The following is a 71,321-nucleotide window of genomic DNA, read 5'->3' on the forward strand; positions in this document are numbered from 1 at the left end:
AAAAAATAATGCTGGTGGATTATTGGAGAGGTAGCTCAGGGGATGAGCACAGACTGCTCTTACAGAGGACCCAGGTTCAGTTCCCTCTCTCCAAAATTGCAAGGCTCACCACCACCTATAATTCCAGCTCCAGGGGAATCTGACACCACCTTCTGGTCTCCACAGGCAACTGCACCCATGTGCACACACCTCCACGTGGTTGCACACATATGTAATTTAAAATACATAAATAGAAGCTGGGTGTGGTTGTGTACATCTGTGGCAGAGACAGGTGGACCCTCAGAGCTCACTGGCCAGGCAGTTTAGTCAATCAGAGAGCCCTGAGTTCAACGAGAAACCATGACTCAAAAGATAAGGTGCAAAGTGCCTGAAGAAGATACTTGATGTCAGTCAACACACACATGCACATATGTACCTACCATGGACACACACTTATTACATACACACAAAAATATAAATACAGGCATGCATACATACTCTAATCAATTAATTAAAATGTAAAATCTCTCCAGGCAGTGGAGGTACATGACTTTAATCCCAGCACTTAGGAGTCAAAGGCAGGAGAATCTCTGTGAGTTCGAGGCCAGCCTGGTCTACAGAGCGAGGTCCAGGACAGCCAGGGCTACACAGAGAAACTCTGTCTCAAAAAACAAAAACGAAATAAAATGTAAAATCTCCCAGTGGCTCGGTCTTGGGTTCTGCCGGTGACGTCATCTTTTCCAAACCTGGGTTTTGGTCTTCCCGCCGGGTGCAGTTTTCCTGCTATTTACTTATGTCTCTGATCTAAAGCGTCACTGTTCTGACTGGTCAGCTCCCTAGTCCTCTCAAGACCCAGCTGAGAGATGAACTCAGCCCTTCTCTCTTCCCACAGCATTCGGGGCGCCTTTCTCCAACAGTCCACCCCTTTCTTGCCTTTCCCCCATCAGCCCTTAACAAGACAGCCTTTATTTAAATTGATCGGCCCTCCCGGGAGTCTTCCCTCCTCTGTAAATTAATGGGGCCGGGCAAGGTCACGATGTGGTCTACACCAGCCCACAGACCTATTTAGAGCATGCAATATTTATTTTATTTAGGTGAGCACTGTAAGTTGGGAACGTCGACATTCAAGTCTTGAGAGCCTCTGCTCTGGGAAGCCAGGGGAGATTGGTGGAAACGGCGCCTGGAGAAATGTAGTTTTCTTTGGGGGCATGTTAGGGCTTCCATCGTTCGGTTTTTGTTCGACTTTCCTTGTATGGTAAAGCAGCAGTGACAAACCTTGCCGTTTGTTTCTTCAGCAATGAATCACCAGATAAGATTCCATCAGCCGGAGCTGGAGAGATGGCTCAGTGGTTAAGAGCACTGGCTACTGCTCTTGTAGAGGACCTGAGTTCAGTTCCCAGAGCCTGTCTCCGGCAGCTCGCTGTAACTCCAGCTTTAGGGGATCTGTTGCCTCTGGCCTACCATGGGCATCTGCCCACACTTGTGCACACACACACACACACACACAGTTTTTTTTCATCAGCCTAGGGTAGAGGTGTGGCTCACTGTTAGAATGCTCATTTATGCCAGGCTTACACACTGGGTAGCGAGGCCAGCCTGGTCTACACAGTGAGTTCCAGGACAGACTCCAGAGCTACACAGAGAAACCCTGTCTCTAAAAACCAAACCAAACAAACAAACATACTGGGTGGCACGTGCCTTTAATCCTAGTACTTGGGAAGCAGGGGCAGATGAAGCTCTTTGAGTTTGAGGCCAACCTGATCTACAGAGTGAGTTCAAAGTCAACCAGAGATACATGAGACTCTGTCTTGAAAAATGCTAATTTATCATGGACAAGGCCCTGGGTTCCAGAGAGAGACATACAGAGACAAACACAGACAGAAAGACTAGTTATAGATTTCATCATCCTAGGGGAGGGGTGTGGCTCCCTGGCTGGTAGAGTGCATGCCTAGCCTGGACAAGGCTCTGGGTTCCATCCCCAGCAACTGGAGTTGGGGGTGGGACTGGAAAAAGACTTCATCCTCCTTAGAAATAATTCATGCCGGTTTTTCTAAAAAGCTTTTAAGTTCTGCAGAGCGCCTCCTCCCCAGCCATGAACCTGGGACAGCAAACATCAAAAAGCACATTTGCAAGGTAATCCAACTGAACGTGAACTTCTGGAAAGTACCACGAATGCCTGAGCAAATCCTACCCACCTACGACCATTTAGGCAATTTCAAACACATTTCCATTGCATAATTATGTGAGGACCTTGGTCGTAAAACATGCCGCTACGAACTTGGGTGAAATCACCACTATTAGTATTTGTAAGAAAAATGCCTCCTCGCAAGGCAGACCTGTCATCAGCTTCTCAAAGGGTTTCCAGCTTGCCTTTTCCCACCTACCCAGTTGGCTCCAATCAGTTCACCATCGGGTCACTGGGAAAGCAATACAGAGCAAGCATCCAGCCCCAAAGGGAACGCAATTAGCATCCAGCCGGGACTGAGCAGAATGGCTCCTAATGCTCAGGATTTTGAACTTGAAAGCAGAAGTCATTATGTGGCTGAACATTAGGGATAGGGGTTCTTTGTTTTCCTTCAGGAAGCTGCCGCTGGCCTCACCCCCACATTGGCAAGGATAGAGGCAGTGGTTCTCACCCAGGCTGCACATTAATACATTTGGGGGCTTTTAAGAAAAACGCCTGTACCTGGGCTATTGCAAACCAATCTAGGCAGACCTTCGGAGAGGGCCAGCTGGCATGGCGTGTGTGTGTGTGTGTGTGTGTGTGTGTGTGTGTGTGTGTGTGTGTGTGTGTGCACATAGGTGCACACAACAGAGGTTGATGTCGAGTGCCTCAGTCACTTCTCTACATTATTATTATTGTTATTATTATTATTATTATTATTATTATTATTATTATTATTATTATTATATATCCAGGGTCTCTCACTGAACCTGGAGCTTGCCAGTTTAGCTGGTTGGCCAGCAACCCCGGGGGATTCTCCTGTCTGTCTTCTCATTGTTGAGATGACAGGTGTGTGCTACCAGGCCTGGCTTTTTAGGTGGGTGATGGGGACAGAACTCAGGACGCCATGCTAATGCTGCACGCATTTCACCCAATGAACTTTCTCCCCAACTTCTCATAAGGGATTTTTAAGTGCTCGACTGCTTCCCCTGTGCATCCCAGGCTGAGAACCATCAAACTAGCACGAACCGTGATTAGCATGGTTCCCAAAGCATGCTCATCCTAGCAACAGCATCAGCATCATGGGAAAGCATGAGAGATGAATATAAATCCTTGACTTCATCCTCGCAGACAGAGTCAGAACTCGTGGGTGCGAGAATTGGTTTTTAACAATATTCCAGGTGGTCCTAATGTGCACTGGAATGTGAAAACCGCCAGGGTCACAGCTGCAGTCAATCTTTGGTTCCCATCCCAGATCCACCACTCACAAGCTGTGTAACTGGAAGCAAGCTGAGACTCAGTTTATAGCTCTATGAAATGGGGTATTTTAATGCAACAGTGCACCAGGAAGCTATCTGTCCGCCTGAGATCCCCACCTTCCCCGCACACACTCCTCGACCCTGTCTGTCATCCTGAACCCCTCACATTCTTTCCTCTCTCTCCCACTATTGTCATAGGGCCCTATTCCTCATCACTGCCCCTCTGAGTCTCGGACAGATTCTGTCTGAGGCCTGAGAATAGGCCCAGGGTGGTGAGGAACAATGGGTCTGGATGGAGAACGTCACTGTCCATCACTCGCCTCACAGACGCTGAAACCAACAGGCAGTCGGGAAACACTGAGCACTGTAGGTGCCGAGATGAGGAAGAGCAGAGAGGAGTTGGGGGATAAGAAGAGAACAGCGGCCCCTCACACACAAATCCTGAGTCCCGTGGGCTTGTGGACACCTCCTATGCCAACCTGACAGAAGCAAAGAGCCAGAGTTGGGGACTTTGCCCACTCCAGGGTCCCTGCCCACCAACAAAAGACACTGAGCTTCTTGTAAGATATCCTGGAGAGTGGCCGCCTGAGAACGGGAGGCAGAGGCACTTCAGCTACTGCAAACACCAACCACAAAGACTTAGAGGTGCAGGCACAAGGATCAAGAGGTTAGGGCTAGCCTCAGCTACAGAGCAGGTCCAAGTCCGTCCTGAGCTACATGGCACCCTGTCTCAAAAAAACAAAACAAGAAGGCAGTGGGAGAGGGAAACAAATGAGAACAGAGTACCATGATACATGGGCATGGGAACACCGTGAGAGCAAAGGATGCTGTGTGAGAACAGAGTACCATGATACATGTGTATAAGAACACAGTGAGAGCAAGGACGCTGTGTGAGAATCTTCAAATCTTCCTTCGGCCTGGCGAGACAGCCTGGTGGGTCGAGGCACTCGCCACCGTGCCTTACAACCCAAGTTGGATCTCCAAGATCCACATAGTGGAAGGAGAGAACCAAGCCCTCAAGCTGTCCTCTCATATGGAGTCATGGCACATACATAAAATACATACAATTAATTTAAAAAAAAAAAAACCAAACAGCCAGGCATGGTGGTGACCACCTTTAATCCCAGCACTCAGGAGGCAGAGGCAAGCGGATCTCTGAGTTCAAGGCTGGCCTGCTCTAAATTGTGAGGCCCTGTCTCAAAAAAAAAAAAAAAAAAAAAAGTGGACAAAAGATATGGTCACATGTTGCGATGGCTTTACCCCATGTCTCACGTTAGGTCTTTTGTTTGCTTTTTTGTTTGTGACAGGTCTCGTGCATCCCTGGCTTTGAACTCACCAGGTAGCTGAGGTTGTCCTTGAACTCCAGATCCTCCTGCCTTCATCTCTCATGTCCTGGGATTAGAGGGGGTGTGGGGGGGGAGTGAGGTGGGGTTAAGGTAGGAGGATGGCTGTGAGTTCTAGGCTAGCCTGGAGTACATATCAAGATCTGACTCAAAAACAAAGTCAGGACACTGATAAAGAACATTGTGATTCCATTCACTAAATACCATTGTGGTGGTGTGAAAGAAAATGGCCCCCAAAGGGAGTGGCACTGTTAGGAGGCGTGGTCTTGCTGGAGGAAGTGTGTCACTGTGGGGGCGGGCTTTGAGGTCTCTTGCTCAAGCTTCCCTCAGTGTGACAGTCAGTTGACTTCCTGTTGCCTGCAAGATGTAACACTCTCAGCTCCAGCACCACGTCTGCCCACACGCCGCCATGCTCCCTGCCATGATGATAAGGACTGAACCAAGCTCTGAAACTGTAAGCGAACCACCATTAAATCCACAAAAGAATCAATTAAATGTTTTCTTTATAAGAGTTGCTCTGGTCATGGTGTCTCTTCATAGCAATAGTAAACTCTAAGACACCTATTATGTTTAGTTTTTAATGGAAGCGAGGCCTGTGTCCAGAAGCAGTGTTCACATGCACACACTTGTATATGCACACATACCCGTACAAGACACATATGCAAACAGCCAATGATAGAGACTTCCCTTATCAGAAAGCCACGTGGCTCCTGAGCATGCCCTCTGGAATCAGTTTGGAGTGTCATGCTGTAGGAGATGCACTTCCGAACTGTGTGGTCTGTGTGGGTGACCTCTTCTGCTCTGCATTTTCCCCTTACAAATGCAGGGTTGAGAAGATGAGAGAGAATGAGTATTAACTAGACGCCTGGTACAGAGAGGTGGTTAACACCAGCAAATCCACAGAGGCTGTTGGGATGATAAGCAAGGACAGGGAGCAGCCCTGAGTGCCCACTGAACAGAGCAAAGAGGCCCGAAGGGTGGATGGCCACACGTCTTTCCCAAGGTGCACAGGGTATCACTGTCACAGGTGGCCACCCGCTCCCTCCTGTCTCCCTCTGCCTCATCTTTCCTGACTCAGGCTCTCTCTTCGAGACTTCATTAAAAACTAGTTAAACTGCTTGGGTGAGTGAGGCTGGCGAGGAAAGGGTTTGCAGCCCCTGAGACCAGGGGGACTCACATGGATTTTGTTGTTGTTGTTGTTGTTGTTTGTTTTGTAACCAGGGGTGATCCTGGTAAGTACCAGGACATGACCCAGCCCCCATAGACATCCTCACCAAACTCTAACACCTTAAAAAGTAAAATAGAAACTTGACCTGTCTCTAAAATGCTGCCTTCATGGACTGAAAAGGTGACGACGCTGGAGAGTTAAGAACACATATTGCTCTTCCAGAGGACCCAAGGTCTGAAGCACTCACACCGGATGGCCCACAAGTGCCTGTGACTCCAGCCCCTGGAGATCCAGTGCCTCTGAAGGAACCTGAACACGCATGCACACCCCCACATGCATACATATAATGAAAAATAAAACAAATCTTGAAAAAAAAGAAGGTAGCATCCATCCTCCTCCAAGTTTAAATGCATGCTCCATATCTCCGGAGCATAGAAAGACGATCGCTCTATGCAAAACCATGAATAGTCTCGCAGATGCCACGTATCAGAAGTCAAGCCAGACACAAAAGAATGCACACTGTATTACCCCATTCATATGAAACTTGATCAGGCAAAACCGAGCAGTAACACTAGCAGCCATAATGTTGTTATGGGTGTATGGGTAGTCAGAAGGGACATGAGAAGATAGTGTGAGCATCAAAAATAGCCTGAGTTAGATAGTGATTACAGGGGTACATATTTTTAAAATGCATCACCCAAGGGCTGGAGAGATGGTACAACAGTTAAGAGAGCATATTACTCTTTCGGAGGGCCCAAGTTCTGATCCCAGAATTCACATGAGGCAGCTCAAACCATCTGTAGTGCCAGTTCCGGGGGATCTGACACCCTCTTCTGGCCTCCATGAGCACTGCACTCACTTGCACATATACACACAGAGAGCCATGCACACTTATACAAAAATAAAATAAATCTCTATGAAAACCTTAATCATTATTAAACAAGGACTGTGGAGAGATGGCTCAGTCAGTAACATGCTTGCCATGCAAGGGTAAGACCTGAGTTTAGATCCGCAGCATTCAGATAATAAGCTGGGTGGGGCAACTCTTCGATAACTTCAGCACTAGGGAGGCAGAGACAGGAGGCTGAGTCCCTAAGGCTCACTGGCTAGTAGTCTGGCTGATTCAGGGAATACCAGGTTCTGTGAGAGATAAATGGGGATGGCCAAGTTCTGCAGGTAAGCTTTTCCCCTTAAAGGTGGGAGAAAAGAAACCGCTCCACAAAGTTGCCCTTTGACCTCGATATACGCGCTCTGGCAGGAGTACGCATGCACACACAGAGACATCCAACAATAAATAAACATTTTTTATATGAGGTGGAGAGCAAATAAGGACGACACCTAGTCTGGTCTCAGCACATGCACACTCACAAATGTGCAAGCACACCCACGTGTGCACGTACATATACTCCAATATTCAAAAGAAAAAAAATGTAAACAATAGTTCTTGCATTTGGGATTCCTATAAACGTGACAGCTAATCCTGGAGGCGAGAGAGTGATGTTAACAGCCACACATCCAGAGTCAGCCTGAGCTAGGTGCAAAGCTCAGTTTCCTGTGAGAACAGGCATGGAAACCAATCACTTGATCTCCATGCCTCAGTTTCCAACCAGTCTTTAGGAGGTAATAGCAGGACCATCCAGAAGGTCTTTGGAGAGTATAATCAACCCTCAGCTCTGGCGCTGGCCCACGGCAGGTACTTGGTGTGGGTCACAGCCTGACCACGTGATGGGGGTGGGTCCTGGAGATAGCAAACTGTAACAGTCTCCACAGTCAGTCCCAGCAGGAGGCCCTGAGATGAGCGCCCCACGTCCCCTTTGCTCTCTCTGCAGCCCCAGGTCTGACACCAGCTGCATCCCTACACCCCAGGAGAAATGTGTCCTCATCAACTCACAAAAGCCTGGCCTCAGCCACCAGAGAGGGCCCGAAATGCTCCAAGGTAATACATCAGCTACAAGTTATCTAGTCCATCTTTGATTTGGGGTTCACTGAAGCATGGCCGATGCCTGGTTATCTTGGGTCCTATAAGGCTCTCCAGTAAATAGACTTTTGCAAGAAAAAAAAAAGCCTGTCTTAGAAAACCTGAAATAAATCCCACAACAGCAGGAGTGCATTTTTTTTGTAACCATTCCCAAAAACATGGACGGGCTGGGGAACGCCCAGGAGCAGCCTGGTTGCTCATGTGTGAGTTCCCGCTTGAGTTCACCTTTGGGAGCCCCAGTGTGTGCCCTTACAAACCAGAAGTCCATGATGTTGGGTACAGACTTGGGGACCAAACTCTGCCTGGCTCTTGGCCAGTACAGGAAACGCTGCCTGCAGATCCAAGTGACGAGCATCATGCCCCAGTCACTCAGACCTCCCAAAGTAACAGTACTGGCTATTGTTGTTGTTATTTAGTCCACCCCAGGGACTTGACTCATAGTGGATGCAGACCCCTTCTCTGGAAGCTTCCAGAAGGTTGGAGATCCATGAATCATACCAGTCAGTGGTCAGTCGAGAACTACAGAAAACGTCAATTAACTGAGCTCTCCTAATCTCTCCCACCCAAGGAAGATGACCACAGACCTCAGGGTCATTTAAACACGACAGCCCGAGGCGGGCTTTGTAGCCAGTGAGTCCAGGTTTTCACTTACACATAAAGAACTCAAAGGTGGCAAGTGACTTCCCCAAGGTCACACAGTAAAACAGCTGAGCTGAGAAGATATAGCTCAGAGTTCACGGCTTTGCGCGGCCCTGCCCAGCCCAGCCCTGCTACAGCCCCTTTGCCCTTCTCCACCCACGGGCTCTCTCCCAGGTTACAGGCTCATCGGATTCTTGGCTACGTTCTCCTGGAGACCCATTTTTCTTACTGAATCAGGCCGCCATTTGGTCCTGAAAGCCTCATAAGTCTTCAATGGATGAGCAGACTCCTTAATCTATTATCCCAGAGTCCTATTTATATATGTTTATCCATATGGCTATATAAATAGGGCTCTGAGACATATACGTGGTGGGTTATTGCTGTAGCATGGCTGTTCTCCCCAAGAGGAAAACAAAAATGATGTACGGCAGAGGCTCTTTCCCAGGCGCGGGCTCCCGGCTGATTTATTAAGAGCTAGGTTGCAGTCACATGCTCTGAAGTGGGGAATCTATTGCAAAGTGATCCAAGAACAGAACACTCTGAGCTCCAGACTCCAAAAAAACGCAAGTTTAGGGATGGAAGGAACTCGGGGTCTGACAGCAGCCACGCCTTAAGAATCTGCTGCTCCTGGTATACAAATTGGTTCGTGTGTGTGTGTGTGTGTGTGTGTGTGTGTGTGTGTGTGTGTGTGTGTGTGTGTTTGAAAGCACAAACACGTGTGTACATGTATATGGAGGCCAGCAGTGGACATCTGGTGCCTTCCTCCACTGCTCCCCATATTTTTATTATTGTTGTTGTAGTGGGAGTGGTCTCAGTATGTAGCCTTGGCTGGCATGGAATGCACTATGTAAACCAGGCTGGACTCGAACTCATAGAGCCCTACCTGCCTCTGCCTCTTAAGTGCTGGGACTAAAGGGCTGCATCATCATACCTGGCCATGCGCCTTGTTTTCAGGGACAGGGACTCACACCTAATCTGGAGCTGGACTGGCTGGCCAGCAGGGATCCCTCAGGTCCACTGGGGTTGCAGGTGTGACCATGCCCCGCATTTTACATGCTTTCTGGGGGTCCAGAGCCAGGTCCTCACGCTTACATAGCAAGGCCTTCCCCAGCCATCCCTTTCCCTCGCTCTCCCAATCTAGTCTTTTTGTTTTTTTCGGTTGCAAGTTTAAGTTAAAAACTTGACAGAGGGAGCTTGGGTGTCCGTGGCGCAAGGACAAGGACAGAGGCAGGTGTGGGAGGAGCCTTTCTCCAATGCCCGTCTCGGCAAGGTGGTAAGGGTGGCTCTCCGTTTTGTTCACAGTGCAGACCTGGGAAGGCCTCGGCCCCTCTGCGTTTCAACATCTCCAACTGGTGACGCACGCCTTTAATCCCAGCCGAGGCAGAGGCAGAGGCAAGCGGATCTCTGTGAGTTCAAGGCCAGCCTGGTCTACAGAGGGAGTTCCAGGACAGCCAGGGCTATTACACAGAGAAACCCTGTCTCAAAAAAAAAAAAAAAAAAAAAAAAAAAAAAAAAAAAGAGTGGGTTGTTACTATTATTCACCGACAGATTCCGGGTGCCTAATCAATGCCTGAGACATGGTCCTGTCCAATACCCATCTATTGGATAAGGAAATGGAGAACTCCCCCAAATCTGAGGGAAGATTGATTGAGATGATAAGAAGAGTCAGAACCTGAGGGCATTTGTGGGCACAGCTCTGCCACCCAGGGTTGACGTCTGTAGACACTTGGAACAGCACCCGTGTGTACAGCAGTGACTTACCCAAGATCGTGAGGTAGCCTGTTAGATACTCTTTTCATTTCTGTGACCAAATGCCTGACAAGAAACAGCTCATGGAAGGAGGGGACATCCAGGCCATCATGGCTGGGAGGCAGACAGCAGGAGCCCAAGGCGGCTGGTCACATTTTACGCAGTCAGGAAGCAGAGAGAGAGCAGGAAATGGGGCTGGACTATAAAACTTGAAGGCCCGCCCCCAGTGACCCACTTCCTCTAGTGAGACTCCACTTTTTTTTTTTGTTCTTTGCTTTTTCGAGACAGGGTTTCTCTCTGTAGCCCTGGCTGTCTAGGAACTTGCTCTGTAGACCAGTTCGGCCTCGAACTCACAGAGATCTGCCTACCTCTGCCTCCTGAGTTCTGGGATTAAAGGTGTATACCACTACTACCTGGTGATACTATAACCTTCCCAAATATCACCACCAGCTGGGATCCCTGTGTTCAAACACATGGACCTCTGGGGACATTTCACATTCAAGCCACAACAGATAACAACCTGGGTCCAGTCATTGCCAAACATGGATGGGAAGGTCGGGAGCTAAGAAGAAGGAAGCATGGCATGTGGGTGGGGTGTGCATCTACAGACCTAAAAGTCATCAGGTTAGCTGACCACACACTTATGTAACACCATCATGGTGCCTGTCCTGGATCTCGCTCTATAGACCAGGCTGGCCTGGAACACATAGAGATCTGCCTGGCTCTGCCTCCCGAGTGCTGGGATTAAAGGCGTGCGCCACCGCCGCCGCCGCTGCCACCACCACCACCCAGCAATCATTTTTTAATTATAAAATTAAAGAGGGGCAAGGGATCTAGCTTAGAGGCAGGGTGATGGACACATGTCATCTCAGCACTTAGAAGACGGAACAGGAGAATGGAGTGAGTTTATGGCCAGCCTGGGCTAAGTAAGACTGTCTCAAAACAAAAGCAAAAACAAAAACACAAGTCATCTTTTAGAATTATTGTAAAACTGCTGACAACAGCAACAGAAAACCACGCCCCCATGTCCTTAACAAATGGTGACCTGTAGACTTGTACTGCACTAACATGGCGTCTACACCCCTCCGTTCTTCTAAGAACTCGGGGGCCTGAGACCACAATGCAAGGAGCCCTCCAAATCCGATGCCATTTTCAACGGCTTGATGGTGAGAGGCAAGATTTCTCTCAGTATTGGGGAGTCAAAGCAAAGGGTAGCAGTGTTTGGTGGATAGAAGGGGCTCCCTGCCATCCGGAGCCAGGGCCTTGGCTCTTTATTTGTCCATTTGTGAAATCTATTCATGGATGCCATAAAGGCTTGGAGAGAAAGCTTTTCTCCGTAGTCATTTCCATTTGCAGGAAAATGGCAACTTCTAAGTGAGTTTCCCAGCACTGTTTCCTCCGAACTCTGCGGAAGTGACACAGCTCGGCCCTCAGAACACAGCTCTGCCCTCAGGACACAGCTCGGCCCTCGGGACACAGCTGGGCCCTCAGGACCGAGGGCCCCCGGGGCGGCTGTCAAGAGGGACTCATTCCATTGTTTATTCAGTCTTCACAGCTTTTCCACTGAGGGCCTACTGTTCTCAGGGTCAGTCCCGACATCACATCGAATTTAATACAATTTGTGTTCTCATCTGTCTCAATAACCTTCATTTAACAGGTAAATTCCTATACACATCAACATACAAATTTGCTTGTATGTTTTTAACTTTTATTTGTGATGGGCTGAGGTCAAACTTCATGCATGTCAGGCAAGTGCTCTACCACTGAGCTACACCCTTAACCCAAGCGTGGAAACTTATACAAATAAAATATTTGTTTTGTATATTCTTCATAATAGAGTTTGGAAAGATTTGTTTGAAGAAAGGAAGAAGAAACCCATTATAAAAATATTCACTGGGCATGTTGGCAAAAGCCTTTAATCCCAGCATTCTGGAGTCAGAGACAGGTGGATCTCTAGTCATTCCAGGCCAGCCAAGGCTGCAGAGAGAAACCCTATCACAGTTTTTTAAAAAAAGGTTATTCACTGTGCTAAATAGTTTTATGTCAACTTGACACAAGCTAAAGTCACTTGGGTGGAGGAACCTCAACTGAGAAAACGCCTCCATCAGATTAGGCTGTAGGCAAGCCTGTAGGGCATTTTCTTAATTAATGGTTGATTTGGGAGGGCCTAGTCCATGTGGATGGTGCCATTCCTGGACTAATGGTCCTGGGTTCTATAGGAAAGTAAGTTGAAGCTGGGCAGTAGTGGTGCAAACCTTTAAACCCACCACTCAGGAAGCAGAGGCAGGCAGATCTCTGTGAATTCAAAGCCAGCCTGGTCTACAGAGTGAGTTCCAGGACAGCCAGGGCTACACAGAGGAACCCTTCTCAAACCAGAAAGAAAGAGAAAGAAACAAAGAAAGAAAGAAAGAAAGAAAGAAAGAAAGAAAGAAAGAAAGAAAGAAAGAAAGGGAGGGAGGGAGGGAAGGAGGGAGGGAGGAAGAGAGAGAGAGAGAGAGAGAAAGAAAGAAAGAAAGAAAGAAAGAAAGAAAGAAAGAAAGAAAGAAAGAAAGAAAGAAAGAAAGAAAGAAAGGTTGAGCAAGTCACATAGAGCAAGCCAGTAAGCAGCATTCCTCCATGGCCTCTGCACCAGCTCCTGCCTCCAGGTTCCTGCCCTGATTGAGTTCCTGTCCTGATGTTCATCCTCCAGTGATGAACAGTGATATGGAAGTGTAAGCCAAATAAACCCTTTCCTCCCCAAGTTGCTTTTGGTCATGGTGTTTCATCACAGCAATAGAAACCCCAACTAAGACATCATCTATCACTTTTTTTTTGTGCTGGGAATGGAACCCAGGGTATTTGGTGGCACATACTGTAGTCTCAGTGCTCCGGAGTCTGAGGCAGAAAGATTAAAAGTTCAGGGTCAGCCAAGGCTACAAACACATTCCACTGCACTTTCAAGAATGTAGTCAGGCATGATAGCACACTCTGGTAATTCAAGTATCCAGGAACCAGGAGGAGGAGGAGGAGGAGGAGGAGGAGCTCATCGCCATTCTGATCTACAGAGCAAGTTCTAGCCTAGCCACGCCTACATAGTAGGATCGTATCTATCTCTATATCATCTATTACCTATATTTATATCTATGTCACCTATATCATCTATCTGTATATCATCTATTACCTACATCTATATCATCTGTAGAGAGACAGGGGCTGCAGCCAGGCCAGTTGAAAGCACCTATAAACCTCAGGAGGCTGAAGCAGGAGAGTTTCTGTTTGAGAACAGTCTGGGGAATTAAGCAATAACATCTCTCAAAAATAAAAGAAGCTACAAAGGCCTGGAGCTGAAGCTGTTCCTGGGAGCACAGTCTGGAGTTAGGGGCCACACTGCAGTGTCTCCCAGCCAGCCGATGCAAGGACCTTTGTGTGGTCCTTGGTCCAGAGACCTCTCCTCATCCACCACCCATCCCAGCCTTCTCTTTTCCTGCTCCCCTCCCTGACCCCTCCCTCCTTAGTGCCCCTCCCCTTCTTCTGTACCCCCAGAGCATGACGTTTTGCTGGCCCATGACGGGTTCCTAAACTCTCCAGCATGCTTGGCGGGAACAAGAGGCTAACAAGGAGGGCAAGCCAGGGCGGCTAATGCTGCTTTTGTTTGGTTTGTTTCGTTTTCTGCCTCCCACACAGCAGGTCTCTAAGTAAGTGGGGGGTGCATCTGTCTCTATATTTACATGCACACTTGCCCCTAGACACAAGAAGTGGGGCCTGAGAGCTGAGGCCAGCTCTCCTGTCCCCTCCCCTGCTCTACCCCCCCCCCCCCCATCCTCTTCCCTCCTCTCCATTCCCCTCCCTGCCCCTCCCTATGCTCATGGTCCCAGTCCTGATCCCCAGGGCCCTGAGGATTCCTGCCTAGTCCTGTCCTCCTCTGAAGTGTCTCACTTCCTGTCCTAAACTGTTGCTCTGAGCCCCCCACATCCCCATGCTTTGCCTCTGAGGGCCCCGTTTCTTGAGTAAGTAGCAAGCCAGCCAGTACAAAGGCTGAATAAACAGTCAGTAGAAATTAACTGGAATGTTCAGGGAGACGAACAAAGACTTCCGACGTGGGCCAGGGAAGGAATGGTAATTGCCAGAGAGAGAGGGGCGGCCCGGAGCGCTGGTTGCTGGAGACGAGGGACCTGGGATGTTGACAGTGGCGGAGACAGGCAGGCGCGATTGCTGACTTGATAAGTGGAAGAGTGAGAATTCTAATTCAAGGAAGATGCTGATAGAAAGGGGAATGAGGAAGAGAGCAGGGACAGCTGAGGGGTCCAAAGGCAAAGGGTAAGGTCCCTGCTCCTGCCTGGGCACCCTTGCCTGGGCCCCCAGCCCAGTGTAGGTGTTCTAATGGGAACACTAACAACAGCCGAGCAGACATGCATGGAGACTCCAGGGTAGGGGGCAGGCAGAGGCAACTGGCATTGTGTCTCCAAGGGTGGAAGAAATGATGAGCCCTATGGACCCAGAGAACGGAGGAGTGCCCCCACCCTAGGGCCCATGGGAGCAGATGACGAGGACCCACTTAAGGGACTTCTACAGAGAAGCAATTGGTGGGTCCTATTCTTGCCCCCACCCCGTGTGGCGGCTTACAAGGCTTACAATCCGGGCTCCAAGTCAAATTCGGAGCCAAGCCCGGAGAAGGAGCCTCAGGGCAGAATCTTAAAGAAGAGAGCGTTGTGGAGAAGGGTCCTCGGGGACAGCCTGAGATGAGAGAACAGGTTTCTGTAGCTTGCAGGGACTCAGAATTGAAGGAAAGAGAGAAGTGGAGTCCGGAAACTGAGGAGGCTGGACAGCTGGTGTCAAGGGGCTTCTGAGGGAGGGGAGACTGGTTGATCACAGCGTCCGTTCCAGAAATGGGACAGAAGGGAACTTCCTGGAGAGTCTCCCTTAGCAGAGAGGAGGCGGCTCCCCAGGGCCTGTGGTTGGGTCTGTCAGGCTAGTCTGAAAGATCTGAGTGCCAGCATTTGCTGGAGGGAGGCCATGCCAGGCCACCCAACCTCCAGGGACCCACAGGAGGGACAGCTGGGTCCCTGTTGCCATCGGTGTCAGACCAGAGTTCACATTCTTTGCTTCTGGGCACAACACACATATTCATGGCTGGAAAGTCAGGGTGGCGGCCCACGAGCTCAAGAAGCATCCATGGAAGACAAGCAGGCTTTCATCCTTGAGCGACTCATGCCTTTTAATGCCAGGTCAAGGCTCCCAGGAAGGGCTACACCTTCGAAAAGCCCGGCTTCTTTCATTTGTGTGGCAAAAGACATCTCCATGCTCTGTGGCCTCTTAATTTCGTGGATGGTAAAGTGCAGAGAATTAGAGAATCAATGGGCAATTAAGGAGGCACTGGCAGGTTCTGGCCAAGAGCATATTATTTATTTATTCAGCCAGCCACGCTCATTTTTAAGGAGCTAACTTCCATTTTGTTTCTGACATCAAAAATAAATCAAGCTAAAAAACTGTATACATCATAGCTGAAAAAAAATTATTTGCATGATATGTCACCCTTTGAAGCCTCAGTAGCGACCTGCAAAAGGAATTTTTATCAGTGTCAAAAAAAAAAAAAAAAAAGGATAGATATGAATTCATTCTGCACTGGCCTTCCCTGAGGGTACAGACGGGATCGAAAAGACAAAAATAAGGTTTTAATTCGCTAGTGATTTTCCCACCCCTATCTCAAGCTTCTTTTTGATTTCTGAGCATCCATTTTCCTGGGCCGTCTTGGGAGGGTTGCAAGATTTCAATCCATTAACACAGTAGTAGGCTGGTGCAATTTCAGAACAGGCTGAGATGAACAGCCACAGTGAGGACATAGACTGCCCTGGGGGTCCCGGCAGAACTCAGACAGTCTGTGTTCCAGTTCCTAGCTCACGATCTGTCTCCCTAAAGGAGGGGGGGTCCCTTTGGAGAGCCCTCCTTTCTCTCCACTACCCCCCCCTCCAACCCCACTTGAATTTACCCCATTTGGAAGAAAAATAGCCTTGCTCCTCAGTCAGTCCCCATCAGCTTCCTGTTTGGGACAGCTCCTTGGCATTAATTATACCTGCATCAATGACCTTCTTCCATCCTCCACCTGCCTTTCCTCCCCCTCCCCCCACCCCCACCCCACGCCTCACCCCTCCCCAGCAAGCATTCTTGGCTTCCCATGGCCATACTTCCCAAGCTACCCCAAGGTTGATTCTATTCTAGGATAGCAGCTCTCAAATTTAAGTCTGCATCTAAATCATCTGGACAGAGTGCTTGCTACACAGTTCTCATTCAGTAGGTCTGGGGTACTAGCTGGAAATTTGCATCCCTAATAAGTTTAATAATGAGACCATGCTTGGAGAACCTCTGTTCTCAGATAGTGATGTGGCCAAGGGAGGGGACACCTACATTACCTTGTGCTGTGGCGCCATCTAGTGTCTAGAGATCACAATAGCAGCAATCTGCCCTGTGCAGATTCAAAAACTTTAAAATTCTTCAAAAACATATCCTCTTTTATTGTCTCTACTTTTTAAGGCAGACTTTTTACTGTTTAAATGACCTCTTTCCATCATCTGAAAATATACAGGAGAATAGGACCATTACAAACTCTACTCTGTCCGGTGTGGTAGAAATGAAACAGGAAGCTGGGTGTTGTGGGTCTAGAAACTTAACTGTGCAACAACCTTTGATAACTGTCCTCCAGGTACATTTGACCTAAGGCATAACACCGAACACACGGCAGGCAGCAGACCAGCACCCAGATTACACAACACTTAACTCTAACCCCAAGCCAAGTCACCCTAGTAACCAAGGATTCCATTTGTCTCAACCCCGGTGGGAAACACACCTGCTTCAGAAGAAGCTGAGGCCCAGGGGTGTGGCTCTGTTGGTAGAGAACGTGCCTTGCCTGTGTGAAGCCCTAGGTTTGCTCTCCAGCACCACCTAAATTGGGTATAGTGGTCACACCTGTAATTCCAGCCCTGGCAGTTGGGAGGCAGTTGCGGGAGGGTTAGACGTTCAAGGTCATCCTACATAGGGAGTTTGAAACTCAAACTCAGAGGAAAAATAATAAATGAACAAAAGGAAAGGGCAGGGTCACAAGCTCAGGGCCTGTGAGTGAGTTCAAGGTTGGCTTGGACAACTGTCTCAAAATGAAAATGTGGAAAGGACTGGTGATGTAGCCTAGTGGTAGAACACGTGTGAGGCCTGTGTTCATGCCCCAGTACCGAAAAATAAAATGTAGGCTTCAAAGTCCTACTCTTTCTTTCTGTTTGTTTTTTGTTGTTGTTTGTTTTGTTTTGTTTTTCAAGACAGCGTTTCTCTGTGTAGTTTTTGGTGCCTGTCCTAGATCTCACTTGGTAGCCCAGGCTTGCCTCGAACTCACAGAGATCCACATGGCCCTGCCTCCCGAGTGCTGAGATTAAAGGTGTGAGCCACCACCACCACCACCACCGCCGGCTTTCAAAGTCCCAGAATTTCTGGTTCTGTGGGCCTGCGCCAGGACCCGGCCTCTTGCAAGCATTAAGTTTGAAGCAAATGGCCTGAGCCTCTAACGTGAGCCACTGACTAAAAAGGGCTGTGACCTCCTGTCATGATTGTCCCCAACCTAGCACTACCCAACAGAAACGTATGTGCAACATGGGCTGCAATGTGACCATGCATGTCCAATTAGCCACTGTTTAAACATCAAAGGGGTGGGGGCGGGGCTGGAGAGAGGATACGGTTGTTAAAAGCACCGGGTGTTCCTCCAAGGGATCTAGGTTTGAGTTCTCAGCACCTACACGGCAGCTCACAACCATCTGTCACTCCAGTTCCAAGGGACCTGACACCCTCTTCTGATCTCTTCAGGCACCAGGCAGGCCAGCATCTGATACACAGACATACTTGCAGGTAAAATACCCAGACACATAAAATCATTTTTTCTTTTTAAGTCAAAGAAGGAACTGGGCACATGGCTTCATTGGTAGAGTGCCTGCCTACCATGCATGAAGTCCTAAATTTGATCCCTGGCACGGCGGGGGTGAGGCATGGTGGTGCATACCTGTGTTCTCAGCGCTTCCCAATGTGTGAAGGAAAATGGCCCCCAATGGGAGGGGCACTATCGGGAGCTGTGGCCTTGCTGGAGGAAGTGCGTCACTATAGGGGCAGGCTTTGAGGTCTTCCGCTCAAGTTTCCCTCAGTGTGACAGTCAGTCGACTTCCTGTTGCCTGCAAGATGTAGCACTCTCAGCTCCAGCACCACGTCTGCCTGCACGCTGCCATGCTCCCCATCATGATGATAATAATGGACCAAACCTCTGAAACTGTAAACAAGCTGCCCCAATTAAATGTTTCCTTTATAAGAATTGCTGAAGCCATGGTGTCTCTTCACAGCAATGAAAATCCTAACTAGTACAATGTGGAAAGATCAGAAGTTCAAGATCATCCTTGGCTAACAGGGGATTCAAGGTCAGCTTAGGCTACATGAGATCTTCTATTGAAAACCAAATAAATAAATAAAGCATGTCTATTTTACCCACGATGTCCAAGATACTATTTTGCAATCATGCTTTTTCTGACACAATCTACTTTGCATTTGTCACACTGCCAACAGCTACCACATTCACTAAGAGCACTAAGCATCATGGTAGCTTTTGTACACGATGGCCTAAAAGCCAGCTTGAATGAACATGAGCCGAAGGGAGGGTCAATGAACCGCAGCATGTTCCAAGTGAGATGTATACTTGCACCAACTCACACTGTTGTGTGGATACAAACCAAAAGGAACAAAATGGGATTGATTGGACAGGGCACAAAGGAACTCTGGGACCCTAGAAACAACTTGTCCTCACCTTCTGGAGGTCACTGGGATATGTGCATAAATGAGAGAGGGAGGCACTCTACACTCCAGACTTGCGTGCGTTTGTTATATTCCAAAGGTAATAATGGGGAGGGCGGGAGCAGGCTTGCATGTGAGGGCAGTGCCCTCAGAGGCCAGAGACATCAGAGACCCCGGAGCTGGAGTTACATGTGGTTACGAGCCTGATGTGGGCACTGGGAGCTGAACCCAGGACCTCCACAAGTACAGTACATGACCTTAACTACTGAGTCATCTCTTTAAGTCCCGCCCTGGCTTTTTTATGTGGACTGAGGATTAGATCCTCAGGCATGCTCAAGCATTTTACTAAGCCATCTACCTGCCCTCCAAATAATCTTTTAAAATGTGTCATTTTATTGTGTGTGTCTGTATGTGTATGTGCATGTGTGTGTGAGTACCCACAGAGGCCACTAGAGGGCATCAGACCTCCTGTGGTTGGGGTTACCTGTGTAGCTGCTAGGAACCTGACTAGAACCTCTGGAAGAGCAGCAAGCATTCTTCACTGCTGAACAGTCTCTCTGGCCCCCTAAATGTAATGATGTTGAATTATCTCTCAGTGTGTTGCTTCATCTCAGACTAGTTCAATCTGCATATCTGAGAGTGGTCTGCAAGCATTTGGTAGATTTCATAATAAGTCAAATCTGTAGCCAGCATGGGCCACCACAGCCCTGGGGGAGTACTCGAACTTTGATGATGAGCAAAGGAACAGACTCTGAATCATTAACATAAAAATAAAGAACCAGGTACAGTGGCCTGTGCTCATGCAGGCCCAGTTACTTGGGAATTTTGGTACCCAAGCACCCATAGAGAGCAGAGATTGGATCCCAGAAGACACAGGTTCAAGGTTCAAGGTTCTGAACCTAGTCCCTACCTCATCAGAGGTTACCAGGATCCCACTCGGAAGTGAAGAAAGGCCCCCCGGTTGGACTAGCACCATCTGTTAGAATCACTGGCCCACTTCCTCAGAGATGCTTCCTGAAGGCTCTGGGTTTGTCTCAGCTTTGCAGCCCCCAGCAGGCGTGGCGTACATACACGGGCGCTTGGTGGAGGAACCCACAGGAGCAGTCAGATGCCTTTCCTGTCATCCTGCCAGGGAGACCAGAGAAGACAAGAACTCCATCCCAAGCTCAGGTAGGAAATACCCACCTTCCTTGCCCAGGACACCAGGGCTCCTCCAATGCCGTCTGTCTCCACCAGATGTCAGCTGGGCCTATTCTATCAAGAAACAGCCAGGATCTTGCTTAGAGCACTCTCTTTGTAATGATACATTAAGAGGAATCTTCAGTTGGCCCTTGTTTGTGGAACAGACTAGCCCCAAATCAAACCTGGCAAGTTCATCAACAGTCACCTTCATTTAAAATATATAGGTAAAAGCTGGGCGGCGGTGGCGCACACCTTTAATCCCAGCACTTGAGGGGTAGAGGCAGGTGGATCTCTGTGAGTTCAAGGACAGAGCACCGGAACTGGTCTACAAAACAGCCTGAGTTGTTACACAGAGAAACCCTGTCTCAAAAACGTGTGTGTGTGTGTGTGTGTGTGTGTGTGTGTGTGTGTGTGTGTGTGGCTATTGTATGGTGTGTGCGTCCAGGAGTGCACTAATGTCACAGCACACGTATGTTGGTCAGAGGACAAGTGCTGGACCCCGAGACAGGTAGGTTTGCACATTGCTACACCAGGCTAGCTGCCCCAAGAGCCTCTGGGGATTGTGGTCTCCTCCTCCCATCGTGGGAACACTAGGATTACAGATGCACACTACGGCATCCAGCTCTATGTGGGGTCTGGGATCCAAACTTGGGTCTTCCCATTTGCCCTTGCACCGAACCATCTGCCCAGCCCATGAGAATTATGGGAACAGAGAGAGCATGGAACTTGCCCAAGTCAAGCAGACTATGGTGCAGACGGCCCTGTGGCTAGAGTTCTGTCTTCTGGGAAGAGGTTGGGGGCTGTGGTGGTTTGAATAGGAATGGCCGCATAGGCTAATAGATTTGAATGTTTGGTCCCTAGGAAGTGGAACTACTTGACAGGGATCAGGAGGTGTGGCCAAGCTAACCCCAGTGGCTTACCGTCTCTTCGGGATGCCTGCCCATCTGGATGAAGAACTCTCAGCTACCTCTCCAATACCACGTCAGCCTGAGTGGTGCCCTGCTTCCCACCATGACAATAATGGACAAACCTGTGAAACTGTAAGCCAGTCCCAATTAAATGCTTTCCTGTGTATGAGTTGCTGTGGTCATGGTGTCTCTTCACAGCCATAGAACACTGACTAAGACAGGTGCCTGACCACCACCGCCAAGCAGGCTGAGCTAGAGCAGATCACACGACACACAAACCCCCTCTTGGTGGCTCATGACAGTTCTGTTTCTCACCCCTACCTCCACCAAGGGTTAGCTAAGTGTGGCTGACACTGAGCAGGAGGAAAGCCTGAACTGCTCTTGTAACTATGGTCCCTGTGACACATGCCACCTCTACCTCCATCGGCCAGAAGGGGACTAAGTCCAAAAAGGGCCGAAGGGCACATTTTTGTTGTGGAGCAGACAGAATTCTTGGCAAGGGACACCCAGCTAACCAGAGATGTCCAGGCAAACAACGCTGCCTGGCAGGTCAAGAAGACACACACATTCTCACACCGAAGGCTCTTCTGTCCTGACAACAAAAAAAAATTCAGACATAGTCTAAAGGTGAGTCAGATGAAAACTCAGGAGCAGATGTGTCAGACACAGATGTGCGGTGAAGATCACAGCTGGATCAAAATACATTTTTTTTTCAAAGATTTATTTATTTATCATGTATACAGTGTTCTGTCTGCACATATCCCTGCAGGCCAGAAGAGGGCACCAGATCTCACTACAGATGATTGTGAGCCACCATGTGGTTGCTGGGAATTGAACTCAGGACCTTTGTTAAGAACAAGCAGTGCTCTTAACCTCTGAGCCATCTCTCCAGCCCCAAAATACATTTTATGTTGACTTTATTATTAAAGCCACGTGGTGGTGGCACACACCTTTAGTCCCAGCATTTGAGAGGCAGGTGGATCAAAGTTCGAGGCCAGCCTGGTCTACAGCGTGAGTTCCAGAGCAGCCAAGACTACAGAGAAACCCTGTCTTGAAAAACCAAAAAGAAAAAAAAAATCTTTTCTTTTTTTTTTGGGGGGGGGGGGGCGGTGGCTCTTGGAAAAGCACTCACCCTTTGGCTCACTGTGGGAAGTTCTCTATACCCATTGTGCCTAATCTTGTTTACCTTAAGCCTGTGATGGCTACAGGTGACTTCAGATCTCAGGAGCGGGATGCTGATCCTGGGTAACTAAAGCTGTACTCGCTACAGCAATAACCCCAGAATCCAGGCTCTGCCGTAACCAGCCATACCGCCTGTCTCTTTGGGTTCAGGGGACACTAACCCCCTGCGTGAAACTGGAAGGAACTGTAGCCTCGCAGCCCAGCCCTTCCATCCCCAGCAGTCAAGATCTCTTCTCCCATAAGCTTCTGGTTCATTCGAAGATGTTCCTTGATGTAATCCCACTAGTAAGTCACAGGAGTCTCAGATGAGCTTGTCTGGAAAACTCCAGAAACCTGCTCCTTTGCAGAGTGACTGTTTGAAGAGCACATGCCCTTCATGATTGGCCCTCCAACCTGCTTTCCCTCCTCAATTCCCAACCATGTCCTACGGAACCATCCTCCAATGATGAGACCTTAAGATCTGAGAGCCCAAGAGTCTGTACCCCGCCTCCCCAGACCCTGTGGCTTTGGCCCAAGGAGCCTGTCCACACTTTGTCCATCCCATGGAAGCACTCTGATTCAGTCACAAGGACTGTGGAGCCCTGTGCCTCTCCACCCCCACCTTCTGTATCCTCCCCCTACACCAGACCCTGTACTCTCTGAATGCAGAAGCCAGAGGAAGCTTGGCCACCACCCAGTGGGGTAGGATGAAGGGGAAGAGCTGGCCAAAATGCCTTCCAAGATCATGGGGTCTTCTTTTATCAGGGCCTTCGGAGAGCCACAGCTGGACCCTCTACAGACCACACCACTCACAACCACCCTCCTCAGTCCCTACCCCCAAATCTTTGCCACAACGAAGAAAAATGGACTCAAAGATATAGTTTATACAATTCAAGATTTATGTAAGTCCAAGATACTTAAGTTATTCTTAAATTGCACAATGCTAAAGACAGTCTATAAAAGAGTCAAACACACCATTGCAAGATAATTCAACAAGTTTTTTTTTTTTTTTAAATAAATGTGTACAGAAAAAAAAAAAATCCCCAAATGGCAATCTCCTCATACAGCTTCCTGTCTGTGCACAGGAAGCCGCAGGAGCCCCTGGCTGGAGCAGTGGGGCAGCAGCCCCACTCTGGGATGGATTTTCTATTGCCGGGTGAAGAATGTGGAAGAGTTCTGAGTTCCCTTTGTTCTCCAGTGTGTCTTGTACAAAATATTACATTTTAAACATATATTTACAGAGTTTGCACAGGTAGAAAATGATTACAAATGACAACCAGGCTTGGCAAGATACTAGCGCCCCCTCCCCGACTCATAGAGGTCAGGTGTGATGACCGCTCCATATTTACATCTATGTTTAAAAAGTCTGAGCTCCTAGACCCCTGGAGGAAGTATATAAAAACCGGCTACACACCAACAATTCATCCATATGAGCTCTACGGGGATCGATAGCAGTCAGTCCACGCCTCACTCCCTGAGTAAAGACGGAATAGACCCTCTCAGCCAGCCCCACGCCCGCCTTGGCTGCCTGCTGCAGCGTGTGGGGTTTGGGTGGAATGGGAACAGGACGACCTGGTGAAGAGACCTTCCTTCCAACAGCCTCCAGCTGGGCTAAGGCTTTGAAAAGAACCCACGGCTCCTCGGGGAGGAAGCGTCTTTTCCGCAGGACTACAGAACGGGGGAAAGAAGACTCGAGAACAACGTTTGTTACTCTGATGTTAAATCTCTGTCCTGAGAGCCAAGCCCAATCTAATACAGTGCAAAAAAGCCTGGTGGAGCCCAGGGAGCCGAGGTCAGAGGTTGGCATAGTAGCTGTCCACCCACTGCGCAAGGCCTCGTTCCACCAGCGACCGGTTTATCAGCACCACCTGGAAACAGAGTGTTCGTGAGAGTTCCGCATGGCAGCTCAGGGCAAGGTCTAAGCCAGCGTGGGTTCTCCTACCCAGGCCTCCAGTCGTCAGCCAGGGGGCGGTGCAGACGGGGGATAACTACAACAGGCTCTTCCTTACACGCTGTTGCCACTTTGGCACAGGCTTCTAACGGCTTGAAGAAAGCTGACCTTGTCATAAGGACAGGGGCAATGGACAGAGACCCTGGAAGGTCTAGAGCAGGGTCTCCCCAGCTTGGCAGCAAGGGTACTAAGTGTGGAAAGAGGCTGTCCCCGAAGCTCCACGTCAACAGCACATCCAGCTTCTACCCACTCCACGCCACTATTCCCACCCGTGGAGCCCAGTGTCCCCTGGTGACACTGGTCCACGATGCCAGGACAAGTCCCCAGTTAGCACACTGCTGCTGACAGCAGCCCGGTGGCAAGGGGCAGACTCACTTCATCTCCAACCACACTCCACAGCTGAATCAGGGGAAGGCCGTTCGTACTGTAGCTTGTCACCTGGAGGGGCACGACAGAGAAAACATCTTAGGCTACACTGTGCATGACAAGTTCTATGGAGTGCCGGGGTTACAGGACTGTGCCGGGCTGGCTTCTGAATTTCTTCAAGCTCACCAGTCACTCCAGGCTCATGAGCACAGGACAGGAGTTTATTTGCTTTTTTTGTTTTGTTTTGGTTTTTTGAGACAGGGTTTCTCTGTGTAGTTTTGCGCCTTTCCTGGAACTTACTTTGTAGTCCAGGTTGGCCTCAAACTCAGAGATCCGCTTGCCTCTGCCTCCCGAGTGCTGGGATTAAAGGTGTGCATCACCACCGCCCAGCCAGAAGGAGTTTAAAAGTGAGATCCCCAGAAGCCCGGACACTTGGCTGCACTAGGTAGGAGCCTCTACTGCTGGCCCCTGGCTGGTCTGCCAGCCTCCTGCCCGGCACGTACCTGGGCCAGCAATGCTGTGTTGCCTGTCATCTCGCTCATGGCTGCGTCTGCCTCGGCTGAAAAGTGCTCGTCATCTTGAAGAGGAGAAAAAGGGAAAGAGTGTTCAGATACCCGCTGGGGCCAGTCTTGTCACCTGCAGGCTGCTCCAGATGCTGCAGACTTCAGGACTGGTCGAGGAGAGCCACCTTGCCAGCAGACCCTATGCCTCTGTGACTTCCAGTGAACAGAGAAGCCCGGCCGCACGCATACCCCAAGGCGCAGGGCAGACAGAAAAGCTGCCTTCGATACACGCGGGCCTCACTCCCACTTAATCTGGGGGCCAGCTATGCTGAACAAGGTGTGCACCTCCACCAAACCAGCGATGCCCCAGAAGACAGGAGGGTGTGTCCACTTTACAGGCAAAGGCTGACCCCCAAAGGCCAACTGGATCCCACCATGGCACAGGCAGCATTCCAAGCCAAACGGCTGGTCGGGTGTAGGCAGCCGCCCTCTAACAGGCAGGACGCTGAGGTGCCGCCTTCCACTGGGCTGGCTTACGAAAGTGATGTAGAAAGTGATGTACAAGAACACGGTCAAGGCAGGAGGTGGCAGGGTGGGAGGCAGGAGCCGGCCAGGTGTGCTGGAAGAATCTTGTGATAAAGGAGGGCCTATCGGTGGGTCTGGCCAGATTGCTTAGATGGACAGAATGGAGAAAGGCTGGCAAAAAAGGAGAGAAAGAAACAGAGCCTGCTAGTCTCCTGACAGGACGCTGGCTAGACTGGGATGTCTCTGTTTTACTTTTTTTGTAACAGAGAGTCTTGTCTACGTAGCTCAGGCTGGCCTCAAACTTACGGCAATCCCCCTGCTTTGGCCTGAGTACTAGGATTACAAGGGTGGAGCGGCATGGCTGTCTACACTGTCCTGTGTCTACACTGCGTGTGTCTACACTGCCGTGTGTCTACACTGCCGTGTGTCTACACTGTTGTGTGTCTACACTGTCGTGTGTCTACACTGGGTGTGTCTATACTGCGTGTGTCTACACTGGGTGTGTCTACACTGCGTGTGTCTACACTGCCGTGTGTCTACACTGCCGTGTGTCTACACTGCATGTCTACACTTCCGTGTGTCTACACTGCGTGTGTCTACACTGTCCTGTGTCTACACTTCCGTGTGTCTACACTGCCGTGTGTCTACACTGCCGTGTGTCTACACTGGGTGTGTCTACACTGTCCTGTGTCTACACTGTCGTGTGTCTACACTGGGTGTGTCTACACCGTCGTGTGTCTACACTGTCCTGTGTCTACACTGCGTGTGTCTACACTGTTGTGTGTCTACACTGCGTGTCTACACTGCCGTGTGTCTACACTGCCATGTGTCTACACTGTTGTGTGTCTACACTGCGTGTCTACACTGCCGTGTGTCTACACTGCCATGTGTCTACACTGTTGTGTGTCTACACTGCGTGTGTCTACACAGCACAGGATCTGAAGGGGCTGCATGGGGGAGAGGGTGATGATTAAACAGCCTTTTACCGACGGCCAGAGCAGCTGTGAGCTGACCCCTTCCTACATCAGCACACATGTGACTCACAGCTACCTGGAAGACGAGCGCCACCCACCCCCTCATGCCAGAGGACAGGCAGGCCCAGGAACGCCAGCACTCTTCCTCCAGCAATGCTTCCGGGCTCAGAAACACAGGTCAGCACAGCACAGCCCCCAGCACGCTCTAAGGAGCGGTGGCTGTACTGAGCAGTGTGCTGACCTCCGGCCTGGCTCTCTGGACCACATGCTGAAGTACCTCACTGGAGCCTCTCAAGCTGGCAGCTGGGAAGGTGCAAATCAGCAGATCCCAGATAAGGGGCCACAGCAGTATTGGCATCGCCTGGGGACTTGCTAGAAAGCCAAGATCCTGGGCCTCAGTCTAGACCTGCTCCACCAGAGGCTAACAGGGGTGCCAACCATGCCGACGCAGGCTCCAGATGAGAAAGAGGAGGGCTTCAAGAAAGCCCGGTGCCCAAGTGCCCCGCCCACAGTTAGAGGCCCTGCCTGGTACCTGACAGTGGGACCACACTGTCCAAAAGGACTTCTGCTCCTTGGAATGGCAGGGTCACAAAGTCAGACCTGGAAAGGCAAGAAAGGGATGAGTTCAACAGAGACCACCAGTATCCGAACTGACCTTCTACTCAGCACAACCACCTACAAGGCAGGATGACGTGCACACTTAACGCAGGGCACCAGCTCCAGGCCCGACTCACAGGGACTTCCTTCACCAAAATCACCACCTTTGCCTGACACTTGGGCCTTCTAGTTCTGTGTAGCTGAGGCAGGCCATCGTGTGTCTTTATACCTGACTCGGTTAACACAAAGCTGGCAGCGGGGGGAAATCCCGGCCCCACCTGAAGCTGGGTGGAACTGAGCCATGCACCCCATGTCATGCCGGGGTGACTTGTGACTGGCCAAGAAATCCCACTCACCTAATTTGCCGGAGCACGTCGACTTTCACCCTCTTATATCCACCATAGTCCACGTAGCGAATCTCCACCTCATTGGTCTCCTCATAGGAGGCCACTACTTGGGCTCGCCACCAGGCCCCGTCCGCACCAGGGGCAGCGCAGATAACCGTTACTGCAGGGCGGGAGGACAAGTGTGTGGAACACAGCTGGCCTGGGGCAGGGCTGCAAGGGCGACCCTGCTCACTGCTCCCACCTTCCCACATGGTCAGAGGCATGCATTTCCATGGGCAGCGGACAGGGACAACAGGAATCCTCCACAAAACCTCTCCCAGAGCTCAAGACGAACCAAGGAAAACCCAGAACACGGGAATCCAGCTTAACATATTCCCAAAGCTGCCCAACCCAGAAGGGCCTTTGGTTTAGAGCCGTGACTCTGAAATTTGCTGCAGCCTGAAAGTAGCACATGGACCAAAAGAAGCCACGTAAAACACGGAACTCAGCAAACAGGGTGAGGGCCTGCTTTCTGTGTGTCCGTGCACGTGTCTGGAAGGCCAGGGTGACCCTAGCCCTCATCCCTCAGACACTGTGCCTTTTTGTTTGTTGTTATTTTTGAAATGATGGCTGGCCAGTGAACCCTGGGATTCTGCCTATCTCTGCCTCCCTAGTACTGGGATCACACGCATACACGCATATGCACACACGCACGGATATATCTTTTTAATAAGGGAAATCAAACTCATCCTGTGGAAAGCATTTCACTGAGTCCTCCCCAGCCCCGGTGCCTAAGGAAAAGTCCCCAAGGAATCACGAACTGCCAAGCACAGCAGAGCTCAGTGGGCCAGTACCTGGAGTCTGGTCTACTCCAGTCCAGTGGGCCAGTACCTGGAGTCTGGTCTACTCCAGTCCAGTGGGCCAGTACCTGGAGTCTGGTCTACTCCAGTCCACAACAACTCTGATGGAAAGCCTGACCAGAAGAACATCCTAGGTCTGTAGCTCACACCACCTAGCCTCTGCCTCAGGATGTAGTGTCCCCAGGCAGCCATCAAGCTGGGCAGTCACGGGAGAAAGGTCACAACAGCACCCTAGCACCTCCAGCAGCCGATCACACTGGTCCTGCTCCAGACAGTGACCCTGGTGCAGCCACCCTTGGGTAATGAAGAATCTGATGAAAATTAAACTTCATTCTTCCAAAAGGGGGGCAAACAAAACTGCTAGAGAGAATGTCAAAATTTTCTTCATGCCTCAAAGCCTGTGAGGAGATTGGGAAGAATGTTCTGACATTTAGTCCTGTCCCCCAACCGAGAAAAGCAACAAAGGTAACGGGTCATCCAGTGTTGTCTGCTCAAGTCCCTCCGCTCCAGAGACGTTCCCTCACCTGTCATGTGGTGACATCAACCGCACAGATGACAAGTGCATACCCGAAGTGCGCTACGTGAGACTGCATATCACTCTACCGCCTGGTGGATGAGCCTGGGTAGCACTGGGTATCATGCCACTTACAAGACACAAAGCCCAGGCTGGGGAGACGGCTCAGTGGTTAGGAGCACTGGCTGTTCTTGCAGAGGACCTGGGTTTGATTCCTAGCATCCACATGGCGGCTCACAGCCATCCATAACTACAGTTCCAGGGGACCTGAAGCCCTCTTCTGACCTCCATGGGCACCATGCACACATGTGGGACACATACATACATGCAGGCAAAATACTTACATATAAAACGAATAAATGTAATTTTAAAAAATTAAAAAGACAACAAAGTGTCAGGGCTATGATCTGAGTCCCCCAGAAAAATGCCACTCCAGTTCTACGGCTTTGGTCAGTCGGTGGAAACACTAGCTAGCCAGAAAGCTCAACCCAGCACGATTCTATGACAATGTAAGAGCTCAGGAATGCTGCCATTCGAGGGGGTCCCAAACAGTCTTCTGGTGCAGACTGAGTGCGGCCTACATGTCTTGGCCTGACTGGAACCCGGACGCTCCTTGATTCTCTAGGCAGCACTTACTTTCCACCGGGGTGGGCAAGGTGGGGATTCCAGGCTGAGAGTAACAGAGATACATCTGCTGGTCCAGGCTGCGCAGCGCGTGGAAGGTGGGGTGTGTGTGCTGCTGTACAAACAGGTGCCCCGCATTGACCTGGTTGACCACAATGACTTCCACGGTGATACCATCGGGCAGCATGAGCTAGAGGAGGAAGAGGCAGCCAGCACTGTATCAGTTCTTCTCAGGTTTGGGATTTGCCCAGGGCCCCAGGGCAAGTCTATGGACAGACACAGCCATCAGTAACAATATGGCACCCAGATAGCAACGTCCTGGAGACTGTTGGTTGTAATGCCGAGACCTGCCATTAGGGGCAGCCTCACCTCAGGATCCGATAGGGAGACCCCCTAGTCCAAACTAGGCAGCCAGCAGCCACCTGTATATGTAGTGTGGGATCTGAAGATCCAGGGGCCACAGCTGGGCAAGGGTCCACCCCCTGGAGCATGTCTGCCTTCCCTCTCTCCCACTTTTTCTGATGAGTCTGTAAGACTTAAGGAAGGCAAATATTGGAGTGTGCAGCTTGCTCAGGACATGCCTGAGAACACTGGGTGGGCAGCCTCAGACCCCTTTGGAGCTTACTGCCTGAAAGCACGTCTCTGCCTCTGAGTAGCAAGCGGCAGCCTCAGTACAGGTCTGCTAAGGTCTGTAGAGCTGATGTCCCATTTACTCTGTACCTTCTACTTGGCCCTAGATCATACTCCCTCCACCCTCACAGATGTCCCCTCATCTCTTGGCTTTGGGTAGGAGGCCTGTATGTGTGCTCAGCCACTAAGGCCTCAGGTGAAAGGTCCTAGCAGAGGTCACGGGGCTCTCTAAAAGGCTTGTGCTCCAGCACCATTTTCCCCAATGCTAAGTTATAGGTAGCAAAGCAGGGTTCTGCACCCTGGAGGATCTGGATTTCACCTTCAAGACTGGTGGCCCCAAGAACTTCCTTTGACTTCTATGGGTCCCCAGCCCTGCTGACTTCAAAGCACCTAGAGTCTCAATGAGCAAGCAGAACACAAGGGAAGGCAACCACCTACATGAGCTACTCCATTGCTGAAGAAGAGAGGCTACCGCAAGGCCCCTGGGAAAACCGCTAATTCAGGCATAAAGCATGGAGTGGGGCCCAGCACACTCCCAAAGGCCCACAGTGAAAGAAAGGAACACCCCCACCCCCACCACCGCACAAGGATCTCTGGTGGGGGACCACAGCTGAAACACCTACTGTCCTAAGCAAACCCCAAAGAGGCAATGTCCCTGAAGCAGCTTGTCAGCCCAGCTGTGGAATGCGGTGAAGAGTCTGTGGCAACAGAACTCTGTGCGTCTACTCCCGAGGACAACAGGCCCAACTGAGGGTCCAAGGCATGCCTGCTCATTGCTCTGGAGACATGAGCTTCTCTTCCGCTAACTTCTAGGGCTTCCAGCCTGGGGACTCTGCATTTACCAACTACACTCCAGGCAGTTCTTGGGGAGATGGAAGAGGAGGGAATCCTTCACCAGGGCCACTCTTCAGCTCAGCTGACTAGAAAGAATGTTAATGACCCATCTAAGTCTCACCAAAATCTTTCTCAGCAGATCCTACCCAAGGCCTCTGGTGCTGGGCAGTGACTCTAGGTACAGCCCCAGCTTTTTAGGAGCCCATACCCAGTCTCCTGGCTCAGTTCTCTTTAGGCAAATGCCTAGAAAAAAGAAAGCATGACCAAGTGGCAGGAATACAGAGTCCTCCCAGCGTGGGGTCAAGAGGCCCTGGCCCCTTGCTGGTGTCCATCCTGTCTTCAGAGAACATGCCGGCCAGCCGGCCACAGAGCCAAGCATTGGCCCACGCACTAACAGTCTCTCTACTGGGATAAGTTTAGGGAAGGGGACAAGAAGTAGGATCCTGGCAAGCATGCTCACCCAAGACGTCATCGGCAGGGACGGCAGCGCCAGCGAGGGCAGTGGTGGGGCATAGATATTGGTGAGGTTCAGTTCCTTAAACTTCTTCCCAATCAAGTTCAGAGCTTTGTCTACATGATGCTGAGAGCCTAAGGGCAAGGGACAGGACACACGGGCACGGTAAGAGAAAAGGAACAGCAAACACAGATCCACCCACATGCCACTCCACAGGACTCCCACGGGCCAAACACTTGGCTTTGCTTTAGGAATCAAGTTTAAACCCACCCCCTTTGCCGACCTGACCCACGCTTTGAACACAAAGCCAGATGGGAAAGGTACCTGTGCTGTGAGGAAAACGTGGGTGACAGACACTGTGCCCCAGCACCCTGGCTCTGTCTATTGAGCACCCATCCTTATCCCGGCCTGACAGAGGGGGTGCAGAGGGACAGGGTCCTGCAAGCAAGCCCCTGAGCGGGAGGCGCCTGGAGGGAAGACACCCAGTGTGCCCCCTACCTAGAAGCCTCCAGTGTCTGTTCAGAGGCGACCATTCCAAATGGACAACGGCAACCTGATGCTCCTGCCTTATACTTCAGGTAAGCGCTAAGCACAGGGCGCACACCACTGACCTTCTATGTGGCAGATCTGGATGTTCTGGGTGTAAGGCAGGGTGGAGATGTAGATCTTGGCACCAGATGTCTGCTTCAGAAAACTCACGTACCGACCCTGCTTGCCAATCAGTCGACCCACTAAGTGCTTCCAGGGAGAGAGAGAGATGAGGGAAACGTGAAGCTGACTCCTTGTTCACTGCCCAAAGACCTAGGTTTGTTTTGTGTAAAGTCAAGCTCACACTGTTGGTGCCAGCATTTAATTTTCAGGACTGTTCTAAGCACTTAGGTTCAGTCACAGAATCTACGGAATAGACAACTTGATCATTTTACACATGAAGGGAAATAAGCCGGGACATGCTCTAGGGCCCACCCAGACCACACAGCTGCTAAGCAGCTGAAGGGGCAGTCTGGCCCGGGGCTCAGCGTCTCATCCCAACTATGTGGGCGAGACCCAGAACATTAAAGCAGTATCCCTCCTGCTCGCTCTCGCTCGCTCTCTCGCTCTCTCGCTCTCTCGCTCTCTCTCTCTCTCTCTCTCTCTCTCTCTCTCTCTCAAGTTTCACTGCTAGAAAGATCAACTCCAAGTTCTCATATCCCTGTCCCTTGAGTCCACTAATAGCCACAGACAAAGAAACGGCTTGGACAATGAAAGCCTGAGGACACTACCGCCAAGCGACAGCATGTACAAGGGCCTAGTGCACCAGAGTTCAAGGCAAACAGAAGATGCCAGACTTAAGCATGACGTAAGACAAGCTCCGCAACAATTCTAAACGACCCCAGCCCTGGAGGGTGGCAAGGGACCCGGTCCCTACTCATCCAGAGCCTGACTCACCATGCCCTCTGTGACCACTGAGGGCAGAATTGCTAACAAGGTCACTGGGGAAGAAAACTACTCCGGGAGCCAGCAGCCTGGGGTCAGCATAGGAGTCTTGACCCAAAGTTCAGACTGAGCCAGGTCTCCAGCTCAAGCATGGAGCCAAGTGCCCTGGGAGTAAGCAGGGCCAATTACTACTGAGCCCCAGTGATAAACACTAATAAGTTAGGTTCGAACAGCAGGGGGCTAGAAACCACTTGGGCACTGGGGACCAGGGAAGCAGCAGACATTCAATGAATAATGCAGTTAAAACTGTAAAGACCGGCACGGGAAAATGAAATAAATTGTTAAACATTTAGAAGTATTAATTAAACCACCACAACCTTGGCTTTAACAACCACGGAGTGTGAGGTGAGAGGGATGAGCATGCTCCCAGCTGCTCCAGGCGGAGCTGGAGCTGCCTGCCTTCGCTTCTCTGTTTCTAGGCGCTCCGTTGTCCACAGCAGCTTAAGCTCTCCACAGTCGTCTAGGACACCTTACAGTGCAGAGCTGGGATGGGGCCTGATGCCCAGGCCTCAGGCTGATGCTTGCTAGCATTTCTAAGAAGATCTGGGCCGCAGCCCACACAGAGGAGCCTGGGGGACTAGGCAGGCATGTGGGTGAGGGAAGAATGAAGTCGGGTGGCCTGCCCACAGCTCCCCAGCCTGGCCCATCTAGCTCATGGCCTTCTTTAAACCTGGCGTAAGGGAACTTTGACTTCCCACAGAATCCAGCCTAAAGGAACGCCACCACCTTACCTTTGGCACCTCAATCTCCCAGATGATGAGGTCAACCTTCTTAGGGTTGGAGCTTGCCTGGACATTCTCGAGGCTGTCAGGCTTTGTAAGCCCACAGCAGCTATCCACTGAATCCATGCTGTTTCCGTCAGAACCTGCAGGGGAGGAAGCGGTGTATACACACACACACACACACACACACACACACACACACACACACACACACACAGACTCCAGCTCAGCCCTGACTATCACAGCTTCCCAAGTCTGTAATACTGGAAGGTCCTGCACACACACACCCCTATGCAAGCCTGGCAAACAGCACTCAGCTCACAGACGAGAAGGCTCAGTAAAACCCAATGAAGGGAGGCCTAGGGTACCCACACACCTAATTTTAGCCTGTCACTTAGCGGTCCTGCATGCTTATTTGGCAGCCGTGACTAGCCACAGCTGCTGGGACAGACACACACGTAGTAAGCTAGGGAGAGACAGACTCTCGGCCCAGGGAGAGGAGGATGCAGGGTGTAGTGGGGAGGAGGCTAACAAGACGACCCACAGGTCTACACGGTCCCAGGAGTGGGCCTTGACGCTCTTGTTACAATCATCCTGCTCTTTCCAAGTGTGCCAGCCTCCCAGACCAAGGGTCTCTAGTCTCCAAGGCCTCAGGCCCCAGGCTGGGGGCACGGGGAAGGGGTAGGTGGGCAGTCACAGTGATAGCCTACTGAGGGCCCCGTTCTCAGTTCTAATCAGGGCCCGTTGGTCTTGTCCAGGTGTGGACAAAGGCTGGTGGGCCTCCTCCCTTCCCCATTGGGCTTGGCTTGTGAAGCTCTGATTATGGGGTGGCTCAAACAGCCCTTGGAAAGTGAGACAAATCAAAGCTTGTTATTCCAAGAGGACAGTGGGGGATGTGACTCTGGCACCAACTTAGGCTGTTCAACTCTTCCCTAGGACATGACCAAAGAACCGCTGCAAAAAAGGAACAGGAGAAAAGGAAGCCCAAACAAGCACCAGGGACCAGCCAGGGCAAGGGAAGAGACTCCGCTCTGGCTGAGATACCAACTTAATGGCCTGAAATAGATCACTCCTGAGAGCCAACTAATTAGGCTATTTTCCACCTGGTTTCCCCAAACTCAGGACATAACACTTTTCCAAGCAATCCATATCTGTCTGGATATAAAAGACTAAGACCTAATCGAACTCTCCACCCCTGGGAGAAGAGTCACCTCCAAAGTAGCATCCCTCAACACTGGGCTTTAGGTAAAGACCCCACCCACCCACCCACCTACGCACCCAAGAAAGCCGCTTGGCCAGCTTTCTGGAAGCAAATCAGGCTGGTCGGGGTTGGACTGCCACACCGCCCTGGCCTCCGTCCAAGAGAACTAGACTGGCTAACACCTGCTAACATCTCAATGGATCCCAGGAGTAACTCGGAACCATACCAGGCCTTCAGCAGGCTGCATTCACTGACCAGTTTTCAGCTCCCCAGCCAGGCAGTCCTGTTCCCGTCTGCCCTGAGCTTCAGCCTAGGGGAAGTGCCCAAAGTCGGGTCAAGGCTAACCTGAGAATACCACCTACTTAACCAGTTCCTATCCTCGGGCTATGACCAATGGGCCACCCTGAGCCTCCCACCCATTTATTATGGTCTCAGAAGCCGCAAGGCATCTGCACAGCTACTACAATCTGTCCAGAGTTGAGGGGTTCATTCGTTACAGTTACAGGCATCAGGCAAATGGAAACTCCTTTATTCTTGAGATGTTTTTTTTAAAAACCTTCCCTTTTGCCCATTTTAAGTTGCAAATTTTTTTTCTTAACATTTTAGCACTCCAGCATTAGGATGTAGCTTATAGTATCTGGCCTCCCACAGTTAAAATGGGCAGAATTTGCTTTCCTTTAGACCTATGTAAAATCATCATGGTCTCGATCAACAGTATCTTAGGGTGACAAAATCCAAGGTGTGGTGCCCCCCAGATTCTAATGAAAGTAGTAAAACACCCGAGAAAAATGCCCAGACTTCCTTGGATGAAACGGAATGGTTGGGAATGCTCCAGGACAAACAAGCCACGAGCCCCTTGGAAGTCACTGGGAGAGAATCAATACCCCTGGGGCTGTAGAGCAGGGTCAGGAGCTGCTGACCTGTAAGTTAGCGGTCTCAACTGTCTACGCTGGGCTCAGCACTCGAAAAACCCAGTGCGCCCTTCGTTACCAAAGTGCCCTCTCTCCCGGGGCGGAGCTGCAACTGCACAGAGAAAGGACGGCTGAGGCTCTGCAGAGGAGGAGGGCACAGCAGCCACCGCAGCAGCGCGCCTCCCGCCAGCGCTCGGAGCTGCAGCGCCAGCCTCCCGCCAGCGCTCCGAGCTGCAGTGCCAGCCTCCCGCCGGCGCTCGGAGCTGCAGCGCCAGCCTCCCGCCAGCGCTCCGAGCTGCAGTGCCAGCCTCCCGCCGGCGCTCGGAGCTGCAGCGCCAGCCTCCCGCCGGCGCTCCGAGCTGCAGCGCCAGCCTCCCGCCGGCGCTCGGAGCTGCAGCGCGAGCCTCCCGCCAGTGCTCGGAGCTGCAGCGCCAGCCTCCCGCCGGCGCTCGGAGCTGCAGCGCCAGCCTCCCGCCGGCGCTCGGAGCTGCAGCGCCAGCCTCCCGCCGGCGCTCGGAGCTGCAGCGCCAGCCTCCCGCCGGCGCTCGGAGCTGCAGCGCCAGCCTCCCGCCGGCGCTCGGAGCTGCGGCTGTCCTGGGGAACTTACCCTGCCAGGGCTTCTGGAGGAGAGCAGGTGGAGACACGAACAAGCACGTGAGTAAAGGAAGTCAACCATGAAGAGATGCTCACCCATCTCCTGGCACTTGGGAGGTACCATCAAGGGGGCCTCATCCCCAAAGGCCCACCAAAGAGTGGGTGTCCAAAAGAGAAGACGACACTAAGGCTAACTGGTGAACCCACAGTCCTGGTCCCTTCTAAAGGGTGGGGGTTTCCCTGGCTAGTGAACCCATGGACAACTCTCATAGCCTTGGGGTCTTGTGGTCACCTGACTTCTTGGGTACCCACCAGCTACCTGAGGTGCCTAGTTGTGCAGGTGGCTGGACAGCAGAGTTGGGGGTAGGCAGCGTCGCTCTCTGGCACCAGTGGCAGAAGGGAAGGGTGGCCAGTAGCTTTTGCCTAGCAAATAATGGGAGCCCTCCCAGATTCACCAAGAAAGCACCAAGACCCTCCTACCTCCTGAGTGATCTGCTTCTGTATCCATGGTCCATCCATCCTCAGTCCCCAAGTCTGAGAACTCCTCCTTCAGCACCCCATTGCTGAAGGGCTCAGTACTGTCTGGCAGTGGTGGGGTGATACCTTTGCCTCCAGGGCTTGAGATGGTCTCTGTGCAAGAGTCTTCAAGTCCCGAAGTACTCAAAGAATCTGAGCATGGCCCCGAGGAGGTCACTGAAAGGACACTCGGCCTGTTGTTGGACATACAGGTGACGAAAGTGTCATCTCCTCCCGGGGAACTTGCCCCATCCAGAGACTGTCTCAGGCGGGTAACTGGTGATGGGCAGGGGGCCAGGGAGATGTGGTGTGCGGAGATCTTTGGCTTCTGGTCCTTGGTGGGGCTTGTCAGAGGACTGCTAAGACAGCTCACGTAGGTCTTTGGGGGCAGGGCTTCTGCTAATGGGCTGGCCGCGGCACCTGGTGTAGTGGAAACAGGATCTGGGGGGTCTTGTCCCAGGCCAGTTTCCTGGATGGCTGGGACACAGGTCTCCTTCAGCTCCTGGGGCCGAGTGGCCGAGGTGGGATGTACTTGTGCCATAGCCTTGCCCATCGTGGTGGCCCGCATCTCTTCAGTCGCTTCCAAGATGACCTGGGAGATAATCTGGAAAGCAGCCTGCTCAATCTCATCATTTTTAGGCAAGGTCTCCTCTTTGACCTGTTCTCTAGGCAGGTCTCTGTCCCAAGTATCACTACCTCTGACCTGGGGTACCAACGCGTGCTCATCCTTAACCAGCTCTGAGTGAACTGGCTCCACAAAGCTACTTGGCAACTTCCCGACAACATATTCTTTCTTCTTTGCAAGCTCAGCCACCTGTGGGGGGCCATTGCTCACCTCCTCTCCCCCACCTCCCCAGGGGGCCAGGCTTGGAATCTCACTTTTCTCCACTTCTGAGCCACACTCCTGGGACAACAGGCCTTCCTCGGGTACATTTTCCCCCAACACAGCATCTCCATTCCCCTCGACTCCGCCTGTCTCTCTTGCTTTCTCTCCAGAGGCTGCACACTGCCCGAGCCAGCCCCTTCCAGGTGTTTTGCCCAAAGCAGACTCCTGCTTACACCCTTCTGCTGCTTCAAAGGGGAAGGGTACATCTTTTGGGAGAAGGGGGCATCCAAGAGGAATAGATTTGGCTTCGTCCCCCATCAGGGAGAGTTCCACCTTTGAATTGTCATCTCTACATGGCTGCGACCTTGTGTCTATGTTGCTGGGGAGGCTGCCCGAGGACTCTGATCTTCGGCGAACCTGACGTGGCCTTGGCAAGGCTGAGGGTTCTGTTGAAGACTTGCTCATAGAGAGCTGTTCCGTTTCTGGAGGCTGTGTAACAGTGAGGGGCACAGAGAGGACTTTAGGACAGGTCTCTTCACTGGGGAGTCGGTCCTTGATGGCAGGGCCAACCTTCAGTGCCTCCACCTGCTTATCATTGCTGCTGAGTCGATCTTTTTTACGAGAGAAAAACCACCACCAGCCAAGGAGCGCTAGCATTCCAGGCAATGCCAAGGGGAAGAGTGAACGGAACTGGATTGCCATCTTGGAGGCGAGGTGAAGAAGCTATGCCTAGGGAGAGTGAGGAGAGGAAAAGAGGTGTTACAGAAGCCAATTAAGCAGTACAGGAGGCTGGGCATGGTGGTGCACCCCTTTAATCCTAGCACTTGGGAAGCAGCGCAGTTAGATCTCTGTGGATTCAAGGCCAGCCTGGTCTATAGTGAGCTCCAGATGAGCCACAGCTACATAGTGAGATGCTGTTTCAAAAAATAAAAATGTTCTGGTGGAAGCTCCACCTCAGCCCCTGGCACCCATCTACCCAGAGTCTGGAATGTTCTGGTGGAAGCTCCACCTCAGCACCCTCCCCCATCCATATACCCAAAGATTCTGGAATGTTCTGGTGGAAGCTCCACCTCAGCACCCTCCCCCATCTCTCCCCAAACCCTGCCTCATCTCGGGGAGCCCACCAAACACGGCTCCTCGAGAGATGCTCAGGATCACTCCCACAGGGTACTAAACTGCCCCCCCAGAAAACAGACACGTGGTTTTTGGTCTCTCTTCCCATCTCCTCTCTGGGGGGCCAGAAAATCATCTGGGAGCATTTTACCCATTAAACCTGGGCTTTTTCTAATTTGATTTGATTTGGTCTGATTTGGATTGCTGCATTGGCATAGAGGCTTATTGGGGTACAGAAATTTTTCAAAAGCAAACAAACCCCACTAGGATGTGGGTACTGTACACTTACAACCAACCGCCGGCACAGGCACCGCACACTGACGCAGTACTTACAGCTGCACACAGGTTTGTTTGGTTGCAGAGACAATGTAAATGCCTCCGCCCAGGCTGGCTCTAATGTTCTGCAGAGGCTGGGAACGCTAGTCTAGGACTACTGTTTCTTCAAGTGTGGTCTACAGGCCAGTCCCTCCCCACACCCCAGAACCTGCTAGAAGTGCGGCCCCCCCTGAACCACATTTGTGCTCTAACAAGATCTAGGCACACTCCGGTTAGGAGGAATGCTTGAGACCTAGCTACCCCCAAATGAAGGGGATGATGGGCGTGCAGGGGAAGAGGTCATTGCAGAAAGCCCTTCCAGCTGTAAAGATGGACCTCTATCTAAAGGCAAAGCAAGGAAACTGCAAAATGCAGAGCAGGGATGAGCAGTGGCCAGGGCTCAGGTGACTTGTAAACACCCCTCTGTGTGGAAAACTTCCAAGGATGGTACCTGTGGCTTCAGATTCAAACAGCTCAATCTTGTATCATTTCATCCTCAATCTACCCATCCATCCTCGTTTGGAACCTATCACTACCTGGGTGGCTAAATAACTCAGTGTAACGCAGCTGAGGAATGGGAACCTAGCTTCCATCTTACTTGCCAGTTGATTCATGAGGGAAGATGTGCGGTGTGAGCCAAGGAAAAGGGAAGTCCATACTACCTTTTCAGAGCGTTAGTAACAGCCGGGGAAACATGAGCATACCCCATGATCCACCTACAAACAACACAGAGTACATGAGCCTGTGAGCAGGCAGAGGCCCTTGAGAAGCCCACCACGGTTACGGGTGGGGACAAAGTTGGAGCCAGCCCTTTTCAGAGCAATCACTGCTAAATAAATACACAGTAGGGTCAATCCCCAGTGGCTGTGCCGTGCCACAGGAACTGGGCACTGACAGCCAACACTGCAATGAAGAAAACTGACTCAGACTAAGGCTTCAGCTGGAGGACAAGGGCAGTTTCTGCAAACTGATTTTGTACAATGCAACTGTGAACTCATCACTAGTGTGGTCTTTTTAGTAGATTTGCTACAACTTCTGTCTACAAACAGAAAGAACTCTATATTCATGATTTTCCAACTTGGATCCACATATTGTTGAGTTTCAAACCTGGGACAAAGGCTGAGTGCCTATTAAAAATATCAAAGCAGACCTGGCCGCCAGGTTCTCGCAGCATCCCTCAGTGCTTACCTGTGACAGTGTATGGATGGCACAGCACACCAGTGCCCTGAACTCTCCAGTCCAGGGGCTAAGCTGCCCTTCCCCCAGAGGCTCTTCCCTATATAATCCAGACATTTTGGTTACCCTTCCCTCCTGTATCTTCGGTCTCCTGGCTGCTGCATCTAGTTCCCCTCTCCTTCTCCCACATGGCCCAGCCCAGCCTGGTCATGTCCGCTCTGGACTCTTCAGATGTCCCTGCCTCTACCGACACTTTCCCTTTTATCTACAACAAACTTTCTCCTCCACCACACCTAGGAACAGTCAAGTCTTTGTATTCCTTTTCATTCACATATATCATTGAGGAAGCTTTTTAAAGATTTATTTTACGTGTTTTAAGTGTTTTGCCTGAATGTATGTATGTATGTGTGCCTGATGCCCTCAGCGGTCAGAAGAGGGCATCAGATCCCTTGGAACTGGACTCATGGGTGGTGTGAGCCATCTGTGGGTGCTAGGAACCAAGCTCAGGCACCTACAAGAGCAGCAAGTGCTCTTGAGCATTGAACCACTTTCCAGTTCCCTCACAGAGGAAGTTTTTACTTTATTGGCAACCCAGGCTGGCTATGGACTTTCAATTCTTCGGCTTAAGCCTCTCAACTATTATGATTATCACTTGGGTTACAAGTGTGAGTCACCACACCCAGATGCAAGGAAGCTTTCCAGAGCCTGAGGCCAAGGTGGCACCCAAACCAATCAAATCAGAATCTGAGGGGGAAGAGTCAATCCCAGGTTTGTCTGGTTTTAAACCCACATGATCCTAGTATTTAGTCAGGTTTGAGAATCATTGTAACATCTTCCACACACTCAAAAACCAGCAGCAAAGTGAGGTTCCCTGGATCCACGCTCAGTGTCATTCATACTGAAATGGTGTACTTGGAACAGCCTAGAGCCAGGAAAGCACATGCTGACAGGAAGTGGTGCTGTAATCGGAACACAGCCATACATTTCTAGGCCTCACTCATTCTAACTAGGAAATCCCTTCCCAGCAGGACTCACATTTGTAATTCCTACAGAATTCTAGAGGTCTCCGGCCTCAGGAAAAAGACTCGATGGAATGGGAAAGACACTCAGAGAACAGCTATCCCTTCTAACACAGAGAAAGCCAGGACCAAGGTCATGATGTGTGTGATGGATAGCTTGGTACCTAAAACAGAAATGGCTTCCAGTCCAGTTGGGAGGAGCTCTGCCCCCTTTGAAACTAAACTGATGCCCACAGTCCCACCCTCTACCTCAGTTATAGGTCACCCCACTCTTATCTCCTCAAACCCCAGAAGCTAGCTACACCCCAATAAGGAAAGGCCCAACAGCATGCCTTCCAATCTAGCTTTAGTCTGACACCTGGCTGATCCACACTCTGCCCAAGGCCCAGGCCAATCATGGCAATGGCTTCCTTCCATCACTTCACTAGCTGTCCCTAGGCCTAGCTCAGACAGAATGCCCAGGACCAGCACCTTCCTGCTGCTCTGAGCTTATCATTACCACTGCCTACCTAAGGCTCCCTCCCGCTGGACTTGTTCCCAGAGACTGGGGCTCCAAGCCTCAACCCTACCTAGTACAGAGAAGTCTGCTGTACGACTTCAGCTGAAAGTACAGCCCAGGAAAACAGTTGTGGTGACATTTCCCATCCAGTCTCCCTCTCTTGGGCCAGCGGCCTCCTAGGTGGTACTGAACACTGCTAACCTGAGACCAGCCAATACAATGAATAGAAGAGATTCACAACACCCACCGTTCCGTAGCCTGATCTGGGCTGAGGCCAGAGACGCACTGCTGGGGGAGGGGGGTTGAGTGCTCGGACAAAGTCCCTCTCTCCAGAGCTGTTTCCAAAGACCAAAGATGTGTGAGGGAGTTCCCCCAAGAGCCCTAGAGAGAGCAGCGTTTATTTGTCTCCTGCTTCCAAGACAGTGGGTGGGGCCAGCAGCTGTTCTCTACAAGAATGAAGGCCTGGGATCAGGAGCTACACACCCAAAGGCCTTGAATGCAACCTACCAAACCTTTTTAAATGTCTGCTACCAGGAGGCACCCACAGGGGGCTCTCCAAGGCAACTGATGCCCCTCCACCAACTCCACTTCCTACCAATCAAGAAAACAGCCCCTCTCCTCCTCCTGCAAGCCAGTCTCATGTCAGTCAAACAGCCTTCTTGGGAATTTTTAAGAAGCCACCCCCCATCCCCAATTTACATGGTCTGACAAGTCATGTGTACACACACACACACACACACACACACACACACACACACCCTTCAGCCTCACAAGGCTTCCTACCACCTTTCTTCCCTAACAAAGCTTGTTAGTTGCTCTTTGTCCCGGGCATTTGGGTTTTGGTTTTTGTTTTTAGAGACAAGGTTTCTCTGTGTAGCCCTGGCTGTCCTGGAACTCACTTTGTAGGCCTCAAATTCACAAAACAAAAACAAAAACTGCCTGCCTCTGCCTCCTGAGTGCTGGGATGAAGGATGTGCAGCACTATTACCAGCTGACTTTTGGGGGTTATTATTATTATTTTGTTTGTTTGTTTCTCTGTGTTGTTCTGGTGCTTTTCCTAACTTGCTCTGTAGACCAGGCTGGCCTCAAACTCACAGAGATCCGACTGCCTCTGCCTCCCAAGTGCTGGGATTAAAGGCGTGCGCCACCGCCACCAGGCTGGCATTTGGTTTTTAAAGCTGAACTTCCCAAGATATAAGGAGACTGAACACAGCATGTCCCAAAGCCCTCACACTCTGCACTCAGAAGTGAACAGGAGGCTGCCAAAGTCACTTCCTCCCCCCAGGAGACAGGCTGCCTGCAGTCAGGAAAGCCTCCCACAAGGATGCCCCAGCCCTGCCCTAGGCTGGTGAGGAGGACACTCAGCTATTTTGAATCTGCTGGAATTAAACTGCTGCCTGCTTATTTTTAGCAGGTCCATTTGCCCAGGAATAGATGCATGCTGGCTTGTGGCCAAGCAGTCACACAGAGCTGAGGGCAGGCACGTGCTGCAGCCAGCGGGCCTTCACATTCACCTGCTCACTCCAGGTTCTAAAAGGATCCTTCTCTTCCAGAAGTACCTGTGGCCTCTCTGAACAGCCTCACTCCCAAACCAGCTGACAAACCTGCAACCACAGTCTAGAAGCTTCTAAACAAGAAAACCACCCCTGGGGATGGCACAGAACAGTGTTGGCCCTGGTGACTAAGTCAGTTTTGGCTGCAGTTAATGGAAAGGGGGCTCCCTGTAACCAACAGGAAAGCCAATCATTAAAACAACAGCTTAGGAGCCAAGAGTCCAAGTCCAGAGTGGGCTTGGCTCTGTGGGGAGACTCACACCACTTTGTGTGCTGGACAGCTGTCTACACACCCTCTTGATTGGAACTCTAACATTCTTCCCAGTGTTCCACTGATGTCCACCAGGAGAGTGTGTGCCCCAGCCGCTCCTCTCCAGAGCAAAGCACAGCAAACTCTTGCTAATGTGTCTTCCCTTCAAGAGGTCTCCCCGAGGCAGGCAAGCAAAGTGAAAGTCTAGCTGGCCCGCAGGCTCTCCTGTATTTCCTGTATGGAGAACAGCAGCAGGCTGCTGGCTTCCACAAGGAAGTGCCCTGGGGTAGGAGTTGAGGGGAAGAAGACCAGGCACTCAGGGTTCCCTGCCCTGCTGCAAAGGAACACCTCTAGTTTCTGTCAGCAGCGTTGTCCGAACTCCCAGGCCAGCTGCTCCCTTGCTTACTCACATACTCAGACCTGTGCATGCGGCTTATACGGGGCAGTTCTGCCAGCAGCTCGGGGGGCCAGGGAGAAGACTCTCTTAGACCCAAGCACACCCTTACAGAAGTATTGGCCGAGTCCAGGGAAGCTTTTCTGAAGACCAGGATTAGGGTGGAGAGACGGTTCAGTGGTTAAGGGCACTTACTGTTCTCCCAGCGACATAAGTTCGGTTTCCGGGACACATAAGATGATGTATAGCCATCAGTTCCAAGGTTTCTGACATCCTCTTCTGGCCTCCCTCAGCACCAGGCACACATGCAGTGTTTACACATTTATGCAGGCAAAACACTCACACACATAAAATAAGTACATTCTCTTTTTAAGACCAGGATTTGTATAGGTTGCAATAGATATGGGGGAGAAATGGCATTGTTATGGTTCTGATGCCTTTAAGAGTAGGAGAGGGGAGCAAACTCCCTGAGCAGAGCCTGAAAGTGTCCTAGGAGCTGACCTAAAGAGCTGGGGAGGAAGCCTGGCAAAATAAGTTTGTGACCTTTATAGTCAAGGCAGTGGCAGCCTGGTCAAAGTGGGGCAGATCACCAGAGGGCACTCCCCATGTGGTGGTGACTGTCCCACGCTGGCAGCCAGGCACTTAGCCACAGGTTACTGAGCACTTGAAATATGACAAAACGTGACTCAAGAACTCACTTTCTAATCTTATGTAAAGTGAACTTAACTATCCACATGCTGGAGGCCACAGCCCAGAGGCAGCACTAAAGGGGTTTCCCAGAAAATCCCAGGACAGGAGAGCTCCGGGCTGGAGTCAGGAAGCCAGCGCCTACCTTGCTGGCAGAGTGCACTTTTGCCACTGAGGTGGGGGGTGATGGTGAGCGGGGGCCACTCTCCCAGAGCAGCATGGCTGAGGCCCAGGATCACAGTGATGGAGCCATGCCTCAGGAGTGCCGGTCTTAGCCCAGCGCTGGTCTTCCCTTCATCCCGGGGGGCTGAGCAAGCTGTGACTCATGAGAGCACCCTCAAGATTCCGAGTTAGCTCATAATGGGCTAGCTGGCCTGCCCAGGGTTAGCCCTACACACCCCCATTGTGACAGTGTCACAGGACAGCAAGCCAGCCAGTGCAGGCAGGCAGGCAGATGCACCTAGGGTAACTCTAACTCCTTGTGTAAGTGGGTCACCTATCAGGACATCATGGAATACTTTCTCAGCCTGCTTCGTAGTAGAAAGACAGAAGCTCAACCGAACATCTGAGGGGAAGACCTGCTTGGTGAAACTTCTCTGGCCAAAAAGGAAAACGAAAGTCTAGAAAAAGAGGCTCAGGTAAGAAGAGCTAAGAGCTCAAACTCCTACTCAAGACACGGTGTCTTCCTTGCCAGCCCAATCAGGAGTTAACTAACTTCCAGTTTAGAGAATTTGGTAACCCGGGCTGGAGAGATGGCTCACTGGCTGTTCTTGCAGAGGTCCTGGGTTCAATTCCCAGTACCCACGCAGTGGCTCAAAACCCTCAGTGACTCCAGTCCCGGGGGGCCTGACAGCCTCTTCTGTTTCCTGAAATCACTGTATGGCATGGTGTGCATACACAGATGCACACCAGAAAACAAAAATAAAGGTCAAAGAAAGGAAACTTGGTACCAAAGGGAGCCAAGCACACAAGAACAAGCATCTGCCTCTCCTCTGCTGACAGGTCTAGCGCAGTCCTCTCCAGGGACGTTGGAAAACAGCCAAGCCCTTCTGCAGTGGTCTCCCCAGCTGCTTCACCCTGGGTAGGGTGTGGTTTTGCAAACGTTAGAGACTGTGTCCAGTCCTTCCTGGCCCTCATCCTAGGTTCTTTCCTATGACTTGGCTTTACAAGTGAATTCTGTCAGACTCTGGGGGCAAAGACAAAGCAGATGCAGGAATGTGCTCGTGGGAACATGGAGTTCCACCTCACCGCAGAAGGCACCACACAGGCCTGCCCCAGAGCTAGGAGCAATGATCTGACAACAAGCATCCTTAGAGGTCATAATCCCAGCACTCCAGAGGCTGAGACAGGAGGATCATCAGTCAGAGTCTCAAGACCAAGCAAATAAAAACTAAAAGATGGTATGTGCCTTCACAAGAGACAAGGCAAGGATGTTGACGTGTGGCCAACAGCCAATGCAATGCCAGCAATCAAGAAAGCACAAAGGTATAAGAGGAACATTTTTAGTCCCTAAATATTTATTGGCAACTCCAAGTACCAGGCAGCATGGGCCAGAAATGAATGAGAAACTCTTGAACTTTCCACAGTTTTTTGGAGGTCAAAACCCATGACCTCTTCCCTAGTGAGCTGCCCACACTGCTACTGACTGGTCCAAAGGACAGGAAAAGTCCCTGGTGGTTGGAGGAACAAGCAGAAAACAGGGTGCCATCTTCCTCAGGCAGGGATGTTCCAGTGTCCTTGTGTGGGGATGAGGGGACTTTAGACTGGGTGCCTCATGAGGAGCAGGGAGAGCTGGCTTGTACTCCAGAGCCACTTTCTCCACCTCGGGGCTCAAACCCAGAGCGCTCTCCTTCACAACTTCCAAAAGGTAAAGCCTCAGTTAGCTTAGTTGTCCTTGCTGACAGTAGTCAGGCCTGCGTTTAGTCCCAGGCCCGCCATGCAGCCCTTCAGAGGTAGCTGCTCTCCTGCGCACATGGGCGTACTTCCTGCTAGCCACCCACCTACGTCCACACACTTTCTCAGCAAGGTCCTAAAGGATGTGTTCTGCCTAGACATGGGAGTAAATCCAGACAGGAGCCGGTATCACATCCAGGAAGAACACAACAGATGGAGAGGATTCCCAGGAGGAAGAGGAGGCAGAACCAACAGAAAAGGATATATCCCCAGAGCAACACAGAACTCTTAGGAGGACCTGATATGTTCGATCCCAAAACCTTCCCACCGACAGCATAAAGACTGCTCCAATGGCAAAGGCGCGGGGAAGCAGGGAGCTAGCAAAGACACAGAAGTATAGAAAGCAGGTGAGGCTGGGCATGGTGGTGTATATGTACAATCCCAGTACTTGGGGTGGGGCTGGGGACTGAGGCAGGAGGATGGTGAACACCAGACAAGCCTGGGCTACACAGTGAAAAGGGGAAGAGAGAGGAAGAGAGAGAGAGAGAGAGAGAGAGAGAGAGAGAGAGAGAGAGAGAGAGAGAGAGAGAGAGAGAACTTTGTAGCCACAGATAATGTTTATGAATAGCAACTATCAAATTATGCTACTATACTGAGAAAAAGAGAAGGTGTGGGAATGAACAGAGTGCTCACTTTCTTTCACAGTAGAAAACCAGACAGTATTTTTAAAGAAGAAGAAAAGAAGGAGGGGTGAATCAAGTGAGCAAGCAAGCAGACTAGAAAGAGGTAAAAGTTGAGGGGACAGCTGGAAGCCAGCTCAAGCAGTTCCGAGCATGCACCGCTCTTAGAGAGGACCTGACTTCAGGTCCCAGCACCCACACTAGGTGGCTCACAACCACCTGTGAGTCCAGCGCCAGGGAACACCATTCCTCAGGCCTCCTTGGATACTCTCACACAGGCAGGCACACATACACACAAAATTAAAAATACTACATAAAGAGAGAAAAAGGAAGGAAGGAAGGAGGAAAGACTCAAGGTGGCTTCCAAGGTGCTCTCACAGGACAAAGGACTGTCTGGGGATAATACCCGGGGTCTGTCTGGTGCTTTCTGGACAAGCCCTGTACCAATGAGTTACAGTCCCAGCAGAGGACTGTCCCTTCAAATCTTGTAAATAATCAAAAGGTCAGTGTGGCCTGCCAAGGTATTGGATCCATCCCCCAGAACAATAAATAAACAAATCACTCACTCTCCATAAGCAATGCTGAGACAGACTTCACTGTTGACCTAGAGTCTTGGTTTGGTTTTTGAGACAGCTTCTAACTATGTAGCTCAAGTTGACTTTAAATCTGTAAATCATAACCTTCCTGCCTCAGCCTCCCAAGCATTGGGGTTACATGCATATGCCATCATGACCAGTTAAACTATAGACAAGTGGCAACAGATGCTCTCTTACCACACAGTATGTCTTTCTTGCTGACCAAGATAAATACACAGTAGTGTCAGCTCATGCACAAACTTGTAATGCTCTCTTTTCTCATAACGGATGGCATTTTTGCTTCAGATACCCCTAAACTAACATAGCAGTAAAAATCAAGAAGAGAACATGCTCACTGAGAGAGCTTTTGGGAACCATGGCAACAGTCTCCCCACCCTTAAGGTAGCAGGACCCATCATTTAATAAAGGTATCAATACCCACCGTGAGCTAGCTCCATGGGGGCTGGGGAGAGTTGTCTCAGGCAGCAGGGTGGAGGAAGGGATGGAGACTCCACTTTCAGATAACTGGACAATGCAATGAAGAACTTCATGTAACATGCCTGTCGTCTCTGAACTGGCTGAGAGCACAGAGGCCCAAGGCACCCCTGGCACATCCCCCCATGCATGGAAAAGTAGTGGGAGGGCTAAGAAATGCTTCCTTGTCTTTTCTGGGCCCTGCGGTTGACATGAGAAAGGCTAGGTAGAGTCTAGGGGATGAGAAGCCCTAGGTAGAAGGGTAGAGAATTATTATGCCTCTTGGAAGAAGGGCCATCAGAGCTTCGGAACGGAAAGAGTGGGGAGCCATGCCAGGATGAAGGTGGTTCGGAGAGGGAGAGAAGTCCCAGGCAGAGAAAACATGTGCCAAAGTCCTCAGGAAGGAACAAGCTTGGCTAGCTCCGGGGAGAGCAAGGAGAGGCCAAGATAGGGTCAGAGGAATGACTGGTTCCACATCCCCCACAGAAGCTAAGGAACCACGGGACTCAAAAACATGCGGGAACATACTTCCAGGGGGCCAACTGTTTTCCAGAGTTGGGGTGCTTTGTTCTTAATTCATAAACTGCCTCCAGAATCCAGTCCAGAATCACGATGCCCCTGGCTAGAAACATAACAGATGTATTTTCTGGGTAAACCGGCTTGTTTTTTACCCAGAATCTCAGCACACATGCTTGCTAGGAAGCCCTGCAGCCACAATCCACATTAGCTTAGAGAGCCTCTGCTGAACCAGTGTCCTGAGCACTGGCCCTCACGTGGGCCCAGCCCCTGCAGGTAGGTGTGCCCATGTACAGTACACACACACACACACACACACACACACACACACACACACACACCCTCACATAAGTTCTCGCTAGTCCTTGAGTCGGACCTTGCAACAACAACCTTGCTCTCCAGCCAACATAAACCATAGGCCACAGAGGGCCTTATATGGCTTGAAGCTTTCTTAATCAGAAACAGATAGATGGGCTGGAGTTGGCAGCTGAGTTAGAGGGAAGGAGGAAGGGGGAGAGCGGAAAGAAAAGTATGAGGAACAGGCAAACTTGTCAAACTTCTTTTTCATCTCTCTTCCATCTCAGTGGCTTCCTCCCAGCAAAAAATTCCGAGTGGGGGTAGGAGTGTATGACTGATGATGTGCCCCAGAGTAGAGCCTAGCACGTGACAGTTCCTGGGCTCCACACACACACACCCTCCTTCCCACTCCTTTTCACCCCCCCACATACACCCACACATACACACCCCCCTACCTACTGGGGCCACTTTGACACCTCCTGTGCTTGTATTTTGAGTTAAGTTGAAGACAGTAGTAATGGGACTGCCAGTCAACACATAGTTTCAGACTTTTTATGCTATTTGGTGGCCAGCCCTTACATTTCAGCAACTTCACTAAAAAGGTGGGGATGGGTGGGAAATTCGCTGCGGGGGTATCAAGGGGCCTCATTTCCTAAGATAGTACCTGACCCATCTCCCTAGCTCACTGATGGCCTCAGTCACACGCTTGCCTGGTCCTGCCCCAAACCCAGAATAGAAAAGACAACCTCAGAGACCTCTTAGTGGGCCGGTGCTCAGAGGCTACAGCAATTTCTAAGGGTGGCTTTAGTCTCCTCCTTCCCCCGATTAGGGAGCAGTGGCCCCCTAGGACCTGTCCTGGGCACTTAGAGCCACATGCACTTGACTCTCCTGAAGGATGCCACCTGCTAAAAATAACCCCAAGCTTGGTGGAGTGGGTCACACTGAAGCCAAAGGACAAAGCCGGGAGGTTATTCTCCAGAGCTGGTCTCCCTCCAGGGCAGCTGGACAAGTCAGAAGTCACTCCTGCTCCGCCTCTGCTGGAGTGACAAGAAGAGAGACCAGCGGACAGGAGCTGCCTCCGAATGGAGTGCCATCTCTCACCCTCACAGAGGCACAGCCACACCAAGGCTGGAGAGAGGGTCTGGGGGCTGCCTTGGACCGACCTTGCTGTCTCCTCCTCTCTTGGGGAACAGCCTACTGAGGGCCAGGGGGATGGTCTCATGACCTCCATGTGAGGTCTGACAGGCACTGTTATTATTAGCCAAGGAATGAGTGACTTCAAGGTTGTCTTGCATCCTGCTCAGTTTCCCAGACCCTGAGGCTTTCCTATTCAGTAATTACTTGTGCATTTCAAAGGTGCATTTCCCTAATGATGACAGGGCTTTGTGAAGAGTTAAAAGAATAAGATCTGAAATGGGACCTGAATAGCTCCACAGGGTTGTAATGAGGCTTAACTGACTCAAACTACTTAACAGGCTCAGTCTGTGGGATAAACTTTTCATTCTTGAAAACTCCAGTTTCACATTGTGGATGAAGAGGAGGTGATAATAGGGAAGTAAGGACAGTCTCAAGGACAGACCAGTACGGAGAAGTAAAAACCACATCAACTCAGACCCCAAACTGGGGGTGTCCTGGGGTTACCTTACCTACCCTCTTTGGGGGTCTCAGTTTCAAACTAGAGATACTTAACCTCAGGGATAAACAGACAAAAAGCAAAATAAAAAAGTACCTAGCTAGTTACAGCGATGGGCGCAGGTAGTCTTAGCTACTTGGGAAACTATGGAGGGAATCCCTTGAGCCCAGGAGCCTGGGACCAGCCATGACAACACAGTAAGACTCCATTTCAGTAAATAATTAATATTCTAATAAGTGCTCACCAAATGCAGGCTGCACATCTGTAACATGAAGTTCAAGGCCACTTCAGGAAGGTTCAAACAAAGCAGACCCAGGGCCAGATTGTTAAGTTTCTTTCTCTCTTTTTTTAAGATTTATTTATTTATTATATATATAGAAGAGGGCACCAGATCTCATTGAAGATGGTTGTGAACCATCATGTGGTTGCTGGGAATTGAACTCAGCACCTCTGGAAGAGCAGTCCATGCTCTTAACCTCTGAGCCCAAGTTTCTTCCCAGATCAAAACATCCTATCCTACAGGGCAGCTACTTAAACAGGGATATAAACTACTAAAAATTAGCTTCAAGAACTCCCTGAAATGGAACAGATTCACTAGGCTCCTCCCGGCCAGAGTCAATTATAAAAGCTGAGAGTCCCTCTCAGGGAAAAAAGCTGAGCCGCAAAGAAGACAGAGAAGAACTGCAAAGACTCAGGCCAGACCAGCGGCCTGGAAGAAGCAGACAGCAGCCGTCTAGACCAGAGACACTTGGCAAGGACACTCTCCAACCTGTGCACCTGCCTGCAGGCTGTGCAGTGAGCTCCAGGTTCCCAGCTTCTGCGAGCTGTCACCCATGCTGGGGTGGGCCTCGGTGATGAAACTGTCTTTGAGTCATTTCTGCTCCTATAAACAACCCCTCACCCATATTCCTATAAGTAGCCCCAATAAAACTCATTGGTTCACTAAGCTGGACTTCGATGGCATCCACGCTTTGGTCTGCCATGTGACCCCTAGGTGGGGTAAGGGTTAACCCTAACCCTAACCCACTCCCCACAGATTCATCCCACACTAACATTTCAGGATCAACACCAGAGCCACCATTTCCCCATCGACTCTGTAAAGGTACACCTCTTAACCTCAAGATGGGCTGCTAGGAAGTCAGACGCGGTAGCTCCTATCCGTCATCCCAGCACTTGGAAGGTTCTGACAATCATCTGAGGCCAGCTGGGGCAATACAGTACACCCCTGAGATACACAGGCAAATCCTGTCTCAGAAAAAAAAATATTATAGGCACAGGATAAAAATTCAAACTGCTTTAGCAGAGAGGCTTCACACAGGTCCTTCTGGTGACATATGACATTTGGAGACCAAGGACAAGGAACACAGACGGGTCTTAGAGAACCAATAAGACCCTTTACCATAATGAGCAATGCTCTCAACAAAAATAAGGGCTTCAGGTCTGGTCGCTCTGCTCCATGCTCACTCACGCCCCCAGGCCTCTCACTAAATTCATTTCTCAATCTCTTTCCTAAGGGACCACCCCCATCCCCACTGCAGACCAGAACTTGCTTCTTAACATTCCATGAAAAGAAAAACTGTCACCAAAGCAGTTGGGTTTGCGAACTATTAATACTAAAACCCAAACGTGGTGTTTTTATAGAGATTTACAGGTGAGGCAATTCAGATTTTGGAGTAGGACAAAGAATATTCTAGACCTGCACCAGCCAAAACTTTGTATGGTGATGGAATGTTTGTGACTTGCGCTGCCCAGTGTGGCGGCCCAACCACATTCCTCTAACAGCCCCCAGGTACCCACCCTGCCCTAACTCCCAGGGGATAATCAGTATACTTTTTAGGTATAAGCCTGAGACTATCAGCTTTCTCTCTTTCTCTCTCTCTCTCTCTCTCTCTCTCTCTCTCTCTCAGCCCACACTCAGAATACCTTTAATGCCTTTCCTTCACCAAGTCTTTTTTTTAACCAATCAAAAAAAAAATAGACCCCAGAGGGCCAGCAGGCTGGGCGGAGCTTGAAGAGCCACGGCAAGTCCTGAACTCTTGCCAGCCAAGGCCAGCAGTGACAGGCCTTCCTCTACCCTGAGCACCCCATGCTTCCCCTCCGGAAGTCACCTTGTTGCCTTGCTTTGCTCCTGATGCAAATGGGCCTCAATGACAAGGCTCAGTGAACACAAGTGTCAGTATACGGCACAGGGCACAGAACGTTTACAAACATGAACTGCAAGAGCCTCCAAATGGCAGAGACTTGGACAGAATGGCATGCACCATCAGGAGGAGGGAAATAAAGGTGAACAGTGATGCTGTATGCTTGTAATCCCACACTTGGAAGGCTGAAGTCGGAGGACTGTGGGTTTAGGCTGGCCTTAGTTACACAGCAGGTCTCAAAAAAAGAACACTTGGGACTAAAGGTCAATGATACAGTACTTACCATGCATAAGGCCCCTATGTTCAATCCCAAGTACTTGAGAAAGACCGAGAGACTGACTACACCAGGAAGGAGAATCAAAACCTGCCCTATGAAGCCAGATTTAGGACTTAAACATACCCCACTATGGAGATTAGCAACTTTCAAACATCGTAAGATGATTTCAGCGGGGCATGGGGCCCACAGAACCCAAGCACCTCCCCATAATGAAGTTCCTAGGATGGCTATTCAAAGAAACAAATGCCAGACACAAACTTCCCCGAAACAGGAAAAGCCTGGGCTGCAGAGAGGCCCAGGCATGGCAGACTCACATGCAAGATTAGGAAGGAGTGGCCACGGAAAACGGGACAGCTCTCCAGGCACATGAGCTCCGATGCCTTAAAATGCCAGTTTGATCGAGACATGTTGACCCAGGAGGCTAGGTGGCAAAGCATGGAGAAACCAATTTGTCTTCTCTTTCCTTCTAAGCAAGTTACTAGGTCAGAGGCTAGGGAAGGGAGTGTTTTTATATTTAAGTAATCAAATGATTGAGTCAAACACAGGGATTCCTTGTGAGAGGGGTACTATACTTCAGTGCCTGCCATATACAGGCACAGTCCCCAGTCTCAAATACGATCTCCATCCATACTTGGGATGAGAAAGGAAAAACTGGACGTTAAAACCACCTCCCTCCATAAACTATGGCTATGACCAGTCTCTGGATCCGGTCTAAGTATAATCTGGCTTACTGGTTAACAAGACATTATTGCTGTCAAGTATTGATGCTCAGCAACCCGACACATCACTTTCGGCATCTGAGCAGGCAACGTACATCAGATAGCTGTATCTCGGCTGTCACCCTACAGTGGCCAAGTGTGAATGCAGTTTCTACAAACAGCTGGGAGATAGGAGAGACTCCTACGAGGAACTCCATGTAGACACAAACCCACGAGATCCAGACCAGGTCTCACCCACTGGGTTAGATCGCCACCTGCACATTCCACAGAACAAGGCCTACTGAATTAGCAAAATGACTGAAGCTTTAGTGGTTTGCATACCTGTAGGGTACAAGGACCTCCTCTAACCCAAGGCCACTTTCCATATTTCACAAGACTATACCCAGGAATTACCCAGAACCTACAAAACAGGTTAGAGGTGAAAGAAAGCTCAGGTCCAAAAAGCTCCCCAAACATAATCTCGCTTGTTCCTTAGGCTCTGGGAAAGAAAAAAAAAATCCTAAATAATCTGCAGGTGAACCACTTAAATGCCAACAACAGAAGAATCCGATATGAGAACAACTCCTTCAGAGTCCCTAGATGCTCTGTACCTTTAAGAGAGGAATAGGTAGGTAGCCCTAAGACTCTATGCCTCACTTGCTGGAAAAAAAAAAAAAAGTTTAAAACAAAAACAAAACACCCCACGGTCACTAATTTGGGAAGGATTCTGCAGTTAAACGAACATGTAAGGTTAATTTCCTGGAGCAGTAGCTTTTCGTGAACTGTGTTCCTGGACGGCAACTCCAATACTCGGGTGTAGAGGGAGGTGGTAAACCAACAGGGATGGTGAGTTACATCAGGTCCAGCGGCCCTAATTTCACTGCAGGAATTAAATTTACACCCCAAGCAGCCTCCACCTCAGTAGGGGAAAGATCGGCAGTTTAACCTCACTAATTGCCCTAAACATACACCCTATCCTAGAGAAGCCTCCACTCGCACCTGGAGCGAAGTCCACCGGGTTTGTGTTAACCACAGCCCAATGGTAGAAAGGTACCGATCGCCCGAGCCATTTCCCGGGGGAGAAAGGTCCCGTTATATACAGGGCTTCCCAGAGGTCTCTTCTGCACAGCACAATACCATCAGCGCCTTCCCTCCCGCGGAAAGGAAACAGGAAAAGCCATAACCTAGGGCACGAGAGTAGTTGACACCGGAATGTCGGCCTGTTAGGCGTCCAGAGGTCTCTCCAAGTACATTTTTACCTATGACTCCTGCAAAGTCCCCCCGTGACTCCTGCAAAGTCCCTCCAGATCACCAACCTGGGACGGGAAGGAAGGTGGAGCGTGACAAGTGACACTGGACTCCCCCCACCCCAGGCCAGAAGTCAGCGAGCACCTGGAGCTTGAGGTTCTCCACCTTTCAGGACAGGCTTTTGTGGCCACACGCCCTAATCCCCTTTAAGATACCCAAGTCCTCGACCTCCCGATCCTAACTCGGTTCTTAGGTCCCTCCACCGCCAACAGGCTTGCTTGGGACTTGTCTCGCGTCCCGTCCTCCCCGCTGCGACGGCAGAGCTCGCTCCAATAGTTCGCGGCACTGAACTCCAGGAACCTTAGGTACCTGCTCGGGTTTGCCACCACCGCCGGGCCAACCCAGAACGAATCAACCGGGCCCAGAAGTTAGCTGAGGTTCTGAAAGTGACCAATTCCAACTCCGATCCCTCAGCCAAGAAAGGGATCGGTCCCCAAGGACCTATTCTCCCGCCTTGGGCACCAGGTCCTGGACAGAGACCGCCCCGCTGCCTCCCCTCCACGCTCAAACTGGGTACACACGACCTTTGAAAAGTAAACGCGAGCGAGGCTGGGCGACCTTGGGTGGGACGCGCTCGGGTTCGCTACCCAGAAGGGTGAGCCAGCCCTGGGAAAGTTGAGGCGCACCGGGACGCCCGGGGGATTACGCCCTCATTCCCATCCTAGAGGCCAGTGACGTGCCGGGGATGGGAGGGGGAGCAGCGGCTCAGAGCTGCGCCCCAAGCTAAGCGCACGCGATCTGACAGCAGCGGCCCGCGGGGCAGACCGCTCGACGGGAGAAGGAGGACCAAGGGGCGCGCGGGTCACTGAGGCACAGACCCGCCAGCTTCACAGCGGGCCCCGTGCACCCACCGCTCCGTCCCCGGGGCACCTGGCGCGCGCGTCGCACCCGGCACCTGCACCCCCAGGCTCCCCCATCACCCCAACTCGCTCTCCCTCCGGGCCCGGCAGGCGGGTGCCCGCGCCAGCCGCTACTTACCTGCTCCCGGGCGACCGTCTAGGTACACAGTCCTCCCGCCACCGCCCCCTGGCCCCCACCTAGCCCCGCGGCCCTGCCCTGCGGCGCTGCACCCCGCTTCGGCCGCTCCCCCACGTGCTAGCCCAGGCCGGGCGAACACAGAGACATTAAATACTGAGGACGCGCAACGACGTGCCCGCGGCGCGACGCAAAGCCCCGCCCCTCGCCCTCGGGCCCCCGCGTTCCCCCCCTGGCCCGCTCGACCTCCTGCGCGTGCGCGACACCGGCCGCTCCCTCCCCCGGCTTGCGCGCGCCTCTCTCCCAGCTGCGCCAAGAGGGGCGCGGTCTGGAGCGCTCGGCTGACATCCCGGCGCCGCTCGGGCCCGCCCGGCTGGTGCTCTCGCGAGAGGAGCTGTAGTCACGGCGGGCGGAGGAGATGGCCGTGCGTCCCGCGCTCGGCCCGGGGTGGGTGGCCGGGGTCTCCGTGCCCGGCGCAGTGAACTTGGCATGCGGGGGGAGGTCTCGGCTTCTTCCCAGGTGTCAGGCAGGTCCCCGCCTTCGGACGGTGTGTCCTCTGGAAAGAGCCAGAGAAGCTGCTTGGTGAGGGACCAGGCTCCCCTTGTCTCGGGTTGTAGCTTTCCCAGTAACCTTGCGAGGATAACAGTGTAGCGAGCATAATAGGTGGCCATTAAGATGGCTCAGTAATGTGGATACTGTGTAGCACTCGAATGCAAGTTGCTTTCCCAGTTTCTCAGATTTAGTGATGTCGAAGTGACTTTTCCTCTAAATGGTTCGGGTTTTTTGGAAAGTTTGCCTTCGAAGAAGTGATCACCGTGAGTCACTGCCCACCCCCCAAGAACTTTAGAAAATAAAATATCTTCAGACAATCGGATAGGACGGGGTTCTGCTGACCAGTCCTGCTCTGGACCTTAAAACGTAGGCACTTTGTGTTCCCTCCATGTGTGTGTGTGTGTGTGTGTGTGTGTGTGTGTGTGTGTGTGTGTGTGTGTGTGTGTGTGTGTGTGTATTCTGAGACTGCCTAGTGTAACCTGCACTGGCTTAAACCTGCAAAAGTAGCTGAGGCTGACCTTGAACTCCTGATCCTCCTGCCTCCACCTCCCCGAATGTTGGCATTACAAAGGCAACATGGTACATTAAATACACATTTTCAAAACAAAATATAGAAAAAATACCATTAAGAACTGGCCATTACTTGGTCCTAGCTGGGTGGTGGTGGCACTTGCCTGTAATCCCAACACACAGGAGGCAGAGGCAGGTGAATGTCTGAATTCAAGACCAGCCTGGTCTACAGAGTAAGTTAGTTCTAGGACAGTCAAAGCTACACAGAGAAACCCCGTCTCAAAAATCAAAACAAATAAAGAAAAAGAACTAATCACTACCTGGAAAAATCTTCACTGGTGATCAAATGTGAATTCAAATTTTAAGAAGACACTGTATGCTTACAGAGTGGTAAATATAATTTCATGTATCTACTGTCAAACTCGTTTACTTCATGAGGCAGCACTTGGGAGACTGAGACAGGAGGATTGCCACAATTTCAAGGCACCCTGGGCTACAGAGCTGAGTTCCTATATCAGAGTAAACCCCTCCCCCAGGTTGTTTTTAAAGATTTTATGTGTATGAGTGTTTGCCTGCATACATATGCATACATGTACATAGAGCATGTGAGTGCCCGTGCTTGTGGAGGCCAGAAGAGGGTGCTGGCTCCCCAGGAACTGGGGTCACAAACTAGCATAGCACCTCCGTGTGGAGGCTGGGCACCAAACGCTGGTCCTCTGGAAGATCTGATAGTGCTCTTAACCACAGAGCCATCTCTCCACTTACCCCCCAGATTTAAGTCCAACCATACCTGTTCTGTAAATAATGAATTAGTGTCTGGCCATGCCAGAAGGGAATGAGCAAGAAGCTGTGGCCATTGATTCGAGACTAGATGCTGGCTGAGCCAATGACCCGGCACTCAGGGACTCTGAGGGTGTTAGAAGTAGAGGGACGAGACTCACTCATGCTGTTATGGTTAAGGAAAGGGCAACAGGGAATGACAATCCTTCTTGCTTGAGTTTCTGTGAGAACCAAGAACGGGAAAAGTGCTGGTCGACAGGCATTTGGTGTATTTGGGACCCACTAACTTTGGGCTGTTTTTGCAAATAGCAACTGAGTTGGATGCGCAAGTCTAAAGTTAAAAGGAGAATGGGTAGGAAATACAGATATGTGAAGTTATATTAAAAGGGAACGCGCGCGTGCACACACACATTTATACACATGTTTGGAGGTGTTTTGTTTTTGCTTTGCTTTAGATAGGTTCTTACTAGGTAACTCAGGCTGGCCCAAATTTGTGATTTTTTCATATTAGTTAGTCTCCTTAGAGCTATGATTACAGCTGTGCACCACCATACTTGGCTTAAAGTGGGGGATACTTTAAAGAAGAGAAGGAAACAAGCAAGAAAAGAGAGGAAAAAATTAAAAAATATAGGCCTGGAGAGATAGCTTAAAGGTAAAAGGGGTAAGAGCACTCGCTGTACAGGCTTGGAGACCTGAGTTTGGAACTCCAGTACCCATGTTCAAAGCTGGCTGTGTAGCTGGCGGTGGTGACCTATGCCTTTAATCCCAGTACTCAGGAGGCAGAGGCGGGAGGATCTCTGTGAATTTGAGGCCAGTCGGGTCTACAGAGTGAGTTCAAGGCCAGCCTGGTCTACAGAGTGAGTTCTAGGACAGCCAGGGCTACACAGAGAAACCCTGTCTTGAAGAACCAAACCAACCAAACAAACAAAGCTGGCTGTGGGGGCCTGATGGGAGGGCTCAGAGGGTAAAGGCACCTGCTGCCAAGCTTGAAGTCCTGAGTTCTATTCCCAGGACCCACTTGATGGAAGAAAATAACCAAATCCTAAGAGTTGTCTTCTTCTCTTTTCTGTCCCCTCACATCTTTACCTCTAGAGTGCTAGTGTTACGGATATACACGACAACCCTGGTTTATGTGCCCCGGGCTGTGGATTGAACCCAGGGCCTCTTGTATGAGAGACCAGCACTCTACCAACCTGGCTACATCCCCAGCCCCTTGTGAAGTTCTTTTGTAAAAAGTCAGTGTCGTAGCAGTGTCTCCATTCTCAAGGTCACATCTTTGAGAAATGCCATAGCATTTCTGTTGGAAGAGTCCACAAAGACATTTCAAGGGATGATAAATATGAGCTATCTACTATGTGTATACATTAGAGGGAAACACACACACACACACACACACACACACACACCCTGCTTTCCACTCTACTCCCAATTCCCTTACAAAGAAAATGCATTTGGTTATGTCCCAGGCCTGTGTGTCTGCAGGGGATATCCCTAAGGATGTCAATGAGCAGAATCGGGGAGCAACTCTAACTGCACATGACTAACTAGTACTCCCAACACTTAATCCCTGGCACAGAGCAAAGGTCTTTGTCCTAATCTTCCACCAACCTCAAAAACTCTTATTATAATGTATTCCTGTTTCAAATCCCTTAGTCACACACAGCAACAGAGTCAAGATTTCAACCCAAGCTTCCTGACTCAGAACCCATTGCTTAACCGGCCGGCTTTGCTACAGATAGAGACGCAGGGCCTCAGGGAGCAGTTTTACCCGGAGAAATGAATCTGTTGTGGGGAAGAATTGTGTCCTCTAAAAAAGATACATTGAAGTCCTAAACCCCTTTGCCTCCAAATGTATCCTGATTTTCAGGCTGTTGCTGCAGGTGCTGAGTAGAAATCACACCTCTCTTCCAACAGAGGATGGCTACTAAGTGGCGATCTCACTCTATTCCTGTAGGACTGGGGTTCTATAAGAAGAAACCCTAGCTGGGCCGTGGTGGCGCACGCCTTTAATCCCAGCACTTGGGAGGCAGAGCCAGACGGATCTTTGTGAGTTCGAGGCCAGCCTGGTCTACAGAGCGAGATCCAGGAAAGGCGCAAAGCTACACAGAGAAACCCTGTCTCGAAAAACCAAAAAAAAAAAAAAAAAAAAAAAAAAATAGAAGAAACCCTAATTCAACCCACATGGTGTGACTGAGGGCCTTCTAAGTAGAGTCACAAAGTCATTGAGACAGAGAGAACTCCCTGTGAGAATGGAGTTCCAGGGAGGGCTGGGAGTTAGCTTGGTGGCAGAGCACTTGCCTAGGACATACAAGGCCTTGATCTCCAGCATCAGAAAGAAAGAAAAAGTAGGTCGGTGGGGATGCCAAAGGTTGCTGGCAAACCATCAAAATCTGGGGAAAGACCGGGGAATCATTCCTCTGCAGCTTTCAGGACGTACACTGATTTTAGACTCGCCTCCAGAAGTGTGAGACAGTTAAGTTTGTGTTGTTTTGAGCAAGTCAGTTGTCATACTGAATTTAGCTACTGTAGCCTCCATAAACTAATGCAGTGCCCTCCTCTCCTGAGCCCCTGGAGCCCAATTCATCAAAGGAAATGTAATGCCAGTGGGTGGGGAAAGGGAGCAGTTACCTGCCTCCCCTTTGCCCTCACAGGGCAGGGCCCTTGTGCAAGAGGCTTTGATGAAGGGCTCCCAGATAAGCATAGCCCAAGCCAGCCACCACCACTAACTACTTGGGAATTTCTCCCAGTCTCAGTTCCCCTTCTCGTGTTCAGTGTGTAGCTGACCTAGGTATGATGGGCCATTTCCCAGAGTTCCACTCCTCCTCTCTTCCCAGCTCTTCCACTGGGCATTTCAGCTTGGAACTGGAGCATTTAAAAAAAAAAAAAATATCTGCATGCCCGCAGCAGGATGGAGTCTGCCCAAAGCTAATGTAAGCTTCCACGATGGCAAAGCTCGTGCAGGTAGGAAATCACACCATGAGAGCCCACGAGCTGATTCACTGGATTCCTGAGAGATAACAGTTAGGACCCTCCCAGAGGCTTCCTAAGCTTGCTGGATGCCAGCGTACAGCTGCTTGGATGCTTGGATCGGGGTAGTCCAGTGTGCCGTGTTCATTTGGGCAGTTTGCACAGCCGTTCCGACCTCCACTACAGCATGGCAATCTAGAAATCTCAAGTAACTCTGGGAAACCTGAGCTTCCTTGTGGGTGAGATGGCCAAGGTGCCTTGTTCCCAGGAGAGGCAGGCGGGGGAGCACCGTACAGGAGCAGGCACTTTGCAGCCAAATTTCCATCGTCCTCAGCCTCCACACCTTTTGCCCTGCCGTCTCTCTAGAACCGTTTTCTGGCTCTCCTCATCCAAAGCACGGCAGATCTCTGGGGCTGGGATGTGGCTCAGCTGATAGAATGCCAGCCTAGCGTCCACGGAGTCCTAGATTGGATCCCCTGCATTGCACCAACTGGATGTAGTAACACAAGCCTGTGATCCTAGCACTGGTGGAGGCAGGAGGGTAAGAAGTTCAAGGTCATCCTTGATTTTGGCTGCATGGGGAATTGGAAGGCAGCTTAGGTAACACTGTAAAACTCTGTCAAAGTCAAAGAAGGAAGAAAGGAAGGAGAGAGGGAGGGAGGGAGGGAGAGAGAAAGGAAGGATGGCAAGCAGGCAGGCAAAATGTATGAGAGTAAAATACATATAAACCATCAGCCCAGAAAGTGCCTCCTCATGCAAACCGTCGCAGATCTGCCTAGATGTGCACACACACACACACACACACACACACACACACACACACACGAATGTCATTGAAACAGTGTGACTACCCAGGGATCTAATAGTGGCTAGAACTCTACATTTGGAAGCATTGTAACTGGGGAGTTCTTATTATCTGGAGAGAGATGATCTGACTGTGTAGACCTGGGTGGCCTGAAGCTGGTCGTGGATCTTCTTGCCTCTGCCTTCTGAGTGCTAGGATTATAGGTCTGTGCCACCATCCGGGGCTCATTTTATTGTTTTTGTTGTTCCTAGATAGGACCTTGCTACATAGCCGAGGCTGGCTTGGAACTCGCTAAACTCCCACCGTTCCTTCTGGTGTGGTCTCTAAAGTGCTGGGATGATAGGTATGAGCCCAAAGCCTGGCTAAAATAAAAAATTTTGCAGGGGACGGGGGTGGGTGGGGGGTGGGTGGGGGGTGGTGTCAAGACAAGGTTCTCTGTATAGGCCTGGCTATTCTGAAACTAGCTCTGTAGAACAGACTGGCCTCAAACTCACAGAGATCTGCCTGCCTCTGCCTCCCGAATGCGTGCGCCACCGCCGCTGCCGCCGCCGCCGCCGCCGCCGCCACCACCACCACCACCACCACCGCCACCACCCTGCAAAATTAAAACTTTTTGAAACACAGCAATTACTAATTATGTCCTGCTTCTCTAATTAAATACTGGTATACCATTTAAAAACTACATAGATTAACATGAGTGAGTCTCAAAAAGTCACTTCTGATACTAATTGGTCCAAACACATCTGTCTGTTCTGCTTCCCAGTGCTGGGATTTTAGGTTCATGACTCCCTCCTTGGTTTATGGATGCTGGGGATCAAACCCGAGGCCTCTTGCATGCTAGGCAAGTATTCTATCAACTGAACTACAGTCCTAGCTCCCACACTGTGTGTGTGTGTGTGTGTTTGTGGTACATGTGCACATACATGTATGTGGATGTGTAGGCACATGTGGATGCTGGAGGTTGACATTGAGATGTCCTCCTCTATCTCCACTAAAAAAAAAAATGATTACTGTGTGTATAGAGATTATACATGACATGGCATCTATGTGGAGGTCCAAGGACAATTTTATCGAGTCTATTTCTACTTCCACCTTTATGTGGGTTCTAGAACTCAAACTTGGGTTGCCAGGCTTGTTCAGTGAGTACCTTTATCAACTAAGCTATATTGATGGCCCTATACTTTATTTTTATTTTTTTTTATCTATTTATTTATTTTAGATGGGGTCTCTCACTGAAACTGGAATTTACTTTTTTGGGTAGGCTGGCTGGTTCCAAGCCAGAACTGATCTTTCTCTGCCACAGAGCACTGGTTGTGTGCCGTCATACTTGGCTTTCATATGGGTGCTGGGAAATCTGAACTCAGTTCCATGCTTATGGAGCAAGCATTTTATCCATCGAGCCCATCTCTCTGACCACATTAATATAATTAAAAAAAAAACACAACACGTCATTTTTGAATGTATGTATATGAAGAAAAAACAAGTATGAGTTTGTAAACACCAAATGCTGGCTGATGAATGCCTTGAGATCCAATATAAAGGAGAAAATCGGGTGACATACAGTTGACCCTTCATAACTGCAGGGGTTCACATTCATGGATTCAATCAACTGCAGATAGACAATACTCAGAAGTGCACATCTGGAATCCCAACACTTGAGCAACTGAAGCAGAGAAAAGACCATGAACTCAATGTAGTGAGTCTTTCTCTGTCCTGCCATCCAGCTCCCAAATAATGACACAGAGACTTCTTATTAATTATGAAAGCTCAGCCTATAGCTTAGGCTTGTTCCTAACTAGATCTTATAACTTAAATTAACACATTTATATTCATCTATGTTCTATCACATGGCATTTTCTCTCTTCCATCCTGGAGCTCCTGTTTCCTGTCTTTGTCTCCTAACTTCTCAATCATGCCTAGGTTCCTCCTCCTCTTCCTTTCTCTCCCCGGAAATCCTGCCGATACCTCATGCCTAGTTATTGGCCATTCAGCCTTTTATTACACCAATCACAACAATACATCTTCATACAGTGTACCAATATACCACAACATTTTCCCCCTTTTTGTCTAAATAAAAGGGAAAGGTTTTAACTTTAACATGGTAAAACTATATGCAATAAGAACAATTATCAGGTAAGAATTACATTTACAAGGCTGGGCAGGGATGGTGCATGCCTTTAATCCCAGCACTCAGGAGGCAGAGGCAGGCGGATCTCTGTGAGTTGGAGGCCAACCTGGTCTACAAAGGGAGTTCAAGAATAGCCAAGGCTACACAAAGAAACCCAGTTTCTGGGGGAAAAAAAGAAAGAGAGAGAGAGAGAGAAAGAAAGAAAGAAAGAAAGAAAGAAAGAAAGAAAGAAAGAAAGAAAGAAAGAAAGAAAGAGAGAAAGAAAATTACATTTATAATATATAGTCCATTTGTATCTGGCAAATTCAGAGAAAATACTGTATTATCCTAAATGAGTCCAAAGTTTTATGCCTAAACCACTGTCTATCATAACTTGTATTGCCATCCTAAAATATATCTTTTTAGACCTTAAAACATCTTCTTAGATTAACAATTTAAGCTTTTATGTTTCTCAACCTTATAAACTTTATATCTCTAATGTAACTTTCTTTTCTGATTTTGGTAACAAGGAAAACTGTAAGACTATAACTATCTCATCTTTAAACCCTCAGAGACCCAAGAAGGATATAATGTTACCTGATTAAACAAGAAGTGCAGAGACAGCAGCTTCCAAAACTAAGAAATGACAAAGTTATATTACTGCCTAGACAGTTACCCCAAGGTTCTTCTGCAACATTGGGGCATCCAGCTTCAGCCTACAGGCCTAGAATATCTGATAGACTTTCCTGTGAAGCAAGAATTTTGAAAGACAATACTACCTTCTCTTAGCAAAGTTCAGCAGTCCCTTTCTTTTCTGTTTTTTTTTTTTATGGTGGTATTTTATTTGTACTGAAATGTGATTTTCATTGTATGTTGATAAATAAAGTTGCCCAGGGGTCAGAGCTATTAGAGCCACAGCAAGAGCATGGTGGTGGTGGCGCATGCCTTTATTCCCAACACTTGGTAGAAGAGCTAGGTAGATCTCTGTGTGTTCAGGGATACAGCCAGCATTGGAGACATATGCCTTTAAGACCTGGAGGGTGGTACTTACAGGCAGTGACGAGGCAGTCATGTGTTTGGGTTTACAACCAATGAGAAGGCAGAACAGAAAGACTATTTAAAGACAGACACACAGGAAGTAGCTCTCTTTCAGAGAGGTAGGAGCACTGCAGGAGGTAAGATTTTAGCTCTGAGCTCTGACCTCTAGGCTTTCTCTTTTACATTGGTTCTGTGTTTCTTATTTTAATAAGACAGTTGGTTACATCTACATTTTTTTTTTTCCAAAACAGGGTTTCTCTGTAGCTTTGGAGCCTGTCCTGGACTAGCTCTGTAGACAAGGCTGGCCTCCAACTCACAGACATCCGCCTGCCTCTGCCTCCCGAGTGCTAGGATTACAGGCGTGCGCCAACACTGCCCGGCTTCTTTTCTGTTTTGCTTGTCCAATTTGCACAGAACACTGTCAGCAGTTGAGGCAAGGGCAGTTTCTTGCTCAAATGGCTAGCTTTGCCACATTGAAAGCAAACTCCATATGGAGTTTCTCCAATGCCCATCATCCTTTTTTGAAGTAAATTGGTGCTGCCAGGAACAGACATGTCTCACTGTCATGAAAAGTCTTAAGTTATTAAAACATCTTTAATATTGTATTCTGTAGATCTCTAAAGTATTTGAAGACCATCTAAAATATATCTTTGTTTGACCTTAGAAACATACCTAACGTGGCCATAATTTTGATAGATGACTAGCTACTAACCTGTATTTCTTAATTATCCTAAATAGTTTGTAATAATAGCTTTCAGGGACTAAAAAATCTACATTACATTGTTAAATGAGCTGCATAGGTACAATACCTTAAACAAAAGTAGAAACATATATAAAGTATCTTAAACATTTTACACTGGTATGGATTTTTAAATATTGATACAAATTTAAGGTTATTTTTGTTTTGAGACTAGTGGTTATTTAAAAGTAGACTCGATAATCTACCCTTTTATCCCATTATTTCTATACTATATCCCCCCTTTTTCCTTCAGAAAGAGATCCCTGAATCTAATCTCCTTTGTTCAGCTTTTTCCCTGACCATGACCAATAACAACTTGTAACCAAACCCCCTAAAAAATGACAAATATCCATAACCCATCAAATGACCAAAAATCACCTACCCCACTGTAGTGGGTAGCCATTCCAGCTTTGATCTGGAAGTTCCAACCCCCACTGAGGCTACAGTAACTGTCACGTCTACAAGGCGGGGGCCAAGGGAGGACCCTGAAGACCCGAGATCCAAGATCCAGATGCTCTGGTTCTCTTGGTTCCTGGACCCTGGACGCTGGAGTTAGACTGAGCAGAGTTTTCCAGAGAACACTGCTGGACTGCACTACACCTTTCCCAGACCCTGTTACCTATCCCTTCATTTGTGAGTTACCCCACAAAATAAACCTCCCTTTTAACTATGTGGAGTTGCCTTAGTAATTTCACCAATACACCACCTCTTGGGAATGTGGGTGTCATGTTCTCTAGACAGCCTCCTGTTGTCTGGGGGTGATGGCAACTTTAGGGGACCCTGAGAAAACTGAGATAATGGTCATGTCCTGGGAGAGCTAGCTGTGTTCTTTTTTGTTTAGTCTCTGTGTGATGGGAAAGTGTAGAGCTTATCTGAAGTCTTGGCTGGATAGTCTGAAGTTGAACCATCTCCGCTAGCAGTTTTGAAGTTGTTCTAGCTGCAGAATTTTGAGGAAACTGCAATAGAGGCATCTGAGAGGCTGGATCACCTAAGCTACTTGTCTTTATTGGTGTCTGATCCTTTTTTCCTGAAAACACATAAACTTTTAAAAGTAACATATTGTATGGAATGTACAATGTGCACAAGTCAGTTAAAGATAATTTTTGTTTTATGTCTGAGCAGGTAAAAGGCATCTATTAACTTTATAAGTCCATTTGAACTGTATAATCAAACCTCTGTCTCTGCCATATGAAAGGCTGGCATGTAATAATAAGCCATTGAGGACTCTGTAGCCAACAGGATTTATCATGTCTCATCCAGTCTCAGATCTGTTCCCATGTCAAGGGATCCACTTACACATCTCCTGTCTTGTAATCTTTCTTGGCTTTTTCCCTCATGTCTGCAGCCAATATCCTCAGGATGTCTCCCCTGATCAAATCTATTTAATTTTGAAGAGAACCATAACTTTGTGTATCCCTTGGAAACAAAAGCATAAACTCTCCTCCAACACAGCATATTTTCTGACTTCTATTTTGAAGTTAAGACACACACACACACACACTCATTCATGTACATGTACCACACAAAACATACCAGAATAAATAATACAAAGTGTCTGTGACACCCAGATGTGGTGACACACTCATCTGGTCTGCAATCCTACCCACTCAGGAGGCTAGGGTAGGAAGATTGCCTTCAGTTTGAGGCCAGCCAGTGCTCCACGGCAAGACCTTGTCTCAAACAGCCAATTTTAGAAAGTACACGGGAGGCTATGAGTGGGTTTTATGCAAAGAAGAGGCTGTTTTGTAAAAGTGAGTTGAACACCTTGGATTCTGGTACCTCCATGGGCTCCTGGAATCAGTCGCTTGATGATACATAGCTCATTCTCCCTCCCTCTCGTCCCCTCCTCTGTGAGTGTGTGTATGTGTGTGTGCCCACGTGATATGGGATGTATGTTTACTGAGTATGCATGCAGAAGCCATTGGGTGTCCTGCTGTATCATGCTCCACTATATTTGATTGAAACAGTCTCTCGCTGAACCTGGAACTAGGCTAGCAGCCAGCAGCCCAGCAATCCTCCTGTCTCTGTCCCGTGTATATACGTACGTAGTCATGGTGACTTTTTACATGGACACCAGGAGCTGCATTCAGGTACTCATACTTGTGCGGCAAGAGTTCTTACTCCCTGAGCCAAGGTAGACTCCACCTCTTGATGGGCGTGGCCGGAGAGCACCGTGGTCATCTTCGACCTATCAAATCTGTTACATTTCGTCTTCGGCCAATAAAGCTATGACTTTGGAAGTAGCTGGCTCCTTCAGAAATCAGTGATGGGAAATTCAAGTCAGCAGGCTGACAGGGCTCAAACCGCACTTCACGGCCACCTCGAGGTGTGGCCCTTGGGAAAGTTACTGGTCTTTCTCCCCATCCTTTTCTCACCTGTAAGATGAGAGTCAGTAAGATCTTCTGGGCCAGCAAGATGGCTCAGTGGACCAAAGCCCTGGTCATGCCAGCCTACCAGCCTGGGTTTAGCAACCCTAGAACCCAGAGTGCCTCCACAAGTGGGCCATGGCTCATGTGCACGGACACTCTGATTCTTACTCTTCCTTTCTCTCCCTCTCTCTCCCCATTGATACTCTTCTCAAAAGATCTAACTTCCCAGGGTCCTTTGAGAAATAGAGAGGGTGCAAGGACAGTGCTGGAGACAGTCCCTGAGTCAGCCAGGCGCGCTGCGATTGATTCGCTCTTTCTTGATTAGGTTTCTTGCCTTCCCAGTAAGGTCCTGTGAGAGATAAAATGGAGCTGCCTCCCATCTGTCATGGGAAAGCAGACTAGATCTGTAAGGACTGGCCTCCCGTGCTTTGCTTCAAACCTCAGGGTTATGCCAGAGAGCTGGTACTCTACAAATCTGTTCAATCTCTGGGGAAGCAATTTAGTAATCATTAACAAGAGTCATAAAAAAAAAAAACGTTCATATCCTTTGACCCAATAACCAGATTCCCACAAAATTGCCCAAGGGAACTGACTCAAAAGAAAACCCAAATCCATGCACGTTGGGCTTCTTACCATTTTCTCTATAGCAACTAAAATATAGACACAGCTTAAATGTCCACCAGCAGGGGATGCTTAGCTAAATTGTGGCATGATAAATACTCGATGGAATATTATGCAATTGCTGTCACTATATGGTTGTATGAAATTTTTAAAAAAGATACAAGTGCTAAATGTCAAATTTTAAAAGTTTCTGGGGCTGGAGAGATGGCTTAGCAGTTATAGCAGTTAAGAGCATTGACTGCTCTTCCAGAGGACTCAGGTTCAATCCCCAGCACCCACATGGTAGCTCACAACTGTCTGTAACTCTAGTTCCAGGGGACCCTCACACAGACATACACACAGGCATAACACCAATGCACGCAAAATTAAAACAAATCAATTATTAAAAAAAATGTAAAAGTCTCTATATATGATCAAGGACCAAAAGTCACAAAAAAATACGTTTGCATTTGGACAATTGATTTGGAATTATTAGTTTTCCTTTAAAAATGCTCCTTATTGTTACTTTTAAACCAAATTCAGAAAAGAAAATTAGGCATATTGGAAATGGTTTATTGGGGCTGGAGATGTATTTCAGCAGCAGAGTGGTTATCTAGACTTTGATGTGATTCCCAGCACAGGGGCTTGCAGGAGAAGAAAAGAAAATGACTTCCAAAAAAAAAAAAAAAAAAAAAAAAAAATGTGGGCTATATCTCAGTTGGTAGAGTGTTTACCTAGAATTCAGCAAGCCCTGAGTTTGGTCCCTAGCACCCCATACACTGGGCGTGGTGGTGCACACACCTGTGATCCCAGCACTTGGGAGATAGAGACAGGAGGATAAGGATTTCAAGGTCGTTCTTAGCTATACAGGAAATTTTAGTTCAACTGAAGTAACATGAGACCCTGGGGAAATGGGGGTGGGGGAGGGGGGAGGGATCAGGTCAATGCCAACCAAGCAGCTTGCCGAGCTGTTCACTGCAGACTCAGAGAGTCCCGGATGGGACAAACCTGTATTAAGTCCAAGTTCCACACGTAAGTCAGATGCACTGCAGAATGAGATCTTCTGCGGGGAAACACTCGGCGGCGTTAATCCCTGCAGATAAGCCCCAGAGTAAATACGCTCCGGTCAGAAACGCAAAGCCCGGGAAATGTACATGATCAGGACTCCACCCCCAACGGGCCCTGTGCCTGCTCATGGGACTTTTGCATTTCTCTGTAGTCCTGGTCTGACTAAATTGTAGGTTTGTATACTAGAGAATACAGAACAAGAAAGACGACAGCCTTCCAGACGCACGTGTGGTTCTTACCGTGTTAGGAAACAACCACCCGGCGTAAGAGTGAAGGCCTGGGCTCCGTGGGAGAAGCAGAAGCTGAAGAAAATCCCATTTCCATCTTAGTCAGAAGAGACAGATGAGATTATGAACTTGTCTCCTACTGTGACCTGCTGCAGCCCTCTCCTGAGGGACAGGAGCATGGGGCAGTGACAGGGAGCGTTAAGATGCATATTTCCCTCTTCCTTTTGGAATTCAGGAATTAGCAATTTTGTCTGTATTGGACTAGGAGTGTAGCTCAGTAAAGTATTTGCCTGGTATGTGCAAGACTCTGAGTTAGATCTTCAGTACTGGGGGACGGGTGTGTGTGTGTGTGTGTGTGTGTGTGTGTGTGTGTGTGTGTGCCGGGGAGTAGGTATTTATGGATGTCTTATGATGTTGGCAGCCATTAAGGACTAAAGAACAGACTTTGGCTGGAGCTATAGCTCAGTGGTAGAGTGCTTGCCCAGCGTCCACATAGTCCTAGGTTCAGTCTCTGGTGCTCAAAAGTGAATAGAATGAAGACGTGGAAAAGGGAGGGAGAGAAGGGGAAGGGAGGAAGGAAAGAAAGAGAAAGGCAGGGAAAGCTACTCAGTCTTGGTGGGACACGCCTGGAATCCTAGCACGTGGGAGGGAGAGGCTGAAGGATCGGAAGTTCAAGGCTAGCCTCCGCTTACATTGGACCCTGTCTCGGAAACCAAACCAAGCAAGAAACTAAGTCGATTTTGGTCCTATCCCGTTTAGCTTCAGAGAATATATTTGAAGTTGTTAACAGATACTTTGAGAAAATTCCAGAGCTAACTAATCAGTTTTGAAGTTTGAGGCCAAAGCGGCCTCAAATTTACAATATAGCAACTAATCCATTTTCATGATGTCTCAGAAGGCTGATAGCTGTGCTCAGCATAAAGACATCAGTTCAGAATGCAACACTTACCCAAGTTTGAGGAATTTCTTTGAGGGACTTCTCAGGGTCTTCAAGAAAAGAATGAAACATGTAATATGAAAACTCTTTCTTGGCCAATAAGACATTTTGAAAAAAAAAAAAAAAAACTTCCCTAGATAATTATGGTTCCCAGTAAGAGATAAATAGTTATTGCTATGAAAGCACAGAGAATTAATATAGGATTATTACAGTCCTGGGTTTATATTCCTTATTTTGGATTTGTTGCCTATGGAAAATTAGCTTTCATGTGAAAATTAGGAGACAATATGCAATATTAAAAATTCAAATGGCTCAGGTAGTCAATTTAAGAGACCCTAGCCAGGGGGTGCTTGCTGGTACCTGCCTTCCTTTAATCCCAGTACTCAGGAGGAAGAAGCAGGCAGGTCTCTGAGTTCAAGGCCAGTCTG

At 49.7% G+C, this 71,321-nt stretch overlaps 1 protein-coding gene across 2 annotated transcripts; it reads right to left on the reverse strand.

Moving 5' to 3' along the window:
• Positions 1–23,771: 23,771 nt before the first annotated feature.
• Akap1 (A-kinase anchoring protein 1) lies at positions 23,772–56,386 on the reverse strand. Of its 2 annotated transcripts, none has more exons than XM_028878210.2 (11): positions 56,198–56,386; positions 36,860–38,450; positions 33,683–33,816; positions 32,090–32,216; positions 31,485–31,612; positions 29,573–29,750; positions 27,593–27,743; positions 27,172–27,239; positions 25,141–25,214; positions 24,647–24,709; positions 23,772–24,188 (listed from the first exon to the last, which is right to left on the reverse strand). In XM_028878210.2, the coding sequence occupies exons 2-11, from the start codon at positions 38,421–38,423 to the stop codon at positions 24,114–24,116; spliced, it is 2,562 nt and encodes an 853-aa protein (XP_028734043.1). In that variant the 5' UTR covers positions 38,424–38,450; positions 56,198–56,386; the 3' UTR covers positions 23,772–24,113. The 2 variants fall into 2 exon arrangements, with proteins under 2 accessions (XP_028734043.1, XP_037057294.1); XM_037201399.1 differs by lacking the exon at positions 56,198–56,386 and adding an exon at positions 44,873–45,078.
• Between the last annotated feature and the right edge of the window lie 14,935 nt (positions 56,387–71,321).

Source organism: Peromyscus leucopus, chromosome 8b, assembly GCF_004664715.2.
Source record: "Peromyscus leucopus breed LL Stock chromosome 8b, UCI_PerLeu_2.1, whole genome shotgun sequence".
Classification (NCBI taxonomy): domain Eukaryota; kingdom Metazoa; phylum Chordata; class Mammalia; order Rodentia; family Cricetidae; genus Peromyscus; species Peromyscus leucopus.

Coding starts and splice junctions, on each gene's coding strand:
- Akap1 (XM_028878210.2), bottom strand. CDS start 38,423: ATGGCAATCCAGTTCCGTTCACTCTTCCCCTTGGCATTGCCTGGAATG. Junction 32,217..33,682: donor GGGAGATTGAGGTGCCAAAG/GTAAGGTGGTGG, acceptor TCTCCCTGGAAG/CACTTAGTGGGTCGACTGAT. Junction 31,613..32,089: donor CCAGATCTGCCACATAGAAG/GTCAGTGGTGTG, acceptor CCTTGCCCTTAG/GCTCTCAGCATCATGTAGAC.